The sequence below is a fragment of the Procambarus clarkii genome, chromosome 41 (assembly GCF_040958095.1).
Source record: "Procambarus clarkii isolate CNS0578487 chromosome 41, FALCON_Pclarkii_2.0, whole genome shotgun sequence".
Taxonomy (NCBI): Eukaryota; Metazoa; Arthropoda; class Malacostraca; order Decapoda; family Cambaridae; genus Procambarus; species Procambarus clarkii.
Genome location: NC_091190.1, coordinates 36,195,523 through 36,267,611, shown reverse-complemented (window position 1 = coordinate 36,267,611; position 72,089 = coordinate 36,195,523). Strand labels below are relative to the sequence as shown.

The window sequence follows — 72,089 nt, the reverse complement described above, 5'->3', positions numbered from 1 at the left end:
AGTATCAACTAGAAGTTCCCTACCAAGCCAACAAAAATGACCTACACAACCTGTTGCTGGATTACTATTTAGAGCAAGGTAAGATAGACTCTGAAACTCATGAAACTTACTATATTGCAGAAAAAACTGATTTGGCAACGCTGAAACTCAAACTAGAGCTGGCCAAGATTGAAGAACGAACAGCTGCCATACGGAGGGACGAACAAGAACGCGAGGCCGCCTTGAGGAGAGAAGAACAAGAACGTGAGATTGCCTTACTCCAGGAGCGGGAACGCGTACGGCTTGAAACCAAACAACGCGAGTTAGAGATGCAACGCGAACATGACAAGCAACAAGCGACTCTGGCTCTAGAGTGTCGTCAACGCGAAATCGCCTTGGAAACTTCACACTTCACTCAACGCCAGCAAGCTACTGCCAATCTTCCCGTCAGTTTTAATATATCACATGCAAGTAAGTTAATGCCATCCTTTGTAGAAGCAGAAGTTGATGTGTTTTTCACCACCTTTGAAACCCTTGCTAATCAACTCAGTTGGCCTGTCGACCAATGGGCCACACTTCTCAGAGTCCATCTTACAGGTAGAGCTGCAGTCACACTCAGTACTTTGGCGTCTGAGAATGACTACCACACTCTGAAACAAGCAGTGTTGGACGCCTACCTACTTTCCACCGAAAGTTATAGAAGGAAATTCCGTGACCACCTGAAGGCAAGTACCACTACCTTCCTTGAGTTTGCTAACACGAAACGGAGGTATTTCATGAAATGGCTGGAAGCAGCACATGTCTCTACTTTTACAGAACTCGTCAACCTGATGCTTGTTGAAGAATTCTTGAGACGTGTGCCGCCTCCTGTCCGCCTCTACTTAGCAGATAAAGAAGAAACCGACTACCTGAAGTGTGCTAAGTCGGCTGACACTTACAGCCTCATCCACCGGCTGACACCTGAACCATCCTCCAGTAAGAAGTCGTGGTACAGTTACGAGAAGGTGAGCCCCGATCAAGCTGGTTCACAACTGTACTGCAAGTATTGTAGACTCTATGGACATACCATAGACAAGTGTGGTAAGTCTCAATACAAGGGAACCACTGACCAACAAAAACCCAAACCAACTCCTCCTAAGTCCGGTAAGCCTGTGATGAATGTTGGTGTTGATGTTAATGATCTTTCTCTTTTCAGTAACCACCTGTATACTGGAACTGTCTCTGCCAACGGTTCAAATCCGGAGGGACGTTTCAAATTGAAGATCTTGAGGGACACAGCGGCTCTTCAATCGATCATCATGAAGTCGGCTGTGCCCAACATCGTCTACACCGGAGAAACTGTCTTCATCACTGACCTCACTGCTACCACTCCATACCCTCTCGCCAGAGTCCACCTGGATTGTCCCTACGTGAACGGGGAAGTCCAAGTCGCCGTCAGGGAAAAGCCTTTTCCCATGCCTGGAGTGCAACTTCTCCTAGGCAACGACTTGGCAGAAGACCTGCAACCGACCAACCTGATCGTCATGGACAAACCCCAGGTGTGTAACTCTGTGCCAATAAACCCTATTCTAGAGTATGTTCCAGCAGAGGTTCAAGAGAGTGATGAAGTTTCTCCTCCGGTTCTCGTGACCACCCGTGCACAAGCCGCACGTCCACAGCCAGCTGACTCTACTGCTACCGCTGTCCCTCAAGACCCTCAGAAACTACCCCCGCATCTGACCAAGTTGGAGTTCCGTAAGTTGCAGAGGGAAGATCTTACTTTAACACCATTGTTTTTCCAGGCTGAGACTCAACCCGACAGTATTCCTGGGTTCTTCCTAGAGAACGACTTACTCTACCGCAGATATAGACCCAGTAAACTGAAGGAGGAGGACGATTGGGCCAACATCGAACAACTTGTGATTCCCACCAGCCTGCGGCCCACTATTCTACACCTGGCCCACGGAGCATTCTCCCACTACGGCTTCAACAAGACTTACCATGGGATTCGTCAAGACTACTACTGGCCAGGTATGGTAAATAACGTCAAACAGTACGTAAAACAGTGTCATACATGTCAGATGGCAGGCAAACCGAACATCTCCATTCCCAGAGCGCCACTGATTCCCATACAGGTGCCTGCGGAACCTTTCCACAGACTCATAATAGACTGTGTTGGTCCTTTACCTCGGACCAGTTCAGGTAACGCCTACATCCTAACCATCCTGTGTCCTACCACCAGATTTCCAATAGCAGTTCCAGTGAAGAACATCACGGCTGCTACGGTTATCAAACATCTATTGAAGATCTTCACTCAATACGGATTTCCCAGGGAGATTCAAAGTGACTGTGGTACCAACTTCACCAGTGATCTCTTCAAAAGGACACTGGAGGAGTTCAACATCAAACAGGTATTGTCCAGCCCCTATCATCCTGCTTCACAGGGTTCTCTTGAACGTAGTCATCAGACCATCAAAGCACTCTTGAAAAAGTTTTGTAGTGAAACCTCGAAGGATTGGGATAAGCAGATTGACCTTATAATGTGTATTTTCAGAAGTCTCCCCAATGAGTTCCTAGGAGTATCTCCTTATGAGATGCTCTACGGCCGTAAGTGCCGTACTCCCCTTAAGGCTTTCAAAGACTCTCTCAGAGATGCCACCTTCAGTGAGCATCAGAATGTGCCCCAGTTTCTTCAAAACCTTCAACACATTCTAGAGAGAGTCCACTGTTTTGCCCATGATAATCTATTGAAAGCCCAGGTGAGAATGAAGACTCATTACGACCAGACCAGCAAAGTAAGAAAATTCAAGCCGGGAGACTTCGTCCTTGCCTATTTCCCTATCCCAGGTTCACCTTTACAAAACAGATTTTCAGGACCCTACTGCGTCAAAGAGTGCAGGAATAATAACAACTACGTAATAGAGACTCCAGATAGGCGGCGGAAGACCCAGCTGTGCCACGTCAACCTCCTGAAGCAATATAATGGTACTCCTCCCACTGTCCTGACTAATTATTCCACCTTCACAGAACCCTACATCCACAGTGAGACCATCCCAGCTTCTCCTCCCGAAAGCACTGACAAGGAGTCAGCGCTTTCTAATTCCAAAATCCTTAATGATCTTCCCAAATGCTTTCAGGATAATAATCGTGCTCCTTTGCCCTCTTCTAATTCCACTCTCACCTCGTCAGATAAGCCCTTCATCCTCCATGTCGACGCCAATGGTACCGACGATGGTGGTGTCGTGATGCAGCAACGAGGCGAGAAGAATACACCTGTCAGCGACTACTGCTACAAGGAACGACGGAACAATTGGCAAGGAGCTACTCTTCCTCATCCTGAAGCTTCAGCACTTCACTCCACACCTGAAAAGTGCTCGGTCCACCATCAATACGGACCACACCACCCTACACCTCCTGCAGCACGCCCACTTCTCATCTCAACGTCTTCTACTATGGGCTTGCTAACTGCAGAAATTCAACCTGGAGACACGCTATACCAAGAGTCTGACAACATCTTAGCCCATGATCTCTCCAGAGTTTATGAAGTAGAAGCAACTCCATCTAATACTCCACCACATAACGACGTACTTCTTCCAGAACCGCAGGCTTCGGGGGAGAGTTGTGACGATAATCTCCTTCAAGAGATTGAGCCTGCTCTTCCCTCCACAAATACGTCGCCACAAATATATAAAACTACTAGGGAAGAAATGTCCAACAACGACAACAACATCTCCAAGGTTTGCCAGAGCGCAAAACGTTGCAGCCAGAGACACCTGTTCAGACTCAAACCGCCAAACTACCTGTTGATCGCTACCGGCTCCGCTGATTGGTCGCCGGCCGGGCTGCAACTGCACTCCACCCCCCCATACTACTTGATGTCTGGGGTCGCCACGACCTCAGACCTCAGAATATTCTGTGCTTTCGCAGTTATCACTCCTCCCGGCTAGACGTTAGCGTGTACTGAGAGAGGTGGTAGCTTAAAGCCAATATTCCAGCACCTCCCTTTAATTTTGTGTTGCACTTCTTGTTATTTTATCTTAACGTAACTTTTCATTGTGTCATTTAATTATTCTTATTATTTTGATTGATTGATTTTATTATAAGAATTTGTTTGTCCATTTTTTCATGTTTTGATTTATTTAACGTAATTAAAATTTCATTGTTAAAATTTACTTGTGTTTTGTGTCTTCTCTTTACCTTACCACAGACGAAGTTCCAGTTTTTCTATTTTTTTTTATAACTATGTGACGAGGCCATACCCCTAGCCTTAAACAGCCGAACACCAACGCGTTACCGTCACAATGCAAAGTAACGCCATAGGTCTTTATGTCAGAATAAAGCCATGTAGACGATAATGTAACTACATTTCAAGGAAAACATATCTTAATATAATTATTAAATGAATGCAAAGTTATGGTTAAATAAATAGCCAATACCACACAATCGCCGGTGTCCGGACACATGAATAGTCGCATTAGGTGAAAGGAAATGTACCCAACCATTTCCATTTACCCAACCAGTTTGTGCACCCTATACTCATCCTCTGTGCGGTAATTTATTGTGCACCCCATACTCATCTTGTTACCAGTAGTTTGTGCAACCCATACTCATCCTGTGACCCGTAATTTATTGTGCATCCCATACTCATCCTGTTACCGGTAGTTTGTGCAGCCCATACCCATCCTGTGACCTGTAATTTATTGTGCAACCCATACTTATCCTGTGACCTGTAGTTTATTGTGCAGCTAATACTCATTCTGTGAGTCATAGGACATTGCGCAACCCTTTCTCATCGTGTGAATCTTTGTTTACTTTGCTCTCCATATTCATCCTCTGCGCGATAGTTTCTTGTGCAACCCATACCCATGATGTGAGTGGTAGTTTATTGTGTACCCTATATTCATCCTGTGAGTATAGGGTACACAATTCTTGTTTGGATTCTTGTAATGTTATTTGTCTATTTGTAGTCACAGTATTTGTGCGCCCCTTGAGGGACTTGAATTAGAGGGGGGTTGAAATAGCCTAAGCTACTCTATCCCTTTGAGATGTATTTATTGCTTATCTCAATAAACATACTTGAACTTGAACTTGGGTACACAATGAGTTCATTTGTACTCCATACTCATCATCAAGAAGTGTATTTTACCAGCATTGTAATATAAATTAAGAATAAAAGCTTAACTGGATTACGGACCCATAATCAAAATAAGAGTCATCACTAATTATCATGACAAATTGTCTAGGCTACACTTCCGCCTTCGACAAGCTGCCGCCGGATGTGGGTATAGTTTATTGTACACCCCCGCACCCCCAGTCCTGGAAGGGCGGGCATTGGGATGTGGACATGTGTACCATTATACCCCCCCCCCCCCACACACACACACACACACACTCCTCTCCTGTTAATAATAATACTAATAATAATAAAAATTAAAAATAATAACGTTAATAAATATTATAATTAAAACACTTACTGTAATACCCTAGTGCTTGAATGAAGGTGAAGGAAAGACCCAATAAATGTGTAAGTGTATTAAAAACCAAATTTTCGTTGGGTGAGCTGGCAGGTGAGCACCACCTGCCAGCTCACCCAGTAATGAACATCACCTGCACACTGCACAGAACCACTTGCCAGCAGGTGCAGAAGTACGATGGAAAGAGCAAAGTATACAATATTTCAAGTATAATATTAAAGATATATTTAGGATTTAATGTTTTCCTATAAAGTTTCAATAATACCTTTATTTGATTTTTTGTATTATTTTCTACCACAGACGTGGCCACACATTAACAATGCTAACCTGCATATATACATTTTATTCAGTCCGCCATGGACTCTAACCCTTTCCACTACCGCCCACAAGATGGGTATAGGGTGCATAATATAAGAACTAAACTAACTAACTCCATTGATAGGGTTAGAGATTTCTTAAACATATAGTTCAGGGATTTATTGAACAATCAACCACATAAGGTGATTGTAGTGTTTTTAAAATGCTAGGCTAAGCTACATACGTAAATACATAAATACACAGATTTACGTATGCCCTACATAAAGTGTTCGATGTGTCTTTTACATAGTGTCATTAACGTGCATTTACAAAGGTGAAATTGAATTCTGACCAGCTTCCACATATACTTTATACACATACATATACACACACAGACGTATGCGAACATATACATATATATACATACATATATACACACATACATACACATATATTTGTCTCTTTTACTCTGACAAGGTGAGATAACTGATAGAGAAACTAGTGTGCAATTAAGCACTTAATCACTGAAGGTGATTAAGGTGCTTTCACAAGCTCAGGTTATAGAGTTACATCACATACATTCATTGTATAATTGATACGTTACATGGTCAATCTAGGGTACAAGTCCAATATATCATCAAGTGTTCCAGTACTCAAATAGTAATTACACAGTTCAGCATACCTTAGCCCAGGAGGGCGAAAGTCAGTCAGTATGGGACATTCTGCAATATAATGTTCAAGGGAGTGCATATTTTCTCTTTCACAAAGTTGACACATTGTGTACTCGACATTTGGGTTTTGAGAAAGCTGCCAGATACGTCTATATCCCAAGCGTATTCTGGCCACTATAACATCACATTGCTGGGTTCTTGTTCCATTAATCCTGTATGTGAATGTCTCCGCACGATATCTATCATAATATTTAATGCTACAACTTTCAGGTCTTTGTGAATTTGTTAGGTCGGTGAGATTTTCATTAGATGTTTGCTTAAGTATTCTCTTTGTCACTGCTAATGAAACACCCATATCAATTTCTACCACTGGTTTTCTACAGGCTGTCTTTGCAAGCATATCAACAGTGTCATGCCTTGAGATGCCAACATGTGATGGTATCCATAGGAATTTAATTTCAAATCTCTTTTCTTTGGCAGCTAATATATTCATTCGAATATCACTGACTATTTTCTGGGTGTCACTACTATGTGCGTTCAATACCAGGAGTTCACTCTGCGAATCACAGTATATAAGTCCACTGCCTTTGTCTTTTAAAAATTCCGTGGCAAGGTATATGCCTGCAAGTTCGGTTTGAGTTGTACTTGCCCAGTCATTGACGCGCTTCATTGCTGTATGTACGAGAGAAGATTGTTCAAATATATTACATGCGCATCCGGTACATCGTCCACCTTCTTCTACAGAACCGTCGGTATAGCACTGACACACATCGTTACCCGTACCCTGAGTACTCTCAGTGATGCTTTTCAGTTTTAACTGTTTTAATAATGTAGAGTGTACATTATCTTTCTTGGGTGCATTTACAAAATCAACTGCTAGATCCAAGTTATCGCATGGAGTAATTGGTTGATTAATCGTTAATTGAGTTGGGTACATATTTAATATTTTGATGGAGTTGGCTACCTTGTAGAACCAAAATGCATAATCAGATTTCGCTCTTCTACGGACCTCAGGTGAGTGTAGTATATTAGAAAGTTTAGCTTGAAACTTCTTGTATTGCCGAGATCTACTCAATGCCTTCACGCCGAAAACTGTGCTAATAGACAAAATTATGTTAGAGATATGGGTCTATAATTATCTGAGTGTGCTTTGGGGATGGGAACAATGACACTGTCCAATCATCAGGTAATACTCCTTCACTTAAACTCATTCTGTACAACACTAAAAGTGTATTACCTGGTACTTGTGAGACTAATCTCAGTAAACTGTAAGTAATACCGTCCTCTTCAGGAGCAGTAGACTTATTTTATTGTGCTACACAGCCTTCCCGGCTTGGTGCCTTCTTTGGTAATTACTTATCAAAGGCAGCTCCATACGAGGAGCTGCCTCGTATGGGCCAATAAGTCTTTTGCAGTTACCTTCATTCTTATGTTCGTACTTACATTTATTGAACTTTATCATCATCATCATTTACAGAAATAAATTAACATAAAAAGTAGTCATTTTAATATACAAAACAGAAGTAGATATTATGTAAATTATGATGCAGGATAGGATCACTATTAAGAACTTAATTATAAACCACAATATGTTTTATATCGTCAGAAATTCGGAAACATACCATATATTTTCAAATATTTACAATTACAGTATTTATTTAGGAAATAAGTATTTTAGTTACCCTAGTTAGCTCTGAGAACACACATTCTTGCAGCAAGAATTACTTCCCACTAATCTGAGAGATGCTAATGAGACCAGTCTCGACCCACTGGACAGGTCATGAACAACAATCAACTACAGCACCATCTATGTCAGAAGATATTCAAAATATTCTTGATATCATTCAAATTGTCAATACGAGAACAGAATACATAAGTTGAGTGATGTCAAAGGAATCATATTGACTGACCGAGCCCCATTGTAAATATCCGTGGCTTCCTGACCATAAAGGTACCGACGCGGTCGAGGGTAAGAGACCGGATGTACCCATATACCTATGAGGCCATCAAAAATAGTGAGTCACGCCAAACAAAAAGAAGTACTGGTTAACAGGTCAGACACAACCAGTACTATGATGATGCTAAACTAAAAAAGCTTAAATCAATTGCTAGACAGACAGGTAAAGCATATAAGAACCTTAGAACTCCTCAAATGTTAAAACTGTTTCAGGCCGCGCTTGCAGCGGCAAGGGAGAGAATGACTGAACTGAGACAAAATAAATGGGAGGGTTTTGTTAGTGGACTTAACCTGCATACTCCCCTGGGCAAAGCCTGGAAAGGCATAAACAAAATTATTGGTAAAAATAGTAGACAAGTTTTACACCCAAACCCGCTACAGAAAGCCAATCAGTTAATTGCAAAATGGGCTCAGGTTTCCAGCCTTGGAATGTTACCAGCTAGCACTAGGGAGAAATTGCGGGAGAGGTCCACAGACAGAAATGCTCTCATAAATTTCATGTTGAGCAAGCAACATGATGAATGTGATGTTCCATATACAGATTATGAATTGGATGCAGCCCTCTCCAGGGGTAGGAGCACTGCTCCTGGTGAGGACGGTATCACCTATGATATTCTAAGAATCCTACATCGTGTACCCGGTAACCCATTATTAGAATTGTTTAATGCCAGCTATGTCTCTGGGCAGTTGCCTGTATCATGGACCACCAGTCTTACGGTACCTGTACCAAAGCCTGGCCAACCTGATGCTTTCCGTCCCATCTCACTGACCAGTTGCATGTGCAAAACCTTTGAGAGAATGGTGCTTAATAGATTATTGTATAGAGTTAAAGAGCACATGTCACCTGATATCAATGGTTTCACACATGGTAAAAGTGTACACAACTGTATCACAACCTTTCTTACTGTTCATGGAGATAAAAGGCACAAGTACACAACATTTCTTGATTTAAAAAATGCCTTTGATATTGCTAATAGGGAAGTGATTATGTATGAATTAGCGAGAATGGATATAGGGGGACATTTATTACAGTGGATACGAGGCTATCTTACCAACCGGAAGTCCTCTGCGCTGTTCCAAGGCTACAAGAGTGAAACTAAAGTAATGCAACTAGGCACCCCACATGGAAGAGTACTTAGTCCTACCTTGTTTAATGTTCTAATTAATGCTTTACTAAAATCAATCCCAACTAGTCCGGCAAACATCACTATCAGCTATGCAGATGACATCCTTGTGCATTCTAAAACCCACCGCAAAATGCAAAAAGTCTTAAATTGTATACATACAGCTTGTGAGAGCCTTGGTCTTGTAATCAACGCTGCTAGAACTAAGGTATTTAACAGACAAATTGGCAACCGCAAAAGTGGACTACGAAAACTTAAGATAGACAACATACCAATAGACTATGTCTCTTCTTTCAAATACCTTGGTGTCTCTGTCCCTTGTACCTCAACTGCAGTCAATAAGTTACATCAACAATGTAGAGACAGACTCAAGGCTCTCAGAACTGTAGTGGGGTACAGCCCGAAATATGGTGTTAATATTAGAATAGCAAGAATGATGTATTTAGCGTATATAAGGTCTCTGATAGACTATCATGCACCAGCTTTGGTCCTGCAGAATGGCAAAAGTATTGATAGACTGGAAAAAATGCAAAATGAAGCACTCAGAATTATACTTGGCTGTCCTATAACTACCAAAGTTCTCAACATGCGGAAAGAATTAAATATACTTAGCATTAGAGATAGAATATTTGAAATTAATCTTATGATGGGACTAAAGCTGCTGCGTGATAACAAAAACAACATTGTGTCAGTTGCACTGTTAGAACACATACGAAATGGAACTAGCGAGTCTAAATGGATTCAAAGAACTGCCACTCATATTAAAATGATGGGACTGCACGATGTATATACAGATGAAAGAGTACAGCCCTTCCTTCCACCCTGGCAGATAGTACCTTTTGACATCCTGACCCCTGCATACCCCACCAAGAAACTAATCACAAGCAACCCTCATGCTCAGCTTGCTGCTAAATTAAGCACCATAGAACACATTCACTATATACAAGCTGAAAACAACATTGCACAGACCATATACACTGACGGATCACTCAATACAGCTACAGGGAGGGCAGGAAGTGCTGTTATTGCTCATCAGCCCGATGGCAGCACAATTCAAAGAAATATCCGAATTAGTAACTGGGCGTTCACAATGCAAGCCGAGTTGGTAGCGATACTGGTAGCACTCGAAATTATTGACAACACTGAAGTAGACAGCTTAATTATTTCTGACTCCCTATCCTCACTACGAGCAATAAACAGTTTGCAATCAAGTAATAACGTGCTTGTCTTGGAAGCTAGACGTAGATATATAAGAATACTTAGCAAGAGGGTAAATATGAAAATGTTGTGGATTCCTTCTCACATTGGCATGCAGGAACATGACAAAGTTGACGCCCTTGCTAAGGCTGCAGTAAATAAAGACAGTATTGAATGGAATCTTGAGTTATCAAATAGGTCCCTTAAAAGTGTCATTAGACGAGAACTCCTGGATGGATTTGAAGAAAGTAGAACAGTGCAAACTGGAACTAGCAGGTCCATCGTTCATCACAATGAAATGTGTGAAATAAAACATGTGTATGGGGCAAGTAACAAAGTCAGTAGACTAACAGATGTTGTCACAGCTCGTATAAGACTTGGCTACAAGTATCTCTGGCAGTTCGGCTTGTATAGGGATCTAGATGAAGTAAAGTGTAAAGTGTGTGGACAAAGACAGGGACACACACTCGAACACTATATCTTGGATTGTTGTAAAATTGAGCCTTTTAGAGATAAATCTAAGCTCACTCTGTATGATATGGCAACCTATCTTATTACCATGGATAAATTACCTGAAATCCTTGCACTGTACCCACATTTTGCTTCCAGTAGATGAACGACATATGAGATTCAGAAACAAGTAGTGTATTGTGAGGATTAATAATAAACAGAAGCTCCCCTATGACTCTGTAATATCCCCATTGGCCAAACTATTATGTATTAACGACAAGACCTACCATTAATGTATGATGACTTACTGTAAATATGTAGCTCTTGTAATAGCACTTTCTCTGTAACTAGCTGACATTGTATCTATAAGGTGTGAAGGATTGAAGAAATTGTTTATGTAATAATCTAAGATGAGGTCTGATAAAGACCTTTTGTGCCCTCTGTAATGCTTTTGCGCTACCGCTCACAGCATGAGTATGGGGTGCACAATAAACTAGCCTCCTTCGGCGGCAACAATCAAATCAAACAAGCCGCACTAGCTATTAGTTCTTATAAGCTGACAACTTACCCAAATAAGCATTACTTCCTAATTATATATATATATATATATTATTAAATATGACCGAAAAAGTAAGATTAATAATTCTAACACGAATTTTCTCAATCTTTCGTACATTACGCTTCACTGTTGGAGGTAAATCAAAAATCACTTCTCCAAAATTCATTTTTATTTCTAGTCTGACGCGACACGGGCGCGTTTCGTAAAACTTATTACATTTTCAAAGACTTCACAAATACACAACTGATTAGAACTTGCGTTTCTCTGATTTTATATCTACATTTGAGTGAGGTGGGAAGGGTGATGTGGCATTAACACAAGACAGAACAATAGGGGATATTAATAGGGTATTAAAAGTATCAACACAAGACAGAACAGAAACAATGGGTATTGAATAGAAGTGTTTGTAGAAAGCCTATTGGTCCATATTTCTTGATGCTTCTATATTGGAGCGGAGTCTTGAGGTGGGTAGAATATAGTTGTGCAATATTTGGCTGTTGATTGCTGGTGTTGACTTCTTGATGTGTAGTGCCTCGCAAACGTCAAGCCGCCTGCTATCGCTGTATCTATCGATGATTTCTGTGTTGTTTACTAGGATTTCTCTGGCGATGGTTTGGTTATGGGAAGAGATTATATGTTCCTTAATGGAGCCCTGTTGCTTATGCATCGTTAAACGCCTAGAAAGAGATGTTGTTGTCTTGCCTATATACTGGGTTTTTTGGAGCTTACAGTCCCCAAGTGGGCATTTGAAGGCATAGACGACGTTAGTCTCTTTTAAAGCGTTCTGTTTTGTGTCTGGAGAGTTTCTCATGAGTAGGCTGGCCGTTTTTCTGGTTTTATAGTAAATCGTCAGTTGTATCCTCTAATTTTTGTCTGTAGGGATAACGTTTCTATTAACAATATCTTTCAGGACCCTTTCCTCCGTTTTATGAGCTGTGGAAAAGAAGTTCCTGTAAAATAGTCTAATAGGGGGTATAGGTGTTGTGTTAGTTGTCTCTTCGGAGGTTGCATGGCTTTTCACTTTCCTTCTTATGATGTCTTCGATGAAACCATTGGAGAAGCCGTTATTGACTAGGACCTGCCTTACCCTACAGAGTTCTTCGTCGACTTGCTTCCATTCTGTGCTGTGGCTGAGAGCACGGTCGACGTATGCGTTAACAACACTCCTCTTGTACCTGTCAGGGCAGTCGCTGTTGGCATTTAGGCACATTCCTATGTTTGTTTCCTTAGTGTAGACTGCAGTGTGGAAACCTCCGCCCTTTTCCATGACTGTTACATCTAGAAAAGGCAGCTTCCCATCCTTTTCCGTCTCGTAAGTGAAACGCAGCACGGAACTCTGCTCAAATGCCTCCTTCAGCTCCTGCAGATGTCTGACATCAGGTACCTGTGTAAAAATGTCGTCAACATACCTGCAGTATATGGCCGGTTTCAAGTCGCCAATATATGTCATTCTTAAAAAAGACGAATATCTGGCGAAAATGAACATCATACTCTCTGACCAAACTAAGTTCCAAAGGGTAACGAAGGACACTACAGCCGAATTAAAAGCAAAGGTCAACAAACTGATCGAAACTGTGAACGCCAAGAAATCCGGACTCCACCTGCCAAAGATCATTGGGGAATATAAACCTGGATATGCGTATGGAAATGTCAAGACGCACAAGCCTGGAAACCCACTTCGGCCAATCATTAGCCAGATACCCACACCCACGTACAGACTGGCGAAGCGACTCAACGGCCTGCTGACTCCTTATGTTCCTTGCGCCTTCAGCCTGAAGTCTCCAAAGGAATTTGTGGACTTACTGCGGGGCGCACGGGCCACAGGGATAAGAGCCTCGTTGGACGTAGAATCGCTGTTTACCAACGTACCTGTGGACGAGACAATCGGAATGATAGCCGACAGAGTGTATCGTGATCCAGCCTGTACTCCTCTTGACATGCCAGAAAGTATTCTGAGGAAACTACTCCAAGCTTGTACTAAAGAGGCACCCTTCTTGAGCCCGGATGGGCACATGTATAAGCAAGTAGATGGGGTCGCCATGGGTTCTCCCCCTAGGTGTCCTGTTTGCAAACTTCTACATGGGTACCATCGAGCAAAAAGTCTTAGTCGACATGAACTTGAAACCGGCCATATACTGCAGGTATGTTGACGACATTTTTACACAGGTACCTGATGTCAGACATCTGCAGGAGCTGAAGGAGGCATTTGAGCAGAGTTCCGTGCTGCGTTTCACTTACGAGACGGAAAAGGATGGGAAGCTGCCTTTTCTAGATGTAACAGTCATGGAAAAGGGCGGAGGTTTCCACACTGCAGTCTACACTAAGGAAATAAACATAGGAATGTGCCTAAATGCCAACAGCGACTGCCCTGACAGGTACAAGAGGAGTGTTGTTAACGCATACGTCGACCGTGCTCTCAGCCACAGCTCAGAATGGAAGCAAGTCGACGAAGAACTCTGTAGGGTAAGGCAGGTCCTAGTCAATAACGGCTTCTCCAATGGTTTCATCGAAGACATCATAAGAAGGAAAGTGAAAAGCCATGCAACCTCCGAAGAGACAACTAACACAACACCTATACCCCCTATTAGACTATTTTACAGGAACTTCTTTTCCACAGCTCATAAAACGGAGGAAAGGGTCCTGAAAGATATTGTTAATAGAAACGTTATCCCTACAGACAAAAATCAGAGGATACAACTGACGATTTACTATAAAACCAGAAAAACGGCCAGCCTACTCATGAGAAACTCTCCAGACACAAAACAGAACGCTTTAAAAGAGACTAACGTCGTCTATGCCTTCAAATGCCCACTTGGGGACTGTAAGCTCCAAAAAACCCAGTATATAGGCAAGACAACAACATCTCTTTCTAGGCATTTAACGATGCATAAGCAACAGGGCTCCATTAAGGAACATATAATCTCTTCCCATAACCAAACCATCGCCAGAGAAATCCTAGTAAACAACACAGAAATCATCGATAGATACAGCGATAGCAGGCGGCTTGACGTTTGCGAGGCACTACACATCAAGAAGTCAACACCAGCAATCAACAGCCAAATATTGCACAACTATATTCTACCCACCTCAAGACTCCGCTCCAATATAGAAGCATCAAGAAATATGGACCAATAGGCTTTCTACAAACACTTCTATTCAATACCCATTGTTTCTGTTCTGTCTTGTGTTGATACTTTTAATACCCTATTAATATCCCCTATTGTTCTGTCTTGTGTTAATGCCACATCACCCTTCCCACCTCACTCAAATGTAGATATAAAATCAGAGAAACGCAAGTTCTAATCAGTTGTGTATTTGTGAAGTCTTTGAAAATGTAATAAGTTTTACGAAACGCGCCCGTGTCGCGTCAGACTAGAAATAAAAATGAATTTTGGAGAAGTGATTTTTTATTTACCTCCAACAGTGAAGCGTAATGTACGAAAGATTGAGAAAATTCGTGTTAGAATTATTAATCTTACTTTTTCGGTCATATTTAATAATATATGTCTACAGGAAAGACTGCTACCAAAATATACTAATATATATATATATATATATATATATATATATATATATATATATATATATATATATATATATATATATATATATATATAATATATATATATAATATATATATATATATATATATATATATATATATATATATATATATATATATATATATATATATATGTCGTACCTAGTAGCCAGAACGCACTTCTCAGCCTACTATGCAAGGCCCGATATGCCTAATTAGCCAAGTTTTCATGAATTAATGTTTTTTTTCGACTACCTAACCTACCTAACCTAACCTATCCTAACTTTTTCGGCTACCTAACCTAACCTAACGTATAAAGATAGGTTAGGTTAGGTAGGGTTGGTTAGGTTCGGTCATATATCTACGTTAATTTTAACTCCAATAAAAAAACATTGACCTCATACATAATGAAATAGGTAGCTTTATCATTTCATAAGAAAGAAATTAGAGAAAATATATTAATTCGTAAAACTTGGCTTATCAAGCAAATCGGGCCTTGCATAGTTGGCTGAGAAGTACGTTCTGGCTACTAGGTACGACATATATATATATATATATATATATATATATATATATATATATATATATATATATATATATATATATATATATATATATATATATATATATATATATATATATATACACACACATATATTTATAATATACACACACACACTCATCCTAGCGCAGTAATTTATTGTGCAACCCATACCCATCCTGTTACCAATAGTTTGTGCAACCCATGCTCATCCTGTTACCTTTAGTTTATTGTGAAACCCATAGTTGACAGAACCATTATTATTATTCACTATGATGAAGTTGCACACTTAATGCCTGAATATATATTTTGCTTGTATGTACTCGATATTTTTGTTCACTACCTTTTGTTCAAAATGGACTCGGTAAGAGATGCCGCAGTTTCGCATGATTACTAAATTGTCCTGGTTTCTAGGAACTGTGAGCATGGGTCTGAGGAAAAACTGTCCTTACTCTGAATACCGCAACGTCTGTGCTTATATGAATATATGTCACATACACATATTTTATAGCACACATTTAATTTGTATCTAGTTCTTTATTGTTAACTTACATAATCAAAGAACCTTGCAACATCTACATTCGAGGAAGGATTCCAGAAGCAGTTAACAACTGCCATTTCTTGTTTCTGGAATTCTTCTTTATGCTGTAGGTAAAGTAGTTAATAGAACTACTGTCTCCTGCTCCTGGGGTTAGTGGTTCGAGACTACTTGTGCCCAGGGTGAATGTGGAGGTCAGTAGTTCGACCTTGGAGGTGGACCTCGATATACACCTAACGAATAGACATGCACAAGCTGCCTGTCCTCAGTGTATATTTTACACACACACACACACACACACACACACACACACACACACACACACACACACACACACACACCCTAGTATGGGTGAAGAACTACCTAACAGGAAGGAGCCAGAGGGTAATGGTAAGGGGCGAAAAGTCGGACTGGCGAACAGTAACAAGTGGAGTACCTCAAGGATCGGTGCTGGGACCAATCCTCTTTCTAATTTACGTAAATGATATGTTTACAGGAGTGGAATCATACATGTCAATGTTTGCAGATGACGCAAAATTAATGAGAAGAGTTGTGACAGACGAGGATTGTAGGATCCTCCAAGAGGACTTAAACAGGCTGCAGAGATGGTCAGGGAAATGGCTACTGGAGTTTAACACCAGTAAATGTAAAGTTATGGAAATGGGATCAGGTGACAGGAGACCAAAGGGACAGTACACAATGAAGGGGAACAGCCTACCTGTAACGATTCGAGAAAGAGACCTGGGAGTGGATGTGACACCTAATCTAACTCCTGAGGCACATATAAATAGGATAACGACAGCAGCGTACTCTACACTGGCGAAAATTAGAACTTCATTCAGAAACCTAAATGAGGAAGCTTTTAGGGCGCTTTACACTGCCTACGTGAGACCCGTCTTAGAGTATGCCGCGCCATCATGGAGCCCCCACCTGAAGAAACACATAAAGAAACTGGAGAAGGTTCAGAGGTTTGCGACGAGGCTTGTCCCAGAGCTACGAGGGATGGGATATGAAGAGTGGCTGAAGGAACTGAACCTTACGACACTAGAGAAAAGAAGGGAGAGAGGAGATATGATAGGGACATATAAAATACTCAGGGGAATTGACAAAGTGGAAATAGATGAAATGTTCACACGTAATAATAACAGAACGAGGGGACATGGGTGGAAACTGGAAACTCAGATGAGTCACAGAGATGTTAGGAAGTTTTCTTTTAGCGTGAGAGTAGTAGAAAAATGGAATGCACTTGAGGAACAGGTTGTGGAAGCAAATACTATTCATACTTTTAAAACTAGGTATGATAGGGAAATGGGACAGGAGTCATTGCTGTAAACAACCGATAGCTAGAAAGGCGGGATCCAAGAGTCAATGCTCGATCCTGCAAGCACATATAGGTGAGTATATATAGGTGAGTACACACACACACACACACACACACACACACACACACACACACACACACACACACACACACACACACACACACACACACACACACACACACACGTGTGTGTGTGATTATGCGAGACTGGCTAACATCAGAACAGCCTTCAGGAACCTGTGTAAGGAATCATTCAGAACCTTCTATACCACATATGTAAGACCAATCCTGGAGTATGCGGCCCCAGCATGGAGTCCGTACCTTGTCAAGCACAAGGCGAAGCTTGAAAAAGTTCAGAGATATGGCACTAGGCTAGTCCCAGAACTAAGAGGCATGAGCTACGGAGAAAGGCTGCGAGAAAAGCACCTCACGACACTAGAAGGCAGAAGAGTATGGGAGACATGATCACTACCTACAAAATTCTCAGAGGAATTGACAAGGTAGATAAAGATAAACTGTTTAACACGGGTGGTACGCAAACAAGGGGACACAGGTGAAAACTGAGTACCCAAATGAGCCAGAGGGACGTTAGAAAGAACTTTTTCAGTGTCAAAATAGTTAACAGATGTAATGCATTAGGCAGTAATGTGGTGAAGGCTGACTCCATACACAGTTTCAAATGTAGATATGATAGAGTCCAGTAGGCTCAGGAATCTGTACATCAGTTGATTGACAGTTGAGAGGCGGGACCAAAGAGCCAGAGCTCAACCCCCCAAGCACAATTAGGTGAGTACACACACACACACTCAATCTCTCCCTCTCATAAGGGAGGTGGTGGCCGAGTGGACAGCGCTCTAGACTCGTGGACCTAGGGAGTAAATGTTACTCCTACTGCTATGTAACAAGATTTTGTTGGTACATTTTCATGTAAATTCACAACTCTTCGCGCCGGAAACAAGTCATGAGAGAGCCACACAATAATTTTCGGATCTAACCTTCATTCTTTCTCAATGTGTTGTATACAATGAAATGATTATACATTGCTCTGTTGTGAACATTGTATACAGTATCTCAAGATATACATCCCACAACAGTTAACTAGCTCCCAGATACCTAATTAATTCCCTACTCTCTGTAAATGTTAATGTGATGTCACCGAGCAGTAAATAGGTACCTGGAAATTAGACAGTTGCTACGGGTTGCTTCCTGGTATGTGTGTACTCACGTATTTGTACTCACCTATTTGTGCTTGCGGGGGTTGAGCTTTGGCTCTTTGGTCCCGCCTCTCAACTGTCAATCAACTGGTGTACAGATTCCTGAGCCTACTGGGCTCTATCATACCTACATTTGAAACTGTGTATGGAGTCAGCCTCCACCACATCACTGTCTAATGCATTCCATCCGTTAACTACTCTGACACTGAAAAAGTTCCTTTTAACGTCTCTGTGGCTCATGTGGGTACTCAGTTTCCACCTGTGTCCCCTTGTTCGCGTCCCACCAGTGTTGAATAGTTTATCCTTGTTTACCCGGTCGATTGTGTGTGTGTGTGTGTGTGTGTGTGTGTGTGTGTGTGTGTGTGTGTGTGTGTGTGTGTGTGTGTGTGTGTGTGTGCGAGAGAAAAAAAATTAGTTAGTCAGTAATAGTTGATTGACAGTTGAGAGGCGGGCCGAATGAGCAGAGCTCAACCCGCGCCTGCACAACTAGGTGAATACTCTCTCACTCTCTCTGTCTCTCTCTCTCTCTCTGTCTGTCTCTCTCTCTGTCTCTCTCTCTCTCTCTCTCTCTCTCTCTCTCTCTCTCTCTCTCTCTCTCTCTCTCTCTCTCTCTCTCTCTCTCTTTCTCTCTCACTCACCACTCACATATGTGTTGTATGTGGATGCTGAAGTTCAGTCTCTTGTCTATGGAACTGTCTATGGGTCAAGGAACTTTCCATAATCATTATTGCTAATGTTAACATTGTGTATCTGAAGTTGAATTTGGTTTCAGGATTTACTTTCGAACAAAAATAGTAGTCGGTCTTTTTTATGTTTGATGTGAGTTTGTTAGTTTACATCCATGAGTGGACTTTTTAAATCTATTATTTTCATTATTATATAGTGCGTTTGGGTTGGGGTCTGAATAGAGGAAGGTAGCATCGTCAGCACTTATGTTTACACTTATTGGAAGTATCTAAGTATCAACTAAAGTATCTTCACACTTGACTTAAACTTTAGTAGCTATTTTCTGGACCATTCCTCAAGTTTCGGAGGTCAACGAAGATGGAATTCACATGAAATGGCTTATGTTACCATCACTAATAATGTTGTGTTTTCTGTCTAGCTTCAGACACGGTCATGTTACAATTGTGTCTTAGAGAGTTGCGCGCAATTAAGCATGATAGAAATCACTTACAATTAATGCAGGATGGTAGAAAATCACTTACAATTAATGCATCAAGTTTGGAGACTTGAATTGAAATTGAAATTGAAATAAGTTTATTGAGGTAAAATACACACAAGTGGATGAGGTAGCTCAAGCTATTCTCACCCCGTTCAGTACATCGTGTTAATACATACATAGACACACACACTTGTACACATTTTAGTGTAACAAGCAAGGCAAATAGTTCTGTCTGATGGGTAGAGGCAACTGCACTTGCAGCTGCACCCGTGTGGCGGTGTAGGAAACCATCAATGTATATGATTTGAGAGAGAGAGAGAGAGAATGATCTGTAGACAGAGCATCAATATGGCGTAAGGTATTGGGCTTTGCCTCAAGATGAAGCATAATGAAGAACCCGAATATCAGGAGAAAAAATTACATTAAAAACTGTCCACATGATACATATATATAATCACGTTTTAAACATTTTAATTGTATTATTTGCATATATATATATAATTAGGAAGTAATGTTTATCTGGGTAAGTTGTCAGCTTTTATGAACTAATAGCTAGTGCGGCTTGTATATGGGGTACATCCGGTCTCTTACCCTCGACTGCGGCGGTAACTTTATGGTCAGGAAGCCACAAATATTTACAGTTCACGTTCAAGTATGTTTATTGAGACAAGAAAAAAATACATCTCAAAGGGATAGAGTAACTTAGGCTATTTCTACCCCCTCTACTTCAAGTCCCTCAAGGGGCGCACAAATTCAGTAAGTACAAATAGACAATTAACATTACAAGAATCCCATTTAACATTGCAGGTTAATATAGTAAGTACAGCATCTAATTGTTACACTCTTGCGGCAAAATTTTTGTAGCTCCTAAGTATACTGTCTATCATACCATTATCACACATACAAACAATTTGATGTGGTACATTACTTATTTCCTTATTTCTATAGTTATCAATAAGTTGTCACTCTAATACATAATGTTCTAAGGTGTGGGCGTGCGGCATACTACATAATTTACAATCCTTATCTTTTTCACTGACATCAACTCCGTATTGCCAGATATATTTGTATCCTAATCTTAATCTCATGTAAATTGAATCCTTCCAAGTTGACTTTCCTTTATCATAGGTGAAGGACGAGTTTGTATTTATTACTGAATAATTCTTAAGTGTGTTACTACTATCCACTATTGCCATTCTTTTTATCATTTCTTCATCTTCATTTCCTCTTATTAATGTTATATATACATGTACACATAATCATACATACATGTACATATATATACATATGCGGTAAATCCACAGAAATGAAATATGGAATTTTCCGCATACAAATGATTATTGTTTCGTGATCGTCAATTGCATATATACATATACATACATATACATTCACATACATATTCAATCACCTACACAAATACACACATCAATAATCTTTGTATCACAAGTGATTCAACAAGAGGCTCACAAGTCACTATACTAGGCACTTTACATCTATGGTGAGTCGTCCAATTACTAGTCTTGCTCTACACCCATCCAACTGGGCGGCAGCTTAACAGTCATGTGCTCCACACCCACCCAACTGGGCGGCTGCTTTACAGTCATGTGCTCCACACCCACCCAACTGGGCGGCAGCTTAACAGTCATGTGCTCCACACCCACCCAACTGGGCGGCAGCTTTACAGTCATGTGCTCCACACCCACCTAACTGGGCGGCAGCTTAACAGTCATGTGCTCCACACCCACCCAACTGGGCGGTAGCTTAACAGTCATGTACTCCACACCCACCCAACTGGGCGGCAGCTTAACAGTCATGTGCTCCACACCCACCCAACTGGGCGGCAGCTTTATAGTCATGTGCTCCACACCCACCCAACTGGGCGGCAGCTTTATAGTCATGTGCTCCACACCCACCCAACTGGGCGGCAGCTTAACAGTCATGTGCTCCACACCCACCCAACTCGGCGGCAGCTTAACAGTCATGTGCTCCACACCCACCCAACTGGGCGGCAGCTTAACAGTCATGTGCTCCACACCCACCCAACTGGGCGGCAGCTTAAGTCATGTGCTCCACACCCACCCAACTGGGCGGCAGCTTAACAGTCATGTGCTCCACACCCACCCAACTGGGCGGCAGCTTAAGTCATGTGCTCCACACCCACCCAACTGGGCGGCAGCTTAACAGTCATGTGCTCCACACCCACCCAACTGGGCGGCAGCTTTACAGTCATGTGCTCCACACCCACCCAACTGGGCGGCAGCTTAACAGTCATGTGCTCCACACCCACCCAACTGGGCGGTAACTTAACAGTCATGTGCTCCACACCCACCCAACTGGGCGGCAGCTTAACAGTCATGTGCTCCACACCCACCCAACTGGGCGGCAGCTTTATAGTCATGTGCTCCACACCCACCCAACTGGGCGGTAGCTTAACAGTCATGTGCTCCACACCCACCCAACTGGGCGGCAGCTTAACAGTCATGTGCTCCACACCCACCCAACTGGGCGGCAGCTTTATAGTCATGTGCTCCACACCCACCCAACTGGGCGGCAGCTTTATAGTCATGTGCTCCACACCCACCCAACTGGGCGGCAGCTTAACAGTCATGTGCTCCACACCCACCCAACTCGGCGGCAGCTTAACAGTCATGTGCTCCACACCCACCCAACTGGGCGGCAGCTTAACAGTCATGTGCTCCACACCCACCCAACTGGGCGGCAGCTTAAGTCATGTGCTCCACACCCACCCAACTGGGCGGCAGCTTAACAGTCATGTGCTCCACACCCACCCAACTGGGCGGCAGCTTAAGTCATGTGCTCCACACCCACCCAACTGGGCGGCAGCTTAACAGTCATGTGCTCCACACCCACCCAACTGGGCGGCAGCTTTACAGTCATGTGCTCCACACCCACCCAACTGGGCGGCAGCTTAACAGTCATGTGCTCCACACCCACCCAACTGGGCGGTAACTTAACAGTCATGTGCTCCACACCCACCCAACTGGGCGGCAGCTTTATAGTCATGTGCTCCACACCCACCCAACTGGGCGGCAGCTTTATAGTCATGTGCTCCACACCCACCCAACTGGGCGGCAGCTTAACAGTCATGTGCTCCACACCCACCCAACTGGGCGGCAGCTTAACAGTCATGTGCTCCACACCCATCCAACTGGGCGGCAGCTTAATAGTCATGTGCTTCACACCCACCCAACTGGGCGGCAGCTTAACAGTCATGTGCTCTACACCCACCCAACTGGGCGGCAGCTTAACAGTCATGTGCTCCACACCCACCCAACTGGGCGGCAGCTTAACAGTCATGTGCTCCACACCCACCCAAATGGGCGGCAGCTTTACAGTCATGTGCTCCACACCCACCCAACTGGGCGGCAGCTTAACAGTCATGTGCTCCACACCCACCCAACTGGGTGGCAGCTTTACAGTCATGTGCTCCACACCCAACCAACTGGGCGGCAGCTTAACAGTCATGTGCTCCACACCCACCCAACTGGGCGGCAGCTTTACAGTCATGTGCTCCACACCCAACCAACTGGGCGGCAGCTTTACAATCATTTGCATGAATTACTTACAGTAAGCAAATTTTAGATACTTCGCTAAGATTTCGGGCAGCACATCATTATAAATGAAGTACTTACACTTCTCTTGGACACCAATGATGGTGTTATCTCTGAATTCCGCGATTTTTTTTAAATTTCAGTACTGTATATAATGACGCAAAGTATGCGAATAGTTCTGCAATAGTGATCCTATCCTGCGTCATAATTTACATACATATCTACTTCTGTTTTGTGTATTAAAATTACTACATTTTTATGTTAATTTATTTCTGTAAATGATGATGATGATAAATTTAAATAAATGTAAGAACATAAGAACGGAAACTGGTCGCGTAAATGGAAATGGTTGGGTACATTTCCTTTCACCTACCTAATGCGAATATTCATGTGTCCGGACACTGGCGATGGTGTGGTATTGCCTATTTATTTGACCATATCTTTGCTTTCATTTAAGATATGTTTTCCTTGAAATGTATTTACATTATCGTCTACATCTGTCTTTATTCTGAAATAAAAACCTTTGACGTTACTTTGCATATATGTACATTAATTATAAAATTGATTGGCTTGTGTGGAGGCCTTCACACTCCCTGAGCGAGCCATCAAGTAACTATAAAAAGGCATATATCTTCACTTTCACTTCAGTTATATTTATACCAAAGTATTAACATGCAGCTTATATGTCTTTCTGATGACATAAAAAACTTCGTTTTTTACAATATATAGATTCAATTAACATTGATTTTCAAAAGGTCATAGTTCCCATCGAAAGGGAGAGCGTCGGCCAAGAAGCCTTATTTAAAATATGAATATTTTTCCTCTCTAATAAGGTATAATCTCTGTGATGCATTAACACAAACTATTTTATATCTGCCTTTCTGATAACATATATAAATATAATCTTTTTTTGTGAATATTTGTTAATTAAGCAATATATCAGAGAGCGTGTAGGGTTCGGTGTTCTATGAACGAAAAGGACTGGAGTAGTTTAAATAGCGAACGCATACCAACGAATAACGCTAGTATCTATATAACAAATTTATTGTCATGTGGAATTGATTTAACTTCCAGACACTTTTTTTTAATAAATATTAAATATTTTGTGGCTGTTTATGAAAAATATTATTATAAATACACATTCTACTTGTTAATATTACCAATTAAATTTGCGACAATTTGAGCCATGAAATACGACGACTGGATCACTGTGTACAGGAGGCTGTTATGGCAGCAAACACTCTCCAAACACTCTCCAGGCGACCATATATCTTGGATAAGTCGCTCCACACAATTGTCGCTTGGACCGTCGACTTCCTATGGCGTCACCTCTCACATATTTACGTCTCATTTCGTTATGAAATTAGATTATTTCAGAGTAAAAATAGGTTTGATCATGTTCTACGTGTAGCACCAACATTATAGTAAGTAAATATACCATATTTCTTCATTACTTACGTAATGCTAATACGATTTGGGTAGTTTTGGTCTGATTTGGGTCGATTTGGGTAATTCTATGGACCCGTCAATGGTGGTGCTTCTTCTTTATGATAGGTGCAGTTTGTGTCAAGGTTTTCCCTTAATGCTCGTGCTGGACATCACCGGCTGTGGCGCTGCTAAAATGTCATGGTTGTTTACCCTCTCATCACCTAATGGTTCCAATGTTTTTGTCTGGTTCCACATATCATTTTTCCTGCTTCTTATTTTTGTTTATAACTGGTCATTAAAATTAAGACTTGGATTTATCCTCTTGTTTTTCAATCAAAGAATGTACTTGGAATTGTTTCTTTAAACATAATGCTACACGATTTTGCTTTTTGAAGGAAACAGCTCTCCCATAGTGAATGTGTTCCGAACCATAATGAATCTGACCCAAGTATCAGTGTGTTAACCCAAGTATCGCGTTTCCAAAATGGTCGCCCATGTTGGAATAGTCGAACGCCGAAAAAATATGGTTGAAAACATCTTGATAACTTAAATTATTTATTTGTCAGAAGAAAGACAGAAATGGGAGCAATATATAAAACCTTTACCAGACAAATATTTTTTAAAAATTAAAAATTGAAATTCAAAGGTTTATTTAGGTAAAATACATACATACAATGCTAGCACATTCAATATATTAAGTAAAACCAAAGATATTTGTAGTTGTATAAAAGTGGCAGTTTAGACACTCCGTACATTGACAACGTGAAATTGAAATTGAAATAAGTTTATTGACGTAAAATACACACAAAGAGATGAAGTAGCTCAAGCTATTCTCACCCCGTTCAGCACATCGTGTTAATACGTACATAGATACATATCACAAACAATAAACATATTAGCAAACATTCTGAGAGATAAACATATACATTTCCTCCTTTACACAACCAGTATGGTATCAGACGTACACATAAATACTTTTATGACCTAGGTATACTGTATACACAATTTGCTAGAGACATGCAGATAATTCAACAAAAAAATTAGTTTTGGTGCAAAATACTTATACCTCTCAAAAATAGCATCAACCTTTCCGTTCTGACACATCCAGGCTATTTGTTCGGGAACAGTCCTTATCTCAGTGTTTCTATATACATTATTAAACGGGCAATCAAGAACATAATGAGCTATGGAGCTATGGTGTGAGACCTTAACATACCACATAGTTTACACTTCGTGTCATTATCATGAACACCTATCCCATATTCCCAGTAATATTTGTACCCAAGCCTGAGCCGCATATGTACACAGAGTCACTCCAAGCATTTCTCCTTTTACCATAAGTGAAATGGGTGTTTTGACTCACATACATGTAGTGTTGCATGGTTTGACTTCTCTCATACATTATACTTCTCCTCTCTACTTCTGCCTGTGCCTGAATATTTCTGATTTTGCTTCTTATTGTGAATTCACATTCAATGTGAATGTGAACCACATCTAGAGACAAGGGAGTTAAGCTTTAGGCTGCACAATGAAACTGCTGTAGACAATTTTATAACTGCTGCTGCTAATGTCAACTGGGAGTTCGAGTTAGGTAACACAGGGGACATCAACCTAGCAGTGCAATCTTTTATTAAAAAAAACTCTCAGCCTTTATTACACCCACTGTCCTATGATTACGAAACAAGTCACAACCAAAAGGCTTAACAATCCTTGGCTTACAAAGGGAATACTTAAATCCATTAATATGTACACCAAACCATTACTAAACCAGTACACCAGTAAACCAGTACACCATTAATATGTACCACCAAAACCTTCTTCTTAAATTACATCATTATGGAGTCAGAGGACACTCCCTGCAATATCTCAAATCTTACCTTATTGATAGGCTCCAGTATGTTTCTGTGAATAATACAATTTCTCCCACCCTACCCATCAACATTGGTGTTCCTCAGGGCAGCATACTTGGCCCTCTCCTCTTTCTCATCTACATTAATGACCTTCCAAATGCCTCCCAACACCTCAAACCAATTCTATTTGCTGACGACACAACCTTCATTTACTCCAGTCCTGACCCCCTTGCTCTAAATGCCACAGTAAATACTGAGCTAAAGAAAGTCCATCTTTGGCTAACTGCCAACAAACTCACCCTTAACATTGACAAAACGTTCTATATTCTGTTTGGCAATAAAACCTCTAATCAAATAAATCTCAAAATAAGCAATACCCAAATTTGTCACAAATTAGATGGCAAATTCCTTGGCGTTCTCATCGACCACAAGCTGAATTTCCAGGGACACATTCTAAATATATAAAAAAAAAGTTTCAAAAACTGTGGGCATTCTTTCTAAGATCAGATATTATGTACCACGCCCTGCCCTGGTGACTCTCTATTACTCCCTCATCTATCCATATCTCAACTATGGTATTTGTGCTTGGGGTTCTACTACCCAAAATCATTTACGTCCTCTAATTACTCAACACAAAGCTGCTATTAGGATAATATCCAACTCTAGCCCCAGACATCACTCGGTACCCCTACTCAAATCTCTGAATATGTTAGATATTAAGTCACTGCACATTCTCTCATGTGTATTATACATATATAAAACGCTGAACTGTAATGCCAATCCTGACCTCAAAAGATTCATTGAAGGTTGTAACAGAACCCATGAGCACCACACCAGAAATAAATACAGTTTTGATATTCCTAGAGTACGACTTAATCAAACTAGAAATGCTCTTCATATCAAGGGACCCAGAATGTGGAATGACCTTCCCAACCATGTTAAAGACTGTACCTCTCTCAACCAGTTTAAGATAAAAACGAAGCACTACCTAATAAATTCCCTGTAACCTACCTTACCCCTCTATTGTCAATCTATGTCTGTTTTTTTTTATATAACGCTGTTTGTCGACCTAATTGTATTTGTGCTGCTTTTTCAGCCATGTTCCCCCCTTTTTTGTCTCTATTTTTATTTGTTCTCAACACTTTTTATTCTTTTTACTCAATTAGTATTAAGCTTTAGTCATTAATGTTTTTCATGCCCGAAACGCTTTGCGTAATAGTGGCTTTAGGCATTGTATGTACTAGCTCTATCTATAAATGCATCACTCTTAGTAAATCTCTTTTATGTATGTACCTTACCTAAATAAGCATTTATTTATTTACTTATTTATTTGAATGCCACAGTAAATACTGAGCTAAAGAAAGTCCATCTTTGGCTAACTGCCAACAAACTCACCCTTAACATTGACAAAACGTTCTATATTCTGTTTGGCAATAAAACCTCTAATCAAATAAATCTCAAAATAAACAATACCCAAATTTGTAACAAATTAGATGGCAAATTCATTGGCATTCTCATTGACCACAAGCTGAATTTTCAGGGACACATTCTAAATATATCAAAAAAGTTTCAAAAACTGTTGGTGTGAGAGTGTCTCTCAAGATTCTCCCACAGCTGATTTGAATGGCTCATTGCAGTGCACAGTGCACTGATCTTGTGCACAAGCCTATCTCTCTTAACCCTGGATAGTGACCTGGCATGTTGGATATCTCCAGACTGCCCACTTAACCAGGAACACTTTCATAATACGGAGGCCGCCGTATGTCCAGGCAGGAAGTAGATACAGGGAGTTAGGCATACTTGCCACCAAGGGTCAGTGAGTACATTGGCCGGTGCAGACCGTGAGAAGAGTAGAGGGGACGCCTGCGAGGCGACAGTGTGACCCTGAGGTCAACCTCAACCGGCGCAATGGAAATAACAGCTATGACGTGGTCGTGACGTGTTCATGACGTCACTCCTGCTACTAATTATCGAACGGTCAATATGATTGGTTCCCACTCATTTGCTGCAATGCTATTGGTCAAGTTGTAACTCTTTGTGTTGGATGCCATGAGATGACCGGCAGCCCTTGTAAAACCATTCTCGTGAGGGATCTCTTGCAAAGAGGACTTGTTCTGTTCTGTCTATTCGGCCACTAGACTGAACACCGTCAAGTTAACTCAGCGTCTTTTCGATATACCACACACTCGCCCAGAATCACGAGTGTGAGTATATTGTTCAGAAGCCTAAAGTGACAAATCTCCAGAGCGAAACAGACTGGTATCAGGTAACCCCTGGTGATAAAAATCGTTGTGAGTGACCTAGAGTGAACTAAGGCAGTGCCGCCGCCTAAGTAATCTGTGTGTGACTTTACCACAAGTGTACCTGTATGGTACCACAGCCGCCGTCTCCCTCACTGTACCACGTGACGTCACCACCCTTACTCACCGCCAGTGCCAAGTGTGTGTGTGCGTGTCTGTCTGTTAAGCATACAGCACGTTCTCCTGTCCCGTGTCAAGTACGGTTTGTGGGAAAACCTGTCGTCAATGGTCTCACTTAAGAACGAGGAAACCAGCTATCAGGCCACCTACGAGTGCTTGTATAAATGTGCTTGAGTGAGTGAGTAAGGAAAGGTACCTTATCTGTAAGTACAAGATCTTGTCATTGTTTTATTGTGTCTGTTGATCTGAGGTATCAACCACAATTCTCACCTTCTCATACCTGTCACAGGTTATAGGTAAATCAACGGTGAATGCGTGGTTATCTGTGTGGTATCACGGCATTTCACTCGTCTGTGAATGTGAGTTTCACATACACCACACATTTAGTTATTGTGTGACATTATTATTGTGCATGTTATTGCCTGTTCCATTGGCAGTGTATTTGTGATTTATTGCATATCATTATTACCGAGTATCCGGTTAGAACTCTTGTGATCCCTTTGCATACCGGCAGTTAGGTTGCCGTGTTATGATTGGCTGTCAATTGTGTTAAGTTGGCTGTCAATTGTGTTAAGTTAGGTGTTTCTCCACGAGTGGATACAAGTCGATAAGCCAGACGTCAAGAGTCTCGCTAATGCAACCATAGCTTTGCTGACGCCAATCTAAAGTAAATCAAACACTCTGTGTATTAGTGGTTAAGTTAGTAAACTACTGTTAAGCTTTAAGTGGTGTTTGCGTTGAACCACTTCTGAATACTGCCAACATTACTCAAGCCTTCAGCTCTAAGTGTCTTCAACACCGAGTTGCCTATAAGTCACAAACTATAAATGTGATGAGGACCCTAGGAGTCCCTTAAAGTGTTACATCATTGAGGAGATTCTAACGATCAACGTGGAGCAGGACCAGGTGAGACTAGTCTGAGAAGAGACCCTCAAGGACTCTAACTCGACCTTGCTCCCAGGCCCTGTACGGTTGCTCTCGTATTTTCTACACTGCTAATTCCGACAGTTTCGTGAAGCGTCTGCCACATGTACATTGGCGACGTACGCATTGCAGTCGTGAAAGCAAAAAAGAAAACCCCCACATCTGGCGCCCAACGTGTTTGGCTTAGTTGGAACCTATGAGCTAGATTGTACAGTAAAATTTCGCACTTAAATTTTCCCTGAAAATTCAAAAGTGACGAGTAGTATTCAGAGGATGTTTAACACCCTGTTAGGTACACACACACCACCAGTATGTCTGAGTGTGTAGAGTACAAACAGCGCTACCTGCATCTTCACCTGGCCTTGACCGCTCGTAGACCTGATGACTACGACACTCTTGCTGAGCAAGAGTGTAAGGAACGAGTGGAACAGCACATGAGGGCCGTGGAAGAGGTGATGCTACAAGCAAACATGCAGGGTAGTACTGAGGTGGCGTGTAAGAGTCTCATCACACTACATGAGGCTACCGGTGGTGAGACTCTGGTGAGAGATAACACAGTGGGAGAGACTCCAGTGAGAGACAACTTGGAGGTAGAGACCCCTGTGGGTGACGTCACCGAGAATGATGTCCACAAATGTCCACAAATGTGGTGATCTCACGGATGTTAACAACTACGGACCTATATCAATCCTGCCAAACTTGTCAAAATTTTTTGAAAAACTAATCTATAAGCAGCTTTACTCATATCTAGCCAAACTCAATATACTTAGCCCTTGCCAATATGGCTTCAGACCCAAAAAAAGCACTAACGATGCACTTATTAGTATGCTTAACTCGATTCATACAGCTCTTGATAAAAATGAGTTCGCTGTTGGGTTATTTGTGGACCTGCGTAAAGCTTTTGATACTGTCAACCACCAAAACCTTCTTCTTAAATTACATCATTATGGAGTCAGAGGACACTCCCTACAATACCTCAAATCCTACCTTACTGACAGGCTCCAATATGTTTCTGTGAATAATACAATTTCTCCCACCCTACCCATCAACATTGGTGTTCCTCAGGGCAGCATACTTGGCCCTCTCCTCTTTCTCATCTACATTAATGACCTTCCAAATGCCTCCCAACACCTCAAACCAATTCTATTTGCTGACGACACAACCTTCATTTATTCCAGTCCTGACCCCCTTGCTCTAAATGCCACAGTAAATACTGAGCTAAATAAAGTCCATCTTTGGCTAACTGCCAACAAACTCACCCTTAACATTGACAAAACTTTCTATATTCTGTTTGGCAATAAATCCTCTAATCAAATAAATCTCAAAATAAACAATACCCAAATTTGTAACAAATTAGATGGCAAATTCCTTGGCATTCTCATTGACCAGAAGCTGAATTTCCAGGGACACATTCCAAATATATCAAAACAAGTTTCAAAAACTGTTGGCATTCTTTCTAAGATCAGATATTATGTACCACGCCCTGCCCTGGTGACTCTCTATTACTCCCTTATCTATCCATATCTCAACTATGATATTTGTGCTTGGGGCTCTACTACCCAAAATCACTTACGTCCTCTAATTACTCAACACAAAGCTGCTATTAGGACAATATCCAACTCTGGCCCCAGACATCACTCGGTACCCCTACTCAAATCTCTGAATATGTTAGACATTAAGTCACTGCACATTCTCTCATGTGTATTATACATATATAAAACGCTAAACTATAATGCCAATCCTGATCTCAAAAGCTTCATAGAAGGTTGTAACAGAACCCATGAGCACCACACCAGAAATAAATACAGTTTTGATATTCCTAGAGTACGACTTAATCAAACTAGAAATGCTCTACAAATCAAGGGGCCCAGAATGTGGAATGACCTTCCCAACCATGTTAAAGACTGTACCTCTCTCAACCAGTTTAAGATAAAAACGAAGCACTACCTAATAAATTCCCTGTAACCTACCTTACCCTTCTATTGTCAACCAATGTCTGTTTTTTTTTAAAGAGCGCTGTTTGTCGACTTAATTGTATTTGTGCTGCTTTTTCAGCTATGTTTTCATTTCTTGTTTTCATTCTACTCATTATGCTCAATTAGTATTAAGCTTGTCATTTAAGTTTATCATGCCCGAAACGCTTTGCGTAATAGTGGCTTTAGGCATTGTATGTACTAGCTCTACCTATAAGTCAACCAATCTTTGTAAAAATTTATTGTATGTATGTACCTTACCTAAATAAACATTTTATTTTTTTTTTTTATACTAGAATCACGCGCGCTGCGGAAGAAAACGGAGTCACGCGGGAATCTAGCCCTTTAAATACTCCGTTGGGGGGATTCTATGGGAAAGAATCTCGGCCCAAAAGGTCCTTGTGGACGACACCAACTCAAAGAGTAGGTATTACAGGCTCGCAATTATTCACCTTAGAGGAATACCGTAACCAAGTTAGGGAGTTGGGATTCGAAGGGAATAAAGTAGCAGAGCAAGCTATGAAACTCTGGACTGATCAGCAGGACAGAGAAAGCAAACTGTGGACTGATCAGCAGGAGAGAGAAAACAAACGCTGAACTGATCAGCAGAACCGAGAAAGTACTGAACGCATAGCGCGCATGCAGTTGCAAGCAAGGCAGGATGACCAGACAAGTGGTCGTTCAACAGAGACTAACGTTGAACAAGGTAAGACTGTCAAACTACCTAAACTAGCTAACTTTGATGAGAGGGACGACTCGATGGATGCATACATCAAGCGTTTCGAAGGTCACGCCGCTGATTGCGGGTGGGAAAGATCAAAGTGGGCACTCGCTCTTAGTGCATTGTTAAAGGGTAGGGCACTAACTATCTACCACAGTCTGGGTCCGCACCAGCGCGGAGATTACGAGGCATTGACAACAGCGCTGCTGAACGGTTTTGGCATTATTGCAGACCGGATGCTAGAGAATTTCCGTAGGGCTCAATTGCAAAAAGGAGAGACATATGTGCTAATGTTACAGCGGTTAGAATCGAGTCTAAACCGTTACTGTGAACTCATGGAGACTGCTCCTGGGAGCATGGAGTTCTATCAACTGATGATTCGTGAACAGTTCTTAGAAGCATGCGAATCGTCTCTGCGTGTCAAGCTTAAAGAGCAAGAAATTGTGTCAAATCTGTCTATGGTCAAGCAAGCTGATCTGTGGGCTGGGGCCAGGAGACAGGTGAAAGGGGTGAAGCCACACGAGAAGCATCATGCTACTAGTATTGGCGATGGAGCTAAGCTTAAGACTGGTGTGTCGGGGGAGCAGGGAAACTCCTCCAACAAGCATGTGCACAGGTGCTACACCTGTGGTAAGCCAGGACATCGTGCAGCTGATTGCAAGGTAAAACCGAAATCAGGTTACACAGCAGGTGTGAGCTCAAGTGGTAAGAATCATCCCAACGTTGGAAAGGATCCACTAGCTTGGACCCTTGAGGTAGTAGACGGAAATGTTAACGGAAAATCGGCGAAAATTTTCCTTGACAAAGGAGCCACTACTCACATGGTGAGAAAAAGCCTAGTACAGCCAGGGTCTGAGACCGGTAGACATATCCATGTCAAATTCCCAAATGGCTATACTAAAGAGATGGTGGAGGTGTATGTGTGGGTCGACACACCTTACATCAAAAGTAAAATCCGCGCCGTTCAACAGGAACGTCCTGTATATGGACTTTTATTGGGAAATGTACCGGGAATCTCTGATTGCCCAAGTCCACCCTCAAAGAATATGGGGGAGAGTGAGGAAGCTGCTGCCTCAGCTGAGTGCGGCTGCCCTCAGTCAGCTGGAGCGGGTGACTCGCCCGGGGATGACGTCGCAGAGTGACCACACCCTCACCCAGCTGAAGAATAAGGGAAAGCAAGCTGTGAAGTTATGGAGAGAAAAGCAAAACCTCTGGTTGAAGCGACAGCAACTCCATGAACAGGTAACTCGCTCGTGGCAGCTGTCACTACGAGGTCAGAGAGCAACACGCCGACTCGCCCAGGAAAATCTTTGAAATTACGAGACATTCAGGGAGTGTTTGCAAAGGTGAAACAAGCAAAAGAACGCAACATGCTCCAACGCTACGAGGACCCTCCTGTAGATGGATCCACAAAGCCGAAGAAGCATGTAAGACGTAAGAACAGGAGAGGACCGCGGGGCTCGACATCGACAGGGCCGATCGACCACCCTCTGCTCTCAGCAACGATCGCCGGTGTCTCAGTGATAACCGCCGACGAGGAGGTAGGTCAGCCAGGTCTCTTCAATCAACAGCAGCAGGAGACACAGCGAGATGTTAAGGTTGATGATCAGCTGTCTGAAGATCAAGTCGACCAGGTTACTCGACTGGTAGCAGAGTACAAGGAGGTACTCTCTGACGTCACTAAGGTAGTGAAGGTAGAGGGTTACCACATACCTTTGCTAGAGCAGCAAGCGGTACGAACAAAACCATATCCTGTTCCTCATCACCTTGTACCACAGGTGAGAGAAGAACTGGCATCTATGATTAATGCGGGAGTAATAGAGAAGTCGACCTCACCGTACTCAAGCCCGATGGTGTTAGTGAAGAAGCCTGGGGGAGGTGTGCGCATCTGCCTCGACTTCAGGAAGTTGAACTCCATCATAGAGTTTGATGCTAAACCGATGTTCAATCAAAATGAGATCTTCTCGAGGTTAGCTTCCAGTTGCTATTTCTCCAAGCTCGATCTGACAAAAGGATTTTGGCAGATTCCACTAGATGAAGACAGTAAACGCTGCACTGCCTTCATGACAAGCGAAGGTCTCTTCCAATTCACAGTTCTTCCGTTTGGACTGGTGAACGCCCCAGCCGTGTTCAACAGAACTATGAGCAAGGTCTTGGGGGGAATTACTGGAGTAGAAGTGTTCGTGGACGATGTGCTCATCCACTCTGCTACGTGGGAAGAACATCTGACCTTGCTAAGGCAGGTGTTGGCAAGACTACAGGAAGTAGGAATGGTTGCAAAACCCACTAAGTGTGAGTTGGGGTGCAAGGAGGTCAGGTACCTTGGTCACGTGATAGGAGGAGGGTTCACCAGGACGCTGCCTGAGAAGATCATCAAGATCAGTGAAGCCACTCCACCCGCCACCAAGACTCAGGTTAAGTCATTCCTGGGACTTGCAGGGTACTACAGAACTTTCATTCACAATTTCACGTCCATAACAACTCCGCTAACTAATCTTACCAAGAAGAATGCACCGGTTAGAGTACGTTGGACAGAAATGGAGAACTCAGCATTCTCGACGCTCAAGAAGAAGCTGACTGAAGCACCCATCCTTAGACTACCAGATTCTACCAGGGAGTACATCCTTCGGACAGATGCCTCAAATACAGGTATTGGTGCTGTACTCATGCAAGAGTACGACGGTGAAATCTGGCCAGTTGCGTACTCCAGTCGTAAATTGAGCGATGCTGAGCAGAAGTACTCCACTGTAGAAAAGGAACTCCTTGCTGCTGTCGTGGGAGTAAGGAAATTCTACCAGTATCTATGGTAGAATGGTAAGCGTAGAATGGTAAAACGCTTACTATGGTAAGCGTAGAATGGTAAAACGCTTACTATGGTAAGCGTTTTACGTTTCAAGTAGATCACCAACCCCTCAGCCACATCGGTATGCTTAAAAACGCAAACCCTAGAATAATGCGCTGGGTGTTGTTCCTTCAACAGTTCACATTCCGCATGGTTTACATAAAGGGAGCCGACAACGTAGGTGCTGACTGGTTTGAGTAGGTCAGGGGTGATTAACGAGACGTCGAGCGAGGGAGACATGAGCGAGGAAATGCAACGCGAATCACCGGACACTGGTTCCCAGTGTGTCCCTGATGTTTCAGGCATGACACAGGTGGAGAGAGGCAGTGGACAGACTAGCGCCACTCAGGGTTTCGAGGCGTTGAGCCGACCCAGACCTGAAGCTACGTCCGACCACAGTGCCTGCTCAAGACCTGACAAGATAGCCACATGTGACCCGGTGACTGAAGAAATTCCTCACTTACCAGAAGAGAATAGTCTAGACGACGACCCGCCTCGCCTAGCTGTATAGAAGACGGGGGTCTGCTAGACCCAGCCGCGCCACGTGCACTCAGCACTGTGCACGTGCGTCAGCGGTGTGAGGTCTGAACGAGCGCCACTATGTGGGCTCGATCTTTGTTAGGGGGTGTTGTGAGAGAGTGTCTCTCAAGATTCTCCCACAGCTGACTGGAATGGCTCATTGCTGTGCACAGTGCACCGATCTTGTGCACAAGGTCCTATTTCTGTTAACCCTGGATAGTGACCTGGCATGTTGGGTATCTCCAGAATGCCCACTTAACCAGGAACACTTTCATAATACGGAGGCCGCCGTATGTCCAGGCAGGAAGTAGATACAGGGAATTAAGCATACTGGCCACCAAAGGGTCAGTGAGTACATGGCTGGTGCCCGCGGGAGAGACAGAGGGTAGACGTTAGCAGCGTCTGACCTCTGGGGTCAACCGGCGCGATGGCAAATAACAGCTATGACGTGTTCATGACGTGTTCATGACGTCACCTCTCCTACTGCTCATCGAACGAGCTAATATGATTGGTTCCCGCCCATTTGCTGCAATGCTATTGGTCAAATTGTAACTCTTTTTGTGTTGTATGCCACGAGATGCCCGGCACCCCTTCAAAAACCATTCAAGTGAGGGACACCAAACCTAGAGGACGTGTTCTGTGCTACCGGCCAATAGACTGAACACCGTCTATTCCTCACCGTTAAGTTAACTCAGCGCCTGAAGATTATACCACACACTCGCCCAGAATCACGGGTGTGAATATATTATTCAGAAGCCTAAAGTGACAAATCTCCAGAGCGAAACAGACTGGTATCAGGTAACCCCTGGTGACAAAGATCGTTGTGAGTGACTTAGAGTGAACTAAGGCATTGCCGCCGCCTAAGTAACCTGTGTGTGACTTTACCACAAGTGTACCTGCATGGTACCACAGCCGCCACTCGTCCCGAGCGTGTACCCCAGTACCTCGAGGCACCCGCCGCCGCCCTCACTACTACGTGACGTCACCACCTTGCTCATCGCCAGTGCCAGTGGGTGCGCGTGTGTCTGTCTGTTAACCATACAGCCCGCCCTACTGCAAGTACCCTCCGTGTCTACGAGCGAAACCAGCTGTCAGGCCACCTACGAGTGCTTGTATAAATGTGCCTGAGTGAGTGAGTGAGTAAGGAAAGGTACCTTATCTGTAAGTACAATATCATGTCATTGTTTTATTGTGTCTGTGTTGATCTGAGGGATCAACTACAGTTCTCACCTTCTCATACCTGTCACAGGTCATAGGTAAATCAACGGTGAATGCGTGTTTATCTGTGTGGTATCACGGCATTTCACTCGTCTGTGAATGTGAGCTTCACATGCACCACACATTTAGTTATTGTGTGACATTATTATTGTGCATGTTATTGCCTGTCCCATTGACAGTGTATTTGTGTTTATTGCATATCATCATTACCGAGTATCCGGTTAGAACTCTTGTGATCCCTTTGCATACCGGCAGTTAGGTTGCCGTGTTAATGATTGGCTGTCAATTGTGTTAAGTTAGGTGTTTCTCCACGAGTGGATACGGGTCGTTTAGCCAGACGTCAAGAGTCTCGCTAATATAACCATAGCTTTGCTGACGCCAATCTAAAGTAAATGAAGCTCCCTGTGTATTAGTGGTTAAGTTAGTAAATAAACTACTGTTAAGCTTTATGCGGTGTTTCCGTTGAACCACTTCTGAATACTGCCAACATTACTCAAGCCTTCAGCTCTAAGTGTCTTCAACACCGAGTTGCCTATAAGTCACTAAACTATAAATGTGATGAGGACCCTAGGAGTCCCTTAAAGTGTTAAATCATTGAGGAGATTCCAACGATCAACGTGGAGCAGGACCAGGTGAGACTAGTCTGAGAAGAGACCCTCAAGGACTCTAACTCGACCTTGCTCCCAGGCCCTGTACGGTTGCTCTCGTATTTTCTATTCTGCTAATTCCGACAGCTTCGTGAAGCGTCTGCCACATGTACATTGGCGACGTACGCACTGCAGTCGGGAAAGCAAAAAAAGAAAACCCCCACACAGAGTTAGGTACATAATATCTGATTTTGGAGAGTATACCAACTGTTTTAGAGACTTTCTTAGTTATGTGTTGTATGTGGGAACTGAAGTTGAGTCTCTAGTCTAGGAATAGGCCAAGAAACTTTCCATCATTTTTATTGCTAATGTTTACATAGTCTATCTGAAGCAGAATTGCATTTGTAGATTTGCTTCCAAATAAGATGTAGTAGGTCTTTTCTATGTTAAGTGTTAGTTTGTTGGTTGACATCCATAGGTGGACTTTTTTTAGTTCATTATTAACAACATTATTTAGTGTATGTGGGTTGGGGTTAGAGTAGATGAGGGTAGTATCATCAGCAAACAAAATAGGTTTCAGAATGTTAGAGACGTTAGGCAGATCATTGATGTAAATAAGAAATAAGAGAGGTCCCAAAATGCTGCCCTGTGGCACTCCAACGGTTATTGGTAGAGTGGGAGAGGTTATATTATTGATGGCTACACATTGGTGTCTATCACTAAGATAGGATTGGATATAGTCCAGTGTATGGCCTCGAATTCCATAATGATGGAGTTTACGTAAGAGGTAATTGTGATTAACAGTATCAAAGGCCTTCCTCAGGTCAATGATGAGTCCAATCGGAAACTCATTTTTGTCAAGGGCTGAGTAAATTATATCAAGGAGACTAATAATTGCATCGTTGGTTCTCTTTTGGGAGCTGAAGCCAAACTGACAGGGGCTAAGAATGTCAAATTTTACGAGGTAGGAGTAAAGCTGTTTGTAGATAATTTTTTCAAATATTTTTGATAGTATGGGTAGGTTTGATATTGGTCTATAATTGTTTATGTCTGCCGGATTGCCTCATTTATGAACTGGTATTACTCTTGCTTTTTTAAGAATATCAGGGAAGGTATGACACTCAAGGGATTTGTTGAACAGCAGAGCTATAGGTGGGGCAAGGGCGTGGGAGGCGTTCTTGTATATAATGGATAGTATTTCATTGATCTTCGCCAGTTTCAGAGTCAAGGGTGCTGAATCTGTCCTGACTGTGGGAGCAGTCTATAGAATTCCTAACACTGATGTGTCCGAATTCAACTCTAACCTTAGAAATCTAATACTAGATAACAGACTGAACAAAAACCATCTAATTATCGCAGGGAACTTTAATATTGACCTCTGCGAGCCTGAAAACCCTACTGCTGCTAGCTTCCTCAACTGTATGAATTCCTGCTTCCTCATACCCTTAATCACTAGACCTACTAGAATCACTGATATCCATCACACTTTGTAAAATCTCTTGTATGTATGTACCTTACCTAAATAAACATTTGATTTGATTTAATTTGATTTGAAAGTACTGCCACGGTTCTTGATCACATCTGGACCAACATAACCTCTCCACTTACTTCAGAGATAATCATCGATAGCACTACAGACCATTACCCCACATTTCTCCTAACATTAACAAACCACCTCTAGAGACAAGGGAGATAAACTTTAGGCTGCACAATGAAACTGTCATAGGCAATTTTATAGCTGCTGCTGCTAAGGTCAACTGGGAGTCCGAATTAGGTAACACAGGGGACATCAACCTAGCAGTGCAATCTTTTCTTCAAAAAACTCTCAGCCTTTATAACACCCACTGTCCTATGCTTACGAAACAAGTCACAACAAAGAGGCTAAACAATCCTTGGCTCACAAAGGGAATACCTAAATCTATTAACAAAAAACATGACCTTGAGAAGAAGTGTAGGTTAGGAATCGTCTCCAAACAATTTTCAAAGAATTACTCGTCATTGCTATCTAAAATAATTAGAAAAGCCCAAATTAAATACTACGAAGATAAAGTTACCCAAACAAAGGGCAACATTAAGAAAACATGGAGCACAATTTCACAAATATTGGGATCAAAGAAGAGTTTTAATAACAAACCAATACTCCTGTCAAATAACGATGGTCAGCTTACAGCCTCTGATACTGCTATTGAGTTCAATAGGTTCTTCTCTTCCATTGGGTCATCCCTTTCAAATGTTATTCCATCATTCAGTACTGATGTTCATGACTATCTTACAGGTAACTATCCACAGTCTCTGTACCTAACGCCTGCAAATTCCACTGATGCAAATGAGATTGTTTCTGTGAATAATACAATTTTTCCTACCCTACCCATCAACATTGGTGTTCCTCAGGGCAGCATACTTGGCCCTCTCCTCTTTCTTATCTACATTAATGACCTTCCAAATACCTCCCAACACCTCAAACCAATTCTATTTGCTGACGACACAACCTTCATTTACTCCAGTCCTGACCCCCTTGCTCAAAATGCCACAGTAAATACTGAGCTAAAGATTGTCCATCTTTGGCTAACTGCCAACAAACTCACCCTTAACATTGACAAAACGTTCTATATTCTGTTTGGCAATAAATCCTCTAATCAAATAAATCTCAAAATAAACAATACCCAAATTTGTAACAAATTAGATGGCAAATTCCTTGGTGTTCTCATGGACCATAAGCTGAATTTCCAGGGACACATTCTTAATATATCAAAAAAAGTTTCAAAAACTGTTGGCATTCTTTCTAAGATCAGATATTATGTACCCCGCCCTGCCCTGGTGACTGTCTATTACTCCCTCATCTATTCATATCTCAACTATGGTATTTGTGCTTGGGGTTCTACTACCCAAAATCATTTACGTCCTCTAATTACTCAACACAAAGCTGCTATTAGGACAATATCCAACTCTAGCCCCAGACATCACTCGGTACCCCCTACTCAAATCTCTGAATATGTTAGATATTAAGTCACTGCACATTCTCTCATTTTTTATTATACATATATAAAACGCTGAACTGTAATGCCAATCCTGACCTCAAAAGATTCACTGAAGGTTGTAACAGAACCCATGAGCACCACACCAGAAATAAATACAGTTTTGATATTCCTAGAGTACGACTTAATCAAACTAGAAATGCTCTTCAAATCAAGGGACACAGAATGTGGAATGACCTTCCCAACCATGTTAAAGACTGTACCTCTCTCAACCAGTTTAAGATAAAAACGAAGCACTACCTAATAAATTCCCTGTAACCTACCTTACTCCTCTGTTGTCAACCCATGTCTGTTTGTTTTTTTCAAAACAACGCTGTTTGAATGTAATTGTCTGTAATAATTTGTAATTGTATTTGTGCTGCTTTTTCAGCCATGTTCCCCCCTCTTTTACCTCTATTTTTATTTGTTCTCAACACATTTTATTCTTTATACCCATTAGTATTAAGCTTTAGTCATTAATGTTTTTCCTGCCCGAAACACTTTGCGTAATAGTGGCTTTAGGCATTGTATGTACTAGCTCTATCTATTAATCCAACAAACTTTGTAAAATCTCTTGTATGTATGTATCTTACCTAAATAAACATTTATTATTTATTTATTAGTATTATTAGATAATCCTTTCCCTTAAAACCAAGTCTAGTGCCCTTGAGGAGATATGGCCACTGCCTTTTGAACGAAAGGTGGTGGAGTTTCTGATTGGGAAGGAAGAGACAATTGCACATCGCGTTCCGCAAGGCGCGGTGCGGCCAGCCAGGGTACTGGCATAAAAAGCGCGGGAAGTCAGGTCTCGCTCTCACTCCCTCTCCCGACCCGGTCCACGATCCACGAAGCAGCTCCACGCTCAGCACCACGCCTCATCGACACGTGGGCCAGTACCCTTACCGCTTCTCCATTCTGCTTTACTGTGTACACGAGATTTCTCAAGCAAATGGACCCCATCCCCGCTACTATGGTCCCAGATCTGACGTTCTCTGATCCTTTGGGGCCTTCTACATCCCAGGCCGGTACCGCAGGGGCCCCCTGCCCTACCCAGCAAACCTTAAGGTAAGAGAGTTTCCTGTTCAAGTTAGTCAGGACTACCCCCAGTGCTGGCGTGTGTTTGCGCCATCCCTCGCGGCCCGTTCGGCCGCTTTAGCTAGTTCCCTAGGGCCTTCCGCCTGCTTGCCTCCCTGGGGTTGCAGGCGCGCCTCCAGGTCAGGACTGGTGTGCTGGTTATCTGCGGCGACTTCATGTGGCCAGGTATCGGTGGTCCTGTGCCCTGGGGCCCGGCCCTATTGCATGCTCGGTGGACCATTCGTCCCAGGGGGGCCCTCCCCGGTTTGCTGTGCCCCTAGGCTTGCCCTAGGGGCCATGTTTCCCCCGCGCCTGGCCGTGCGTGCACGGCCAGGCTCCTTCTGTGGTCTGGCATCGCCCTCTGTGGCAACGCTACGTGGCTGGTTTCCGGGGTTCTGAGCCCTGGGGCCCAAGCCCGGTGGCGGCGCCCACGTGGCTTGGAGCTCGGTGGAGCACTCGCCCCAGGGATGCCCTTCGTTTCCTTCCCCGTCCCAGGCGTTTTTCCCTGGAACCTGGTTTGTTGCGCCTTCTAGGCATGGCCCTAGGGGCCAGGGTTCGTGATGCGCTTGGCCGTGCGTGACCGGCCAGGCTCCCTGCGAGCGTCCTGGCATCGCCCTGGTGGCGACGCCTCCTGGCCGGGTTTTTTAGTTGTCTTTGTCCCTAGGGCCGACCCTAGGGGCCCATGCCAAGGTCGGCATCACCCACGTGGCATGGCGCTCCGAGGAGCGCTTGCCTTGGGCTGTGTTCGCTTCCTTCTTGTCCTTCTCCCTCTCGCCCTCGGGCAGGAGACGCCCTTGTGGCGGCGGTGCCCGGTGGGTAGGCCCAATACTTTCTTGTTAATGGCTGCCTTGCGTCAGCCGGTGTCGTCCGGCATGTCTTCAGACGTTTGTCTGGACGGTGATGCCCTGCGTGTTCGTCCCAGTTGTTTGTCCGTCCGGTGTTGCTCGTTTTGTCCGTAACTAGGCGTTTTGTCTGGCTGGTGTAGACCAGCCTGTTCGTACCTAGTCGTTTGTCTGACTGGTGTAGACCAGCCTGTTCGTACCTAGACGTTTGTCTGGCTGGTGTAGCCCAGCCTGTCCGTCCTAGACGTTTGTCTGGCTGGTGTTGCCCAGCCTGTCCGTCCTAGACGTTTGTCTGGCTGGTGTTGCCCAGCCTGTTCGTCCCTAGACGTTTGTCTGGCTGGTGTAGGCCAGCCTGTTTGTCCTAGACGTTTGTCTGGCTGGTGTAGGCCAGCCTGTTTGTCCTAGACGTTTGTCTGGCTGGTGTAGGCCAGCTCGTTCGTCCCAGACGTTTGTCTGGCTGGTGTAGGCCAGCCTGTCCGTCCTAGACGTTTGTCTGGCTGGTGTTGCCCAGCCTGTTCGTCCCTAGACGTTTGTCTGGCTGGTGTAGGCCAGCCTGTTTGTCCTAGACGTTTGTCTGGCTGGTGTAGGCCAGCCTGTTTGTCCTAGACGTTTGTCTGGCTGGTGTAGGCCAGCTCGTTCGTCCCAGACGTTTGTCTGGCTGGTGTAGGCCAGCCTGTTTGTCCTAGACGTTTGTCTGGCGGGTGTAGCCCAGCTCGTTCGTCCCAGTCGTTTGTCTGGCGGGTGTAGCCCAGCTCGTTCGTCCCAGTCGTTTGTCTGGCTGTTGAAGCCCCGTTTGTTCGTCCCGGTTGTTTGCCTGGCTGGTGTAGCCCAGCTTGTTCGTCTTAGCTGTTTGTCTGGCTGGCGGAGCCCTGCTTGTTCGTCCCAGTCGTTTGTCTGGCTGATAAAGCCCAGCTTGTTCGTCCCAGTCGTTTGTCTGGCTGTTGAAGCCCAGTTTGTTCGTCCCGGTTGTTTGCCTGGCTGGTGTAGCCCAGTTTGTTCGTCCCGGTTGTTTGTCTGGCTGGTGTAACCTAGCTTGTTCGTCCCAGTCGTTTGTCTGGCTGATAAAGCCCAGCTTGTTCGTCCCAGTTGTTTGTCTGGCTGGTGTAACCCAGCTTGTTCGTCCCAGTTGTTTGTCTGGCTGGTGAAGCCCAGCGTGTTTGTCCCAGTTGTTTGTCTGACCGGTGTAGCTCAGCTTGTTTTCCCAGACGTTTGTCTGGCTGATGTAGCCTCGCTTGTTGGCCCCAGTCGTTTGTCTGGCTGGTGTAGCCCAGCTTGTCCGTCTCAGCTGTTTGTCTGGCTGGCGGAGCCCTGCTTGTTCGTCACAGACGTTTTGTCTGGCCGGTGGAGCCCGATCTGTTCGTACCCAGTCGTCTGGGATGGCCGGTGTATCCCGGCTTGTTCGTCCCCAGATGTTTGCTGGCCCGGTGTCCCACGTTATGTTCGCCCCAGCAATTTGGCCTGACCGGCGTAGACCGGCCCGTTTGTTCCATGACGTCTCGTCCACTCGGTGTAGCCGCCTGTTGTTCCCGCACGTACACGTTCCCTCCTGTTTCCCTGTCCTGTCCTACTCCAGCGCAGGCGCATGCCGTCGAGCGGTCTGTCCACTTGGGTGGGCTATGTTATGTTATTATCTTTTATTTAAGTTTTCTAAATTAATTTATTGCATTGTTCAGCTTACAGTTATGCCTTGTATTTACTTACTATTCCTCTTGCAGCGTTAATGCAGTGTCCATTGCTGTGGAATACTCAACTAATTTTGTTTCACTTTTGAGAATATTATTGCTTTAGGCTAGCCAATCTCCCTTGATTAGTACTGTTTTAATAACCATTCCATCCCTTGAACATAACAGTTTTACGCTATCCAAACCATACCATGCACATTACTGTTTAACCTACCATCCTATCCCTTGATTAATCCCGCTTTAATTAAGCTACCAAATCTTCCTATGATTACCACTGTTTCTTTTATTTGTTCAGCTTATATGCAAGTACATTATATTACGGTCTTATTCTATTATTAGAATATAATATTCCCCTCCCGTTCTCACTGTTCTGTTCTACTCCTCCAGGGTAGGCGCATGCCGTAGAGCGGTCTGTCGGCTTGGGTGAGCTACGCCATGTTATCATTTATTTAAGTTTCCCTAAATTAATTTATTACTTTGTTCAGCTTTCAGTTATGCCTTGTATTTACTTACTAATCCTGTTGCAGCGTTAAAGCAGTGTCCATTGCTGTGGGATACGCAAATAATTTTGTTTTCACTTTTGAGACTATTATTGTTTTAATCTAGACCATCTATTCCATGAATAAGTACTGTTTAATTAACCAATCTATCCCATGAACATTACAGTTTTACTCTATCCAAACTATACCTCAACTCTCTCAACCAGTTTAAGTTAAAAACGAAGCTATACCTAATAAATTCCCTGTAACTCACCTTACCCCTCTGTTGTCAACCCATGTATGTTTTTTGTTTTTCAAATCAACGCCGTTTGAATGTAATTTTCTGTAATAATTTGTAATTGTATTTGTGCTGCTTTTTCAACAATGTTCCCCCCTCTTTTACCTCTATTTTTATTTGTACTCAACACATCTTATTCTTTTTACCCATTAGTTTTAAGCTTTAGTCATTAATGTTTTTCCTGCCCGAAACGCTTAATTTGCGTAATAGTGGCTTTAGGCATTGTATGTACTAGCTCTATCTATAAAGCCAACAAACTTTGTAAAATCTCTTTATGTATGTACCTTACCTAAATAAAATTATTATTATTATTATATTATTATTATACCATGCATATATTACTGTTTAACCTAACCATCCTATACCTTGTATAGTCCTGCTTTAATCTACCCAAATTATCCATGATTATCACTGTTTACTCTTTTATTTGTTCAGCTTAAATACAAGTATATTATATCTTTTATTTGTTCAGCTTAAATACAAGTATATTATAATACGGTCTTAAGCTATTTACTTGTCCAGTTTCAGTTTGTCTTGTATTTACTCCGCTATTTATTCTCTGTTTTCTAGCACGGCTTAAGCCTCATGCCTCTCTTGCTGTTTTGGCCTCGCTATGTTATTTATATTATTTATTTAAGTTTTCTAAAATTAATTTGTTACATAGTCCAGCTTCAGTTATGTCCGATATTTACTTGTAACGGTTCTATTGTTACGTAAAGTACGGTGACAAATAAACACAGACACTAAGGTACTATATATATATTTGGTCGAATATACAGAAGTACACAGGTGATACTTTGGTGTGAGTTGAGCGCACTGAGCGTCGGTACAGTATCTCGCAAGTGTCTGCTCTAGACCACACTTGAAAGTAGACTCTGGTTAATGTTTGCTATTCTGCTGCTTATATGCTCGGGCAACACCTCACCGTGTTGCCCGGGCAACGCCTCACCGTGTTGCCTGGGCAACGCCTCACCTCATTCATCTCCAAAGGTTGACAGGAATATTAACAATGCATTTGGAGCGAGTATATTATTGGGATAATCTACTCGCTACAGAACTCCGCCTCCCAGGGGATGAAAGGAAAAATACTTGATCAAGGAACTTAGCTGGTCGGTGAATTGTACGCCCTGCTCGCGTTACATAACCATCAAAGTTAACTTCCTCCTCTTCGCTGATGTCATCTAACTGGGGTCGTAGGGTGGGAGGTCGCACAGGTCGTCCGTCGTCGTAGGATCAGGTTGTGGTGCGGCTGGTAACTGGGGTTGTAGGGTGGGAGGTCGTACAGGATCGTCCGTTGCCGTAGGTGGCGGTGCTGCTGGTAACTGTGGTCAAAAAGTGAACTGCGTAGTCGGCGGATGTGTCTCTGGATTTAGCAGTGTCGCAGACGTTGAGACGAAGCCTGGAGCAGAGCAGAGAGCTGAGTGAGGCCGGAGTCGTGGAGCTCTATGTGGGAGAGCGTGGCGGCTCGATTGAGAATTGTGAGTGTCTGAACTCGGGGAGCGAGAGCGTGGCGGCTCGATGCGGTCGTAGTCTGCTGTCTGCTCTGTGTCGAAGCTGTAGCGTCTTGGGTTGATTAGGACTGTACACGCCGGGTACTACATTGTTGACTGTGGAAATTGTAGTCTGGTACCAAAAGATGTAGGCAGTGTGTGGACAAGCTCGGTGTAGCAGGAGAGAAGAATGTGCATAATTGTTGCGTCCTTGGGTCGCTGGTGGAGCATTTAGATCCGGGGCGGATGGGCTCGGGCACCAGGACATTAGGAGGTAATGTAGGCACGTAGTTAGGACAACGAGGTAATCACATCTAGAGCTGAATTGTCCTGAAGGCGACGAAGTGTCGGAAACGCAAGCTGTAAGTCCTGTACTGCGCAAAGGGCTTGAGTCGGCCGATTATCAAAATGCAGTGAACGTGTAGATGAATCTGATGACAGAGCAGCTGTCGTGGGCGTAGGACAAGCAGTGCCCTGGCAGCGACGGAGAGTCGGCAGGACAAGCTGTAGATCCAACATGATGTAATCATTGATGAGGCTGTCAGATGAGTGAGTAACGATCGTGGAGCAGCAAACCGTAGTAGATGAAAATGCAGAGATGGACGCGATGAAAATCATAGCTGTGGCGAGGGTGTTGGCAGTGTTCCATCACAGCAAACAGTAGCAGAAGAGGTCCAGTGAGAGTCCATGTTGTAGTCCATCGTGGCTGGGTATCGTCGAAACTCTCTGGGGTCACCAATGTAACGGTTCTATTGTTACGTAAAGTATGGTGACAAATAAACACAGACACTAAGGTACTATATATATATTTGGTCAAATATACAGAAGTACACAGGTGATTATTTGGTGTGAGTTGAGCGCACTGAGCGTCGGTACAGTATCTCGCAAGTGTCTGCTCTAGACCACACTTGAAAGTAGACTCTGGTTAATGTTTGCTATTCTGCTGCTTATATGCTCGGGCAACACCTCACCGTGTTGCCCGGGCAACGCCTCACCTCATTCATCTCCAAAGGTTGACAGGAATATTAACAATGCATTTGAAGCGAGTATATTATTGGGATAATCTACTCGCTACATACTTAATAACACTGTTGCAGTGTTAAAGCAGTGTCCATTTCTAGTGGGATACTCAAATAATTTTGCTTTTCACTTTTGAGATTATTATTGTTTGAATTCTTCAAAACTATAACACGAATAATACTGTCTTAACCACTGCAATGCGCAAAGCGCCTTTAGGCGCTCAGAGAGTTGTGCTTTTTGTTTTTTAATTTGGCTATATTTTAATGTTTTTTAATGTTTTCATTACTATTTGTGTTTTGAAATGGAAATAGTTGACTTTGGAAACATTTTGACATTAAATTTACCTGAACATTTGTAAAAATAACAAAAATATGTCCTTGACAATTGCACCAAGACGTTTTTGCCGAAAATAGGTGAGCAGTGCAAGGGTTAATATAAACAAACTATACAATGAATAATACGGTCTTAATATAACTAAACTATACCATGAATAATACTGTTCAATATATACATGAATAATACTGTTCAATCTATACATGAATAATACTGTTCAATCTATACATGAATATTACTCTCTTAATTTATTTTAACTGCTCAGCTTTTATTACATTGGCTTTTATTACGATAGCATTGGCTATGTCCGGTATTCTCAATCACTATGGACTCTTAACTTTACCTTGCTTTTGTCTACTTGTGTATGTGACGGTTGCCGGTGCGGCAGCTGGGTCTCCCTGCCTGCTTTTTTTTTTTTCCCCGTTAGACCTGCCGATGCTGACTTTTTCATTTTCCGCAGTGGCGAGAAGCCGGATCACACAGCAACTGCAACACGGAAGAGGGCTCGGGCGGCGTCGTGCGAGGACAACAGCGCAGTGGTGTGAGGACGCAGCCGGCCTGGGCCAGGACAAAACCCGCCCGCTTCGCCTCCCCCTCCTCGGGCGGCTCTAATGTGGACGGCGACCACACTTCCCAGAGGCCCCCTGCCGGCAAAGCGGCGGGTGGCACAGCGTCGCAGCCTCCACCCCTTTCGGCCGACGATTGGACGACGCTGCAGGCGCCCATCGCGCAGGCTTGGGGGCCCTCTCATGTCACAAGCCTTCTGGGCATGGGAACCACCGAGGCCGACCCTGCCGCGGCTGCTACAGCCGCCCAGCTGCCCCCCACCTTCACCGATCGTCGCCCACGGGCCAGGGCCAGGGCCAGGGGGCATAAGTCGAGGCGACGTGCGAGCTCCTCCAGTCTGTCCTCCTTCCTTCCTAGTTCGGTAGCGTAGTTGCTCTGCCACCCTGAGGTTTCCCTCGTGGCCAGCGGGCACTCGCCCTTCGGGAGGGGGGAAAGCGGTCCGGCCTGCTGGCCTGCGGGGGGGGGGGGGGGGGTTTGCAGCGCCCGTCCCCAAGTGTTCCGCTGTCCGCAGCTACTACTTTGACTTGACAGCCATTCTACTAATAAGCCCTACCTTATGTCAGGAAATTCCTTCTTCCTTGGCGGCTCGGCCTCTGGCCTGGGGTTATTTTCTTCTCCAAATACATATCAGGCTTTCCCAGTCACTATGTATTTTTCCGCCGCCTGATTATTCTCCAGCTATAGGGTTTTCCTTATGTTGTTCACTTTGGTGTCCTGTTATACTTAGAATTAGATTTGTTACATTCGCCTCACTGCTAATTCTAGACAATTGGACATTAGGTTTCTGCAGAGTTTGTTACTAGGCTATAAGATTACGTTATTTTACTACGGGTGTACAATTTAAGATGTTTCGTGTACTTTGAGTTAGCGACGGCTATGTTATACATTTGTTAAGACCTACTTAGAAGCCTGTTTTACTTCTGCAGAATTATTTATCCTGTCTAATAAATTTACGCCCCCATGTGTTGGTGTCTTCCTTCCCCTGATCAGAAAATATAGATAAAAGTGAATATGAAACTCTTGTTGGTTAACTATGCGCATGTAGTGCATCCAGTATGGGAGAGCTATTTCCTTCAAAAAGTATAATCGTGCGGCTTTATGTTTAAAGAAACAATTTCAAGTACATTCTTTGATTGAAAAACATGAATATAAATACAAGTGTTAATTGTAAATGATCAGTTATAAACAAAAATAAGAAGTAGGAAAAATGATATGTGGAACCAGACAAAAACATTGGAACGCTCAGGTGATGAGAGGGTGCCGCCATTTTAGCAGCACCCGCCGGTGATGTCCAGCACGAGCATTAAGGGAAAACCTTGACACAAACTGCACCTATCATAAAGAAAAAGCACCACCATTGACCGCCAAGTGCTCACATCAAGTCTAACTCTAAGAAACAACACTCAAGCCTTGACGCTTCTCCCAACATCCGGGGGAGAAAACCTTCACACAAACTGCACCTGTCATAAAGAAGATGGAGACTCACCAGTGTCCACAGTGTCCGAAGGTATTCACCAGTCATGGACATGTGAAGACTCACATGTTAGTGCATTCAGGTGATAAACCTCATGAGTGTCCAGAGTGTGGGAAGAGATTCAGTGTGCGTGGAAATATGAAGACTCACATGTTAGTGCATTCAGGTGATAAACCTCATGAGTGTCCAGAGTGTGGGAAGATATTCAGTCAGTATGGAAATATGAAGAGGCACAGGATGGTGCATGCGGATGAGAGACCTTTTCAATGTGCCGAGTGTGGCAAAAAATTTAGAGAACGTGGAAAAATAATAAGGCACATGTTAGCGCATTCAGGTGACAAGCCTCACGAGTGTCCAGAGTGTGGGAAGAGATTCAGTTGTCTTAGTGATACATGCAGATAATAAGCTAAACATTTAGAGTGTGGAAGGTAATTAAGAGAATGTTGAAGGATAATGAGGCACATACAGGTATAGTAACTTAACTTTAATCTAACAGTGTGCTATCACATTGTCAGTTGGATGTTCTTCAAAGGTAATTCTATTTTGTTTGAGAAATACACTTTACCATGAAAGGTAAAGATCAAGATATTTTATTATATTGTTCTTTTATGAAAGTTAGATGACCAAGCAAGAACTAGAGAAGCTATCACTATAGGAAAATTCAAAATTGCTTATAAGTATAGAAATATCTCTTTAGTTTAGCAAAGATAAATCAAAGCTTTAAATGTTTTTCTTCATATTTATGTAAATAATAATATGCTTTCTGTTTTTGTTCTCTGTGAAAATTTATTTAAAATGTAATATACTCTGCAGCTAAGTTATGGACATTATTGTTGTAATATTATTTAGCATTGGTGCTGGTGAAGAAGACAGTCTGAGACGTACTTAAGATGAGACCATTTGATTGATAGGGAAATGTAGGTTAATCAAGGAATTTTCTCATCAGATTCATATGCAAACTGATGTCTATTTTATATTTTTTGTTTAGGCATATTTATGAATAATACTCTTGATTATAAATATTTCACCGAAGAGTTTATTGAAGGCAGATTGGCATTTATAACTGTCAGTCAAGTTAATATGAAATTTAAATTTATATTACTCTAGAAATTTACATCACTCTAAATTTACCAGAAATTTATATTACTCTAGCCTAACTTTATCAGTTATGCTGTAATTGTCTTGGAATATTATTTTACTCGATTTACCTGAGGGCAAAACGGGAAGCTGGCAGCTTGTTGAAGGTTCCCTTCCCCCCCCCATTTTGCTTGATTTTTTCCAGGTATATTTTGAAATTCAGCACATTTTGGCAGTTATGGCGTTGGTGGGTAGTCAGTTCCATCGATCAATAACCCTGTGGGTGAAAAAGCCTGATTCAAAGTTATATTAGCTTGATTAGCAATAATATTATCCTGATTCCTATAATCCTCTGTCAATTATATTATCCAAACTGGCAATTATATTAAAAAAATAAAATAAAATAAAATGTATATTTAGGTAAGGTACATACATACAATAAATTTTTACAAAGAATGGTTGACTTATAGGTAGAGCTAGTACACACAATGCCTAAAGCCACTATTACGCAAAGCGTTTCGGGCATGATAAACTTAAATGACAAGCTTAATACTAATTGAGCATAATGAGTAGAATGAAAACAAGAAATGAAAACATAGATGAAAAAGCAGCACAAATACAATTTTGTCGACAAACAGCGCTCTTTAAAAAAAAAAACAGACATTGGTTGACAATAGAAGGGTAAGGTAGGTTACAGAGAATTTATTAGGTATAGCTTCGTTTTTAACTCCCCCTCCCCGCTCAGCTCGTTGTCGCCGTGTGGGGGCTGAGTGGACGGCTGCCGGAGTGTGATGCTCCTTGGGACAGTCCTATGTCCTTTTCTAGCCTTGTGCTCCTGCTGCCGTCCTCTCCAATTCTGCTGGGCATCTTTTCCTTTTCCTTCTGTTTCGTTTTTCTCCCCCCTCTTCTCCTATCTGCTTGCCGTTTCCTGCCGACCTTTTGCTCGTTCTGGTTTTTTCCTTGGACTTCTTCTATTTTGACACCCGGGTGCTTGAGGAGGCATACTCTTGCACCCGTAGAACTGTAGTACCCGACGTCGAGAGCGAGGGGAACCTTTTATTGTCAATCCCCCTTTCGTCACTGAACCCGATCTCGACGGACTGTCGGTTTCTTAAGGTGGCGTTTGTGGGGCGTATACTCACGACGCACCCCTAGGAGGCCCCGGCAAGATCGGCGATAGCTTCTTGTTGGGTGTCCTGCCTCTAATTGTGGCTCCATGGTGGGTGTGGGGGCACATTCGTGAATGAATTCTTCTTTTCGTCATGATGATAGCCCCTGTTTCGGCTGCTTCTGGTGTACCTTCTCAGGCTCGTGGGGTGGGCGACCAAGCCCCCGAGTCGGTCCGTATTGGAAGACCGGGCTCTGTAGCCTCCGCTGCATTGGGCCCCGACCTTGCTCCTCCTTTGGCCTCTCTGACTCCTTCCCCTGGCTCCCCTCCCTCCTCTGTGGTTGGGTCGAGCCCCAGGCCCCCAGTGGTGACTACCTCGTCCCCTGGCGCGGCTCCTTCTCTAGTTGTAACTACTGCGCCTTTTAACCCCTCTCTCTCTGGGGGTTCTCACCGCCGTCCTCGTCACGGCCGCCCTCGCTCGATTCCTTCCAGTTCTGCTACCTATCAAGCCTTGTTTGGTCCCGCTTTGTGGGCCAAATATTTTGATCTCCTCCCTCTTGATTCTGCGCCTCCTGACGATTTCTCCCTCCATCGACATCTCGTTGATTCCGTGGATGCCTCCATTACTTTCAACCCCACTCGTCTCGGTACACGTGTTGTTGCTGCTCCTTCTCAGGATGCTGCTTCCCGCTTGGCTGTCTTATCTTGCCTTGGCAAGACCCCTGTTCGGGTCTCGAAGAACGCTCAGTTGAATGCCAGTGTTGGCACTATTTTGCTCCCGCCCCATGTTGCGACCGGTGTTCGGGACCTGCGCGACTGCCACGACGATATTCAACATATCCTTGCTGCCCAGGGCCATTCTATTCTCCAGGTGGACACGTTTACTCGTCCCCCTCGTGGTAGTCGCCGTCAACCCCTCCGGGTTGTGAAGATTACCTTTGATGGTAGGACCCTTCCACCCTCTGTCATTCTTGCTGGTGCCAGGTGCTCTGTCCAGGAGTACATTCCTTCTCCTCGGCTCTGCAACAAGTGCTGGAGGTTTGGGCATGGTGCCTTCCGCTGCTCCGGGACTGTCTCTCTCTGTCCTTTGTGTGGTGGCGAAGATCACTCTAAGTCGGAGTGCACTTCTCCCCAGGCTCGTTGCCTCAACAGTGGTGAGGCCCATCATACCTTCTCCCGTGCATGTGTCCATTACAAGCTTGAGGCAGCCGTCCTCAACTTGAAGCACCGGGAGCGTTTATCTTTTCCTGAGGCAAGACGCCAGGTTCGCTGGCTCCCGCCTTATGCTAATATCTCTTATGCTCGCGTGTTGCGCTCTACCTCTCCTCGTCCTTCCCGCCTTCCTCAGACTCACAACCGTTTCCAGGCCTTGGACCCTGATGCGCCCACTGTCCCCTCCTCTGTTCCTTTGGGTTCTCTCCCGAAGGATCCTCCTCATGGTCCTCTGTCCGGGGTTCCCCTTCTACCCGGTCTGTCGTGTCTCCTGTGTCTTCTTCCTCGTCCCCCTCCGTTCCTCCTTCCCATCCTCTTCCTCCATCTATCGGCTCTCCCCACCGCCTGTCGGTGCGGGCGGATGTCCATCGCTCTCCTAGCGGCCGTCATGTGTGCTCTCGTTCGGCTTCTCCTGTTGAGACACTGGAATCCGTTGCCCAATACGTAGTTGCTGGGACACCGGTCTCTTTAAGTCAGAAGCGTAAGCCTGGCTCCTCTCCTTCCTCTTCCCCGGAGGGTAAGAAGGCTTCGCTTTCTTCCTCAGCTCCTACGTCTGGTTCTGTTGCTCCTTCCCCTCCCGTTTCAGTGATTGCGCCCCCTGTTCCTGCTATGAAGGTTTCTTTGGCCCCTGCTTCCCTTTCGGTTACTGCTCTTGCTGGGGTGCGCTCCCCTCTTTCTACTCCCCCTCTTCCTGCTGCTGTCCTTGACTGCTCCTCTCCGTTGTCTCCTCCTCTTCCTCCTCCTCCTCCTCTTCCTCCTCCTCCTCCGGACCCCGCCCGCCCACCTCTGATCTGTTCTCCCGTTTCCTTCCCTCCGTCTTTGCTCAGTTTACCCATGCCCCCTAACCCTGACTTTGCTGACCCTGATCCCGACCCTGATATTCTTTAACGTGCTCTGTTGCTCTTTCGCCTTGGTTTCTTCCTTGTTCTCTGGTTTTGTCCTTTCTCTTCTCGTCGTTGTCCATTCTTCAATGGAACGTTCGAGGTTATTACGCCAATTTCCTCGAACTCCAACTTCTGATTTCGCGGTTTTCGCCCCTTTGTGTCTGTCTCCAGGAGCCAATGCTTGGTGCTTGTCCTGGTCGTTTTCTTGGCTATTCCTTTCTCTCTCCCCCCCCCCAGCCATTGCTGGGGCTTCTAATTCTTCTGCTCTCTTGATTCGTGCTGATGTTCCCTTTGTTCCTTTACTTTTTCCTTCGCCTCTCCATTGTTCTGCTGCTCGTATCTTTGTGGGGAAATGGTACACAGTTTGTTCCATTTATCTCCCCCGAGTGTCTCGCTCTCTCTTCCTGATTTGAAACACCTCCTAGACTCCTTGCCGGAGCCTGTGCTCCTGCTGGGTGACTTCAATTGTCGTCATTCCCTTTGGGGTAACGTTCTGACGAATACCCGGGGTCGCCTCCTTGAGCCGTTTCTCCTCTCTTCTTCCCTGTCTCTTCTGAATTCTGGTGAGCCCACTCATTTGGACTCTCGGACTCGCACCCTTTCTTGTCTTGATCTTTCTCTCTGCTCTTCTTCTCTTTACTTAGATTTCACGTGGCAGGTTCTTGATGACCTCCATGGAAGTGATCATTTCCCCATCCTTGTTTCCTTTTTCTCTTTTCGCCCTTCCCTCTCTTTCCCTAGGTGGCAGTTTGCTAAGGCAGACTGGACCTTATTTACCGTCAGTGCTGCTCTCTCTGACCTCTCCCTTCTGCCTCTCTCTCGCGCTCTCCTCCTTTTTCATGACACTGTCTTCAACGCTGCCCTCCTCTCTATTCCTCGCTCTTCCTCTCGGCGTCCGCGGAAGTGCGTTCCCTGGTGGAATGCGGACTGTGCTCGGGCTGCCCGCTGTAAGCGTGCAGCCTGGAAGAGGCACCGCCGTAGGCAGACGACCAATTCTTTTCTTTTCTTTCGGAAAGCGAGTGCGGTGGCCCGTAGGGCCATCTGTACGGCTAAACGTGAATGTTGGGCATCTTATGTCTCAACAATTACGTCCGAAACCCCTCTGGCCCAGATCTGGAAGCGTATCCGCAAGATAGCGGGTAAGTTCGTTCCCGATGTTTCACCGGTCCTTCACCTCCATGATACTCTTGTGGCGGACCCGTTGCAGGTCGCTTCCGAACTGGGTTCCCACTTTTCTTCTGTTAGCTCTGGTCTTCATCTTCCCCAATCTTTCCTTCTTCGTTAACCTGTCCTTGAGTCTCATCCTTTAGATTTCTGCACTCATCTTCAGCTTCCCTATAATGATCCCTTCTCTCTCTCTGAACTTCGTTCTGCCCTGGCCCTCTGCGGTTCTACGGCGGCGGGCTCCGATGGCGTTCATTATGAGATGCTTCACCATCTCCCTCCGAGCACGTCTCAGTATTTACTGAGTCTGTATAATCGGATCTGGGAGTCGTCGTCAGTCCCTGAGGACTGGCTCGATGCCGTTGTCCTCTCTGTTCGCAAACCGGGGTCTCTGGGTACTTCCCCTAAGGACTTTCGCCCAATTGCTCTCACAAGTTGTGTCTGCAAACTCTTTGAACGTATGGTTAACGTTCGTCTGATGTGGTTCCTGGAACACCATCACCTCCTCTCCCCTTCTCAATTTGGTTTCCGCAAGTACCGCAGCACGACAGATGTCCTGGTGAACTTGGAGGTCTATATTCGTACTGCTTTTGCTGCGAAGACCTCCGTTGTTGCTGTCCTTTTTGACCTGGAAAAGGCTTACGACACCACTTGGCATTATCATATCCTATCTCAACTTCATTCTTTTGGCCTTCGTGGTCATCTCCCTCTCTTTCTCCGCAGCTTCCTCTCTCGTCGTTCCTTTCGGGTGCGCCTTGGTACCGCTCTCTCTCCCTCTTTTCAGCAATACGAAGGTGTGCCCCAGGGTAGTGTTCTGAGCACTACTCTTTTTCTGGTTGCCCTCAATGGTCTTCTTTCCTCTCTTCCTTCTGGTGTCTTCTCCGCTCTCTATGTCGATGATCTTACCCTTTGTTGTCAGGGTGATGATTCGCCTCTCCTTCAACGCCAGCTTCAACTTGCAATTGATGCCATGTCGTCTTGGGCCACAGATCATGGCTTCAAGTTCTCTACTTCTAAGACTTGTGCCATGACTTTTACGCAGAAACGGGTTGTTCTTTGTCCCTCTTTGTCACTTTATGGTCATCCCCTTGAATACAAAGATTCCGCGAAGCTTTTGGGGTTATTCCTTGACACTCGTTTGTCTTGGTCTCCCCATATCTCTTACCTCCGTGTTGAGTGCTCTAAGGCCCTTACCCTCCTTCGGGTCTTGTCCCATACTTCTTGGGGGCAGATAGGCGCACTCTCCTTGCTTTACATTCCTCTCTCGTCCTGTCTAAGCTCGATTATGGTTGCCCTGCTTACTCGTCTGCTTCTCCTTCTACTCTTCGCCGTCTTGATACTTTGCACCATACTGGGTTACGCCTCAGTTCTGGTGCCTTTCGTTCGACTCCCATCCTTAGCTTGTATGTTGACACTGGCTTCTTGTCTCTCCAGGACCGCCGTGATCGCTACTGTATTCGCTATCTTGCGCGGTCCTTGCAACATCCTTCCTCTCGCCTCTGTCGTGCTTTAACTTTTACCCCTCCTGCGGTTTCTGTTCCTCTTCACCACCTCCCTCTTTCTGTCCAGTTATCTCGCCTACAGGATTCTCTTTCCGTTCGTATTTCTGATGTTTCTCCTCGTGTTGTTCCTTCTTTGCCCCCGTGGAGGGTCCCTCTTCCGCGGTTTTGTACATCCTTGACCCGTATCACTAAAGCTTTTACCCCTCCTACTGGTTCTAAAACGCCTTTTCCTCGACCACTTTTCTTCTCACTCCCGCTCCGTTTCTGTCTTCACCGATGGGTCTAAGTCTGCGGACGGTGTTGGCTACTCTGTTGTTTTTCCTGATCGCACTTATATGTGTCGCTTGCCTCCGGAGACTAGCATCTTTACAGCGGAACTTTATGCTATTCTCTATGCTCTTCGTCTCCTGCTTTCTCGTTGTCAGTCTTCCTTTGTAGTTGTTGTTGACTCTCGTAGTGCCCTCATGGCTCTCGGGTCCTTTAATCCGGTTCATCCAGTAGTTGTCGAGATCCAGCATTGGCTGTTTCTCGTTCACAGTAAATTTAAGTCGGTTGAGTTTTGTTGGGTTCTCAGCCATATTGGTGTGTCTTTAAATGAGCGTGCGGATGCTGCCGCCAAGGAAGCTGTCCGCTCTTGTCCCATCTCTCGTAAAGGCATTCCGTATTCCGACTTTTACCCGGTTATCCATTCCTCAGTCCTTACCCGTTGGCAGGCTTCTTGGTTGTCTGTTACTGGTAACAAGCTACGTACTCTTAAATGTTGTGTTTCCTCGTGGCCGTCCTCCTTCCACCGTAACCGGAGGTGGGAAACAGCTCTGGCGAGGTTGCGTATTGGCCATACTCGCTTAACCCATGGTCACTTGATGGAGCGCCGCCCTGCCCCTTATTGTCCAAGTTGCATTGTCCCTCTTACGGTCGTGCATGTCCTTCTTGAATGTCCTGACTTCCAGGACGAGCGTGTGTCTTGCTTTCCGACCGCCCCTCGCGGTCACCTGTCCCTCGATAGAATTCTTGGTGACTCGGATACTTTTGATATCATTCGCCTTATGCGTTTTTGTTCTCGTATTGGCATCCTTGGTGATATTTAGCGCCCTCTGATTATTTTGCGTATTTGATGGTGCTACATAGCCTTCCCGGTTTGGTGCCTTCTTTTGATAATTACTTACTTACTGTATCTTGTTTTCCGACCGTCCCCTGCGGTCGCTTGTCCCTCGATAGTATTCTTGGTGACTCGGATACTTTTGATATCGTTCGCCTTGTGCGTTTCTGTTCTCGTATTGGCATCCTTGGTGATATTTAGCGCCCTCCGATTATCCCGCACATTTGATGGTGCTACATAGCCTTCCTGGTTTGGTGCCTTCTTTTGATAATTACTTACTTACTTACTTCGTTTTTAACTTAAACTGGTTGAGAGAGGTACAGTCTTTAACATGGTTGGGAAGGTCATTCCACATTCTGGGCCCCTTGATTTGTAGAGCATTTCTAGTTTGATTAAGTCGTACTCTAGGAATATCAAAACTGTATTTATTTCTGGTGTGGTGCTCATGGGTTCTGTTACATCCTTCTATGAAGCTTTTGAGATCAGGATTGGCATTATAGTTTCGCGTTTTATATATGTATAATACACATGAGAGAATGTGCAGTGACTTGATGTCTAACATATTCAGAGATTTGAGTAGAGGTACCGAGTGATGCCTGGGGCCAGAGTTGGATATTGTCCTAATAGCGGCTTTGTGTTGAGTAATTAGAGGGCGTAAGTGATTTTGGGTAGTAGAGCCCCAAGCACAAATACCATAGTTGAGATATGGATAGATAAGGGAGTAATAGAGAGTCACCAGGGCAGGGCGTGGTACATAATATCTGATCTTAGAAAGAATACCCACAGTTTTTGAAACTTTTTTTTATATATTTAGAATGTGTCCCTGGAAATTCAGCTTGTGGTCAATGAGAATGCCAAGGAATTTGCCATCTAATTTGTTACAAATTTGGGTATTGTTTATTTTGAGATTTATTTGATTAGAGGATTTATTGCCAAACAGAATATAGAAAGTTTTGTCAATGTTAAGGGTGAGTTTGTTGGCAGTTAGCCAAAGATGGACTTTATTTAGCTCAGTATTTACTGTGGCATTTAGAGCAAGGGGGTCAGGACTGGAGTAAATGAAGGTTGTGTCGTCAGCAAATAGAATTGGTTTGAGGTGTTGGGAGGCATTTGGAAGGTCATTAATGTAAATGAGAAAGAGGAGAGGGCCAAGTATGCTGCCCTGAGGAACACCAATGTTGATGGGTAGGGTGGGAGAAATTGTATTATTCACAGAAACATATTGGAGCCTGTCAGTAAGGTAGGATTTGAGGTATTGTAGGGAGTGTCCTCTGACTCCATTATGATGTAATTTAAGAAGAAGGTTTTGGTGGTTGACAGTATCAAAAGCTTTACGCAGGTCCACAAATAACCCAACTGGGAACTCACTTTTATCAAGAGCTGTATGAATCGAGTTAAGCATACTAATAATTAAGATGATTAGATATTAATCTATTAGATAGATTAAGATATTAATTAAGATGATTGTGAATTACATAAACCTTACTGGCAATTATATTAGCATGACTGTCAATTTATATCAAAGAGATATTTATTTATGTTGTGGTGCTCGTGGGTTCTATTACATCTATCAATGGAGAGTTTCAGATCAGGAGTATCATTTAGGAACAAGGTTTTGTACATGTAAATAGCACAAGAGAATGTGTAGAGCGAGTGTATATTTAGCATGTTCAGGGATTTAAACAGAGAGGCTGTGTGTTGTTTGAAGACAGTTTTATTGTTCTGATAACAGATTTTTATTGGGTGATGCAAATTACCTGATGAGCATCAGATAATTTGCAGTGGATGAATGAACCCCATGCACAGATACCATATGTTCACATACCAACCCTGATTTTCAAAGAAACCTCTAGATTTTTAGCTCCAGCCATTTCATTGCTCTACAACAAATCATTTGAACTCCAAACGTTTCCTGATATTCTAAGGGGAAAAAAAGCAGGAGTAACCTTAGTCCATTAAAGTGTCAATCTCACTGAAGTCAACAATTATAGACCAATATCAACTCTGCAGATTTTGTCTAAAATGTTTTAAAGAGTTAATCTACACACAGCCTTAATCCTATTTAGCAAAACAAAATTTACTTAGTTCTTGCCATAATGGTTTCAGGCCCAAAAAAGGACCAATCATGCACCGATTAGTATGATTAACTTTATATATGCAGCTCTTGGAAGAAATGAGTACCCTTGTTCATTTATTTGTTGACCTACATTAAGACTTTTTTAACTGTTAACACATTAACTTTCTTAAATTACAACATTACGGAGTAAGAGGTTAATCCCTCCAATACCTACAGTCTTACCTTAGTGACAGGCTCCAGTATGTCTCTGTGAATGATTCCAATTCACCCACTCTACCTATTAACACTAGTGTTACACTGGGCAGTATTCTTCACCCTCTCGTCTTTCTCATCTCTCCCTCCCTTTCCAGCCCGTTGCCATCATGAGGGGGCTTGGTTGGCAGATGCTAGAGTGTGATGCTCCATGGGACAGTGTCCTCTGTCCTTTTGAAGCCTAATGCTCTTGCTGCCATCTTCGCTAATTGTGCTGAATGCTTTTTCCTATTAAGTTTAATTTTTCCTTCCCAATTCTCCTGTTTAATTGCTATTTCCTTGTGACGTTTTGTAATTCTTGATTATTCTTTCAGATATTTTCTTCTGTTTAGACTCCGGGTTTTTGGGGAGGCACACCCTCTCACCCGTAAAACTGTGGTACTCGGCATTGTCGAGCAAGGGGACACTTTTATTGTCAATCTTTTCCTTCATTGCTGAGCCCAATTATATCGTGTTGATCTTCCATTATTTATTTATTTATTTATGCATATACAAGAATGTACATAAGGAATGTGAGGATACAATTATGGTAATTACAGTCTTGTAAAGCCACTAGCACGCGCAGCGTTTCGGGCAGGTCCTTAATCTAAGAAAATTTTAAGGAGGTAAATACTTGCAAAATTTATAGACAAAAAAAATGATAACAGATTACATGGAATGAAAAAAAAAAAGATGAGAGAAAATTATAGGTACAGTATATTAAAGCACATAGGTAGCTATGATTGATTGCAATGACAGCTTAAAATGGTAGTTGACAACAAATTGGTAGGCACAATACAGCAGAAACAATATAAGATTGATTGCAATGACAGCTTGAATGGTAGTTGACAAAAATTGGTAGTCACAATACAGCATATGGCTAGCACATAAAAGAAGACAGCAATGAACACAATGATAAGGTTATTTGATATTACATAAAAATTAGGAGATTGGGTACCACTAGGTACAGAGCAAATTTAAAGCTCAGTGTAGGAAACTAAATAGATGAAGTTAGGTACTTTTTGGTTTTGCTTTTAAATAAGGCAAAAGTTTTACAGTTTTTCAATTCACTAGGGAGTGAGTTCCATAGACTAGGTCCCTTAATTTGCATAGAGTGTTTACACAGATTAAGTTTGACCCTGGGGATATCAAAGAGATATTTATTTCTGGTGTGGTGATAATGGGTCCTATTACATCTGTCCAGGGAGAGTTTCAGAGCATGGTTTGCATTTAAGAACAGGGTTTTGTAAATGTAGTTGACACAAGAGAATGTGTGGAGGGAGTTAATATTTAGCAAGTTTAGAGATTTAAACAAGGGAGCTGAGTGTTGTCTGAAAGCAGAGTTAGTTATTATTCTGATAGCAGATTTTTGCTGTGTGATGATGGGCTTAAGGTGGTTTGCAGTGGTAGACCCCCATGCACAGATACCATAATTAAGATAGGGGTAGATTAGTGCATAATATAATGAGAGGAGAGCAGAGTTAGGAACATAATATCTGATTTTGGAGAGTATACCAACTGTCTTAGAGACTTTCTTAGTTATGTGTTGAATGTGGGTGCTGAAGTTGAGTCTCTTGTCTAGGAATAGGCCAAGAAACTTGCCATCATTTTTATTACTGATGTTAATGTTGTCTATCTGTAGCTGAATTGCATTTGATGATTTGCTTCCAAATAAGATGTAGTAAGTCTTTTCGATGTTTAATGTTAGTTTGTTCGTTGACATCCATAAGTGGACTTTTTTTAATTCATTATTCACAACATTATTTAGTGTATGTGGGTTGAGGTTTGAGTAGATAAGGGTAGTATCGTCAGCAAACAATATAGGTTTGAGAATATTAGAGACATTAGGCAGATCGTTTATATATATAAGAAATAGAAGAGGTCCTAAGATGCTGCCCTGTGGCACTCCAACGGTAATTGGTAGAGTGGAAGAAGTTGTATCATTGATGGTTACATATTGGTGTCTGTCACTAAGATAGGATCGGATGTAGTCAAGGGCAAGGCCTCGGATTCCATAATGATGGAGTTTAAGTAAGAGGTAGTTGTGATTAACAGTATCAAAGGCTTTTCTTAGGTCAATGAAGAGTCCAATCGGAAACTCATTTTTGTCAAGGGCTGAGTAGATAATGTCAAGGAGACAAGGAGATTGCATCATTGGTACTCTTTTGGGACCGGAAGCCAAACTGGCAGGGGCTGAGTATGTCGAATTTTACGAGGTAGGAATAGAGCTGTTTGTAAATAATTTTTTCAAATATTTTTGATAGAATGGGTAGATTTGATATTGGTCTATAATTGTTTATGTCCACCGGATTGCCTCCTTTATGGACTGTCGTTACTCTTGCTTTTTTGAGGATATCAGGGAAGGTGTGACACTCTATAGATTATATCTTGACGGACTGATGATTCCTATGGTTGCGATTGTAGGGCGTATATCTACAGTGCACCCCACCAGACAAAGGCCCTCCACCCTTGGGGTGGGGGGCCTTTGTCTTGTTGGGTGTCCTATCCTCTAATTGTGGCTCCATGGTGGGTATGGGGCCTTGTTTGTTGATGAAATGTTTACTCATTCATTTACATGCTGATATCTGACCCTCTTTTTAACTTCTAAGACGTGAGGGGTGGGAGACCAGGCCCCCCAAGTCGGACTGTGATGGAAAGCTGGGCTCTGTAGCCCCACACTACATTGGTCCCAGATCAGGCAGCTCCTGACTCTCCCTGCTTGATGGGGTTCTGGGAGCTCTTCTACTACCTGACTTGTGAGTGCTTGGTCCACCAGGTCCCATCTACCCCTATTTGCTCCCCCTCCCACCTCTGTGGCTGGGTTGAGCCCCAAGCTCCCAATGATGACCACCTCATCACATGGAGTGGCTCCATCTCTCATTGTAACAACTGGGCCTCTTTGTCCCCCCCCCCCCCTCCTTCTTACTGGAGGTGCTCGGTGCTGTTCCCTCCGCAGTCACACTTACACGATTCCTTCCAGTTCTAATACGTTCCAAGCTTTATTTGGTTCTGCTACATGGACTAAGTATTTTGATCTTAGTCATGTTGATTCTACTCGTCCTGATGGTTTATTCATCCATAAACACCTAGTTGATTTGGTGGATACCTTTGTTATTTTTATCCCCACGCCTACTGATACATGTTTCTTTGCAGCGCCTTCTCGGGAAGCAGCTGTCTGCTTAGCCTCGTTGTCCTGCATTGGGAAACCCTGGTTCGAATCTCCAAAAATGCCTAGTTAAATGCTAGGATTTACACCGCTATTCTTCCACACCATGTAGCGACTGGTGATATCTGTCAATGCTATCAATCAGAGCAATTGATGTGCTTTAATATACCTAGTAATCTCTCTCATTTTTTTTTTGTTTACAAAGTATCTGTCAACTTTTAAAAATTTTGCTACAATTTACCTACTTAAAATTATCCGTTAAATTAAGGACCTTCTCAAAACGCTGCATGTACTAGTAGCTTTACAAGAATGTAAACACCATGCTATGTACCCCTAACAAACCCAATGTTCCTTGTATGTGTGTGTAATTACCTAAGTAATTACCTAAGTGTAGTTACAGGATGAGAGCTACGCTCGTGGTGTCCCGTCTTCCCAGCACTCTTTGTCATATAACGCTTTGAAACTACTGACGGTCTTGGCCTCCACCACCTTCTCACTTAACTTGTTCCAACCGTCTACCACTCTATTTGCGAAGGTGAATTTTCTTATATTTCTTCGGCATCTGTGTTTAGCTAGTTTAAATCTATGACCTCTTGTTCTTGAAGTGCCAGGTCTCAGGAATCCTTCCCTGTCGATTTTATCAATTCCTGTTACTATTTTGTACGTAGTGATCATATCACCTCTTTTTCTTCTGTCTTCTAGTTTTGGCATGTTTAATGCTTCCAACCTCTCCTCGTAGCTCTTGCCCTTCAGTTCTGGGAGCCACTTCGTAGCATGTCTTTGCACCTTTTCCAGCTTGTTGATGTGCTTCTTAAGATATGGGCACCACACAACAACTGCATATTCTAGCTTTGGCCTAACAAAAGTCATGAACAATTTCTTTAGTATATCGCCATCCATGTATTTAAATGCAATTCTGAAGTTAGAAAGCATCGCATAGGCTCCTTGCACAATATTCTTTATGTGGTCCTCAGGTGATAGTTTTCTATCTAGAACCACCCCTAGATCTTTTTCTTTATCAGAATTCTTTAAAGATTTCTCACATAATATATAGGTTGTATGGGTGTGTGTGTGTGTGTGTGTATGTATATATATATATGTCATACCTAGTAGCCAGAACGAACTTCTCGGCCTACTATGCAAGGCCCGATTTGCCTAATAAGCCAAGTTTTACTGAATTAATATATTTTCTCTAATTTTTTTCTTATGAAATGATAAAGCTACCGATTTCATTATGTATGAGCTCAATTTTTTTTTATTGGAGTTAAAATTAACGTACATATATGACCGAACCTAACCAACCCTACCTAACCTAACCTAACCTATCTTTATAGGTTAGGTTAGGTTAGGTAGCCGAGAAAACTAGGTTAGGTTAGGTTAGGTAGTCGAAAAAGAATTAATTCATGAAAACTTGGCTTATCAGGCAAATCGGGCCTTGCATAGTAGGCTGAGAAGTGCGTTCTGGCTACTAGGTACGACATATATATATATGTTGTACCTAGTAGCCAGAATGTCGTACTTGGCCTACTATGCAAGGCCCGATTTGCCTAATAAGCCAAGTTTTCCTGAATTAATATATTTTCTCTATAATTTTTTTCTTATGAAATGATAAAGCTACCCATTTCATTATGTATGAGGTCAATTTTTTTTTTATTGGAGTTAAAATTAATGTAGATATATGACCGAACCTAACCAACCCTACCTAATTTAACCTAACCTATCTTTATAGGTTAGGTTAGGTTAGGTAGCCGAGAAAACTAGGTTAGGTTAGGTTAGGTAGTCGAAAAACAATTAATTCATGAAAACTTGGCTTATTAGGCAAATCGGGCCTTGCATAGTAGGATGAGAAGTGCGTTCCGGCTACTAGGTACGACATACATATATATATATATATATATATATATATATATATATATATATATATATATATATATATATGTATATATATATATATATATGTATATATATATATATATATATATATATATATATATATATATATATATATTTATATTTATATTTATAGTATAATGTTGTTAAATATGACCGAAAAGGTAAGATTATTAATTCTAACACGAATTTTCTCAATATTTCTTCTGTTTCTTTTCACTGTCAATGGTAACTGAAAAATCAATTCTCCAAAATTCTCCAAATGGATAACTAAAACTGGAACTGAACTCAAAATGTATCAGCTTTATAATTTGTACCAAGAGAAACCAGAATGCGGAATGACCTTCCCAACCATGTTAAAGACTGTAGCTCTCTTAACCAGTTTAAGATAAAACCGAAGCTATACCTAATAAATTCCCTGTAACCTACCTTACCCCTCTATTGTCAACCAATGTCTGTTTTTTTTTTTTTAAATGACGCTGTTTGTCGACTGTGTGCTGCTTTTTCAGCCATGTTCCCCCCTTTTTATTTGTTCTCAACTCATTTTATTCTTTATGCTCAATTAGTATTAAGCTTTAGTCATTTAAGTTTTTAATGCCCGAAACGCTTCACGTAATAGTGGCTTTAGGCATTGTATGTACTAGCCCTATCCATAAATTCATCACTCTTTGTAAAATATCTTGTATGTATGTACCTTACCTAAATAAACATTTGATTTTAAATAAACATTTGATTTGATTTGAGAAACAACATCGACACTTTCCTGCACCGTGGGAGATTAACCCTTTCCAATTTTAATCCCTCCCTTTCCACCCAAGAAGCAAATTAGAGGGCAGCCCAAGCTTCGTCTTGAGGCAAAGATCAATGCCTTAAGCCATATTGATGCTCTGTCCACAGAGCATTCTCTCTCTCAAATCATATACACTGATAGTTCCCTACACCGCACCACGGGTGCAGTTGTTCTGACAATGGGCGATGGCTTGTACTTTGAGTGGGGAGTCCGTATAAACAACTGGGCCTCTACCCTTCAGACCGAACTATTTCCCTTGCTTCTTGCACTGAAATGTGAACAAGTCTCTAAACTTGATACATTAATTGTCAGTGACTCCTTATCATCCTTAATTGCTCTCAACTCTTTAACACATAACTGTAACGTGCTCGTGTCTGAAGCTAGACACAAATACAACAAAATTATTAATGATGGTAACAGTCCATTTTATGTGGTCTCCATCTCATGTTGGCCTCCGAATGCATGATAGAGCTGATAAGTTAGCCAAAGAATCTGCCTTTAAAGGAGATGTTGAGTATAACCTTGGATTGTCAATGAGCAATCTGAGAGCAGCAGTACACCAAGAACTTCAACAAGATCTTGTTGATCTGAGGCAAAGTGAAATCGACACCAGTAATTCCATCTATCATCATACTATCATGCAAGAGGAGCCACACATCTATGGTTCATCCAATAAAGTCACACCTTCCCTGATATCCTTAAAAAAGCAAGAGTAACGCCAGTCCATAAAGGAGGCAATCCGGCGGACATAAACAATTATAGACCAATATCAAATCTACCCATTCTATCAAAAATATTTGAAAAAATTATTTACAAACAGCTCTATTCTTACCTCGTAAAATTCGACATACTCAGCCCCTGCCAGTTTGGCTTATGGTCCCAAAAGAGCACCAATGATGCAATCATTAGTCTCCTTGACGTAATCTACTCAGCCCTTGACAAAAATGAGTTTCCGATTGGACTCTTCAGTGAAATAAGAAAAGCCTTTGATACTGTTAATCACAACTACCTCTTACTTAAACTCCAGCATTATGGAATCAGAGTCCTTGCCCACGACTACATCCGATCCTATCTTTGACAGACACGAATGTGTAACCATCAATGGCACAACTTCTTCCACTCTACCAATTACCGTTGGAGTGCCACAGGGCAGCATCTTAGGACCGCTTCTATTTCTTATATATATGAATGATCTGCCTAATGTCTCTAATATTCTTAAACCTATATTGTTTGCTGATGATACTACCCTTATCTATTCAGACCCCAACCCACATACACTAAATAATGAATTAAAAAAAAGTCCAAATATGGATGTCAACTAACGAACTAACACTAAACACAGAAAAGACCTACAACATCTTATTTGGAAGCAAATCATCGAATGCAATTCAGCTACAGATAGACAACATTAACATCAGTAATAAAAATGATGGCAAGTTTCTTGGCCTATTCCTAGACAAGAGACTCAACTTCAGCACCCACATTCAACACATAACTAAGAAAGTCTCTAAGACAGTTGGAATACTCTCCAAAATAAGATATTATGTTCCTAACTCTGCTTTCCTCTCACTATATTATGCACTAATCTATCCCTATCTTAATTATGGTATATGTGCATGGGGGGTCTACCACTGCAAACCACCTTAAGCCCATCATCACACAGCAAAAATCTGCTGTCAGAATAATAACAAACTCTGCTTTCAGACAATACTCAGCTCCCTTGTTTAAATCCCTTAACTTGCTAAATACTAACTCCCTCCACACATTCTCTTGTGTCAATTACATTTACAAAACCCTGTTCTTAAATGCAAACCATGCTCTGAATTTCTCCCTGGACAGATGTAATAGGACCCATTATCACCACACCAGAAATATATATCTCTTTGATATCCCCAGGGTCAACTTAATCTGTGTAAATACTCTATGCAAATTAAGGGACCTAGTCTATGGAACTCACTCCCTAGGGAATTGAAAAGCTGTCAAACTTTTGCCTCATTTAAAAACAAAAACAAAAAGTACCTAATTTCATCTTCGTAGTTTCCTACACTGAGCTTTAAATTTTCTCTGTATCTAGTGTTACCCAATCTCCCAATCTTTATGTACTTAATCCAAACAACTTTATCATTGTGTTCATTGCTGTTTTTTATGTGCTAGCCATATGCTGTATTGTGCATATAAATTTTTGTTAAACTACCATTCAAGCTGTCATTGCAATCAATCTGAGCTACCTATGTGCTTTAATATGCCTACAATTTTCTCTCATCTTTTATTTTTTTCTTGCTATGTAACTTTTATCATTTTTATAAATTTTGCAGGTAAATACCTACTTAAAATTTTCTTAGATTAAGGACCTGCCCGAAACGCTGCGCGTACTAGTGGCTTTACAAGAATGTAATTACTATGCTATGTATCCTCTCAATCCCAATGTACCTGTGAGCCTCTTGTTGATCTCTTGTGACACAAAGATTATTGATGTGTGTATTTCGGTGGGTGATTAGATATGTATGTGTATGTATATATGTATACGTATATATATATATGTACATGTATGTATGAGAGTGTATACATGTATATAACATTAATAATCTTGTAACTAGCGTCAAAAATTGTTATTTGTTTAGCTAAACGAACTAGAGGGTTTGATCCAGCTGGTGGTGTTCCAGCTGAGCATGCCCCTGGGGGCCAAGCACAGCTGCTGACGTTCCGGCCGACGATCCAGCAGCTGATGGCCCAGCTGGTGGTGTTCCAGCTGAGCATGCCCCTGGGGGCCAAGCACAGCTGCTGACGTTCCGGCCGACGATCCAGCAGCTGATGGCCCAGCTGGTGGTGTTCCAGCTGAGAATGCCCCTGGGGGCCAAGCACAGCTGCTGACGTTCCGGCCGACGATCCAGCAGCTGATGGCCCAGCTGGTGGTGTTCCAGCTGAGCATGCCCCTGGAGGCCAGGCACAGCTGCTGATGTTCCGGCCGAGGTGGTCCCAGCCGATGATCCAGCAGCTGATGGCCTAGCTGGGGGTGTTCCAGCTGAGCATGCCCCTGGGGACCAAGCACAGCTGCTGAGATTCCGGCTGACGTGGTCCCAGCCGATGATCCAGCAGCTGATGGCCCAGCTGGTGGTGTTCCAAGCTGAGCATGCCCCTGGGGGCCAAGCACAGCTGCTGACGTGCCGACTGTTGTGGTCCCAGCCGATGAGCCAGCAGCTGCAGGCTCAGCTGACGGTCTTACAGCTGAGCATGCCTTGTAATTAATCATTGTGATTATTGTTAATTAATTGTTTGCAGCTGAAGGTCCAGCCCGTATAATAGTAGTGTCAAATAATTATTAGTAGCTAATAATAGCAGCTGAAGGCTCAGCTGGTGGTGTTGCAGCCGAGCATGCGCAGTCACTCTCGTTATTTTTATGTACGATTTCTGTTCTTTACATTTGTCATTCTTTATATTCCTTTCTAATTTATGCATTATATATTGTTTGTTTGTTTCTCGGGCCAGACCCAGCTGCTGAGGTGCCGGCTCACGTAGTCCATGCCGATGATCCAGCAGCTGTGGGCCCAGCTGGTAGCGTTACGGCCACTGGGCGAGGCCCAGCTGTTGGGCCAGCTGGTGGTGTGCCAGATGTGCATGACACCGGTGGGGCCTAGCCTAGCTCCGGATGTCCCGGCTGACGAGTTTTCAGCCAATGACCCAGCAGCTGAGGCTCCGGAAGGAGGTATCCAGTCAACGATGTCCCAGCTGCTGAAGTAGACATCTAGCGGCGTCCAACCGAAGATGCCGCAGCTGCAATGGTCCAGCTGCCAAGGCTACAGGTGGCGTGTCCCAGCCGAGGAATTTCACGAGAGAAGAAGGGAAGACCGCATTTTCTCTACATTCTTAATAATAATTTTGTTACAGTTCTAATTCGTCTTGTTGAGCGTAAGTGGTCCCGCAGTTCCCCACTCAGTTATGCTGGGGCTTCATTCAATTCTACTCATTCCTGCCTTACGCAACAGGTGTCGCATCCAGTTATCACCACTCTCACAGCCTAAGTTGCCAGCAGTACGCTTTGATGCGGGTCCCACGCACCCGTGCCTTTGCTTTTCACGTTACCTCTGCACACCAGCTCCTGCCCACCCTTACTGCTTTAATACTTCCAGATCCACAATAGAACGAGGACGAGGAAAACCTGTGATGATGGACCACAGCTCTTATGCCCAACGTGCGAGGTATCCTGGGAGGTGACCGACATGCTTCTAAACCGATACCTCCACTCCACACCCGCGGGGCTCACCACAGTGACAATGACCGACACGGGGTCGACCCTGGGGAGTCGGGCTCGGAGTGGACAGCGTTCACATTCCCACACCCGCCCTGGGGCCAGCCTTCCAGGACTGGTCTCTGTGAGGGCGGGCTACTGCGACGAAGATATACACGGGATCGACCAGTCATTCGCCATGGTGGAAAGCGCTCCCTGCTCGGAGTACAAACCCGGCAGTAGGTACTCCTCCCAGGGCACAGTCGGTGGGCCATCCCGCCTCTCTGCTCCACGGCTCGTCAAGATGGAGCTCCGTCGGCCCACCAAGCGAGCTGCGTCTGTTAGCAGCATCTGTCTAGTAGACCCGGAATGGTACCTTTTTCAGTCAGGAAAACCTGATTGTTTTTTAATGGCCTCTCCGGGCATACGGGCACGCTTACGGCCACGGTAGCGAGAAGTCATGTTCCTACTTATAGCGGCCAGCTTCCGCTCGCCCTTCGGGGTGGGGGTTCCGCGCCGCTGGCCCTCACGGGATTGGGGGCTCTCCGACGGAACCCCTAAAGTGATAAGCCAAGAATACGAGATCTCTCTTCATTGTATTTGATTTAATCATTATAACGGCTATCCAATAATTTTATTTCTGTATAATAATTTATGGTTATTCACTAATCATTATTAGTCACCATAATTAATTCCACTTTAATCATCTATTTATTCGTTATAATGAGCTACTAGGCTTCCTCATTTAAGGATTATCAATTATTAAATCACTAATTATGACTATTATTAATTAATTATTTGTTTAAATAATTAATTATTATTATTATTATTATAAAATAAACAAGTCCCCCACTCAGTGAGTGTTTTCTTCCAACCGCAGAATTAATGTACATATATGTAAAGTAACGTCAAAGGTCTTTATTTCAGAATAAAGACAGATGTAGACGATAATGTAAATACATTTCAAGGTAAACATATCTTAAATGAAAGCAAAGATATGGTCAAATAAATAGCCAATACCACACCATCACCAGTGTCCGGACACATGAATAGTCACATTAGGTGAAAGGAAATGTACCCAACCATTTCCATTTACGCAACCAGTTTCCGTTCTTATGTTATTACTTACATTTATTGAAATTTATCATCATCATTTACAGAAATAAATTAACATAAAAATGTAGTAATTTTAATACACAAAACAGAAGTAGATATGTATGTAAATTATGACGCAGGATAGGATCACTATTGCAGAACTATTCGCATACTTTGCGTCATTATATACAGTACTGGAATTTAAAAAAAATTGCGGAATTCAGAGATAACACCA

The 72,089-nt window shown here is 43.2% G+C and overlaps 1 protein-coding gene and 2 long non-coding RNA genes across 3 annotated transcripts; all 3 read left to right on the top strand.

Moving 5' to 3' along the window:
• Positions 1-32,813: 32,813 nt before the first annotated feature.
• On the top strand, positions 32,814-34,037 carry LOC138373254 (uncharacterized). The gene has a single exon (XM_069339294.1). It carries the CDS (start codon positions 32,814-32,816, stop codon positions 34,035-34,037), a length of 1,224 nt encoding a protein of 407 aa, XP_069195395.1.
• A 7,750-nt stretch (positions 34,038-41,787) lies between these two features.
• Positions 41,788-49,821, top strand: LOC138373119 (uncharacterized). Its single transcript, XR_011231068.1, has 2 exons — positions 41,788-42,140; positions 48,754-49,821. It is a non-coding gene; the product is annotated as an uncharacterized lncRNA (long non-coding RNA).
• A 552-nt stretch (positions 49,822-50,373) lies between these two features.
• Positions 50,374-71,615, top strand: LOC138373313 (uncharacterized). Its single transcript, XR_011231154.1, has 2 exons — positions 50,374-50,802; positions 70,021-71,615. It is a non-coding gene; the product is annotated as an uncharacterized lncRNA (long non-coding RNA).
• The last annotated feature ends 474 nt before the right edge of the window (positions 71,616-72,089 follow it).

Bases quoted from the DNA above. Each gene is read 5' to 3' on its own strand.
- LOC138373254 (XM_069339294.1), top strand. From the start codon at position 32,814: ATGCAGTTGCAAGCAAGGCAGGATGACCAGACAAGTGGTCGTTCAACA.